The sequence below is a fragment of the Echiichthys vipera genome (assembly GCF_963691815.1).
Source record: "Echiichthys vipera genome assembly, chromosome: 13".
NCBI classification, from domain to species: Eukaryota; Metazoa; Chordata; class Actinopteri; order Perciformes; family Trachinidae; genus Echiichthys; species Echiichthys vipera.
The window spans coordinates 13,670,818-13,740,757 of NC_139838.1; the positions used below are offsets into that span (position 1 = coordinate 13,670,818).

Here is a 69,940-nt window from a genome sequence, read left to right on the forward strand (position 1 = left end):
CACATCTTTGCTAACACAGACCCTGGATGACCCTCTCCAGCTTACACACACACACACACACACACACACACACACACACACACACACAGACACAACACACACACACACACACAACAAATCACAGTTAGCATGCACTGGCCTCGTCATGGGGAGGCATCATGTGTTTCCTTCGTGCCTTCAGGGGCCTCCACGGCACAATGCCAGGCTTCAGAGCGTTGGCTAAATCCCCGTCAGAGACAGTCAGCCTGGCTGCCTGGCAGGCTGGTACTACAGGAGACTGTATTTACAGAAACCTCTGGAAGAAAAGGATCTGATTACCACAGAGAATATATACAACACATCAATCAGCAGGGATGCATGGAGGGAGAGAGACAACGAGAGATAGATAAAGAGAGAGAAAGTGGAGAACGGTTCAATGCTGTGGTTTCTTTGGTGCTCTTAAACCTTTATGCATATGAATGCATGCTTTCAAGCACACACATGGAACCACACTGGGGTTTTCTGGCAGAGGATGCGGGTCCAGAGAGCAGTCTGGTGTTTCATTTACATCTTCCCCTCAGCCCAGATCAAGCACACCAGCCGGCAACTAAAGATGATGTCACTATTCCTCAGCTGTCCCCACCACTCAGTGCTTCTCTACACTATGCAGTGTGTGATGGCGCGCATGAGTGTGTGTGTGTGTGTGTGTGTGTGTGTGTGTGTGTGTGTGTGTCAGTGTGTTGGACTCTCTCCCTATCTCCCTTAATTTTGTCTTCTTTCAAACCTCTGGGGATCTTACATGCTGTGCTGAAAGCTATGGTCCAGATCAAGTTCCCTCCGCGTGTATCCCGAGACACACGTACACACACATTCTGTACACTCCAATTCTAGCTGCCGGGAATGGCACAGGGAGAGAGTGGGAAAGGGAGGGGAAATGGGGGGGATGCTTTTACAGCAGAACCATCACAAACCATCAGATAACAGTATTTTATTCACACAAAACTGGCCACACACACATCATGAGCTTGTGCATATGTGGAAATAGAGAGAAAGTCAATACAGACATGAGTACTGTTCTCACTGACTGTGTTTTGTCAAACAGGACTCTTTTTCTTCCTCTCTTTCAAAGCACTTGCTTTTCACTTAAAACAAGGTGGCTAAATAGTTGCCATTACAATCATGGTGATGAATTACATAATGATCAATAATCACTTTTAAAATTAAAAGACAATTCAATTATCAAACTTTGTAAAAACAACTGTGATGGTTAGATTGGATAGTCCTTCAAGTCCCCGAGGTTCATGATAGCAGTGCAATGAGCTTTTTTGGTTGCAAAGTTGAACAATCTTTCCTGGCCTGTTTCTGATGACCACACTGAGGTTGCCAAACCTACAAATCACCATCATCAGAGATAAAAGGTTAGATAATCTGGTTTAGAAAAAAAAATCTTGTTCATAAAACAATTCAGTGCTTGGGTTTCTGTGGGCGCTTTATGTGTTTAACTAATAAATATGACGAGTGCAAATCACAAACTGATTATTGGGTCTGATGTCAAACCTACACCGTTTGAGAAAACAACCAAATTCATATGAAAGTAACTAAAGTAAATCCATATCTTCCAGCTCAGCTCATTTTCTTTGAGAATGTAAATAGGCTTTGCATATTAATATGCATGCAGGGTTTTGATAAAAATGTCCTCTTGATCCTGTGGGCTGTGTTTTTTATTATCATTATTATTTGAATGCTTCAAAAACACACCAATATTGCAGATATCATTAAATGTGTTTTTAATTAATTTCTTTTAATAGCTACATTTTCAAATAAAGAATAATGCCATTTCAGAAAATTCCCTCAAATAAAAAAAAAAGAAAGCACCAACAGGAAGAGATTACATTCAGTATAATTACACACTAACATGGCAGCATAATAGCACACTTATTATAGCATAACTACTGTATGTCCTTTATTTATGGAGGTTAACGCATCAGAGGTTGAAAGCTTCCTGGTAAGTGAAGCACGAGTGTTCATACTGTAAGTGAATTCAGCTAAGTGCATGCACCGCATTACTTGTACTGTAGCCGTTTTCTGAATGGGGGAATTTTTGAGGGCTGTTAAATTATATCTGCTTTGATTTAATTAAGGGGTTTGTGTGATATTCCCACCACTATGACAACCTGTACATACAGTATGTCCACATACACACTAGTATAACTTGAGTAACATAATACAAACTGGACATACATTTGGCATTACTTAACATTACAATGATCTTATTTTGCCTCAATTGGTAAAAGCTGATCAAATATGGTAAAGTATGTCCTATGCAGAATTTTGTTTAAATAGATTTCCATATGTCGTATTTTTTGTAATAACGCGTTATAATAAAGATCGATGTATTAATCAAGTATTATTGTAAGCAATTGAAAAATGTTACTTTGCACTGTTCATAACAGAGTTTAAGCAGATATACACCACAAAGACACATTAAGAAATGATCAAAATTGCTACAATTAGGAAAATAAATATGGCTTTGAAATCAAAGTCTGTTTTTTTTTTCTCTCATGTTTTCACTGAGCCCCACCCCTCAGTAAACCGTAAATGAATCAAGGCAGTGCATGCTTCCTGTGTCTGACTCAGTGTATGAACCTCTCATGTATTCAATTAGCGATAACGACGAACAGTCACATCTCCATAATTATGGTTAGAAGGACATGACACTTTTTGGAATTCTTCTATTTCTACTTCAGTCTTCAGACTTTTTTTTCTCCACGTGGCAAATTGCTTGGAATGAGACTACCAATATTTTAGGAGCAAAGCAAATCAGTTTTTTTGTTCTCTGTGTGTTCGAAAAAATGCAGTGTTTTTCCTCCCTCTCTCCCCTGCTTTGCTTTCAAGCGCTGTGCAGGGTTCCGCAGCATGGTGGAGAAAGGTCGGAGGTCACGGTGTAGCTCTCCGTGTGGGTGTTTTTAAGATGACTTTTGAACTCCTGTGACCCGCTGACCAGCAGCCAAACTGGCCGTCCAACTGGGAGCGGAGAGGAGGCCCAGAGGTCAGGAGAAACACTGAGAGAAGAGCCTTTTCTCAGCCTCTCCCTTTTCTGCTCCTTATTCTCTTTCTCACTTCATCCTCCCATCACTTTTACTGCAGAAATACTATGTACACAATGTAAACCCTAAAATTAGCAACAAGAGTGAAGAAAAAAATGCTTATTTTCCTTATTAACGCCAGTGTCTTTGAGATTTATGCACCAGAGGTTTAAGAGGGTTTCCAGAGCCCAAGGATCGTGAAACTCACTCAACAGATAAACAGCCATGTGTAAACATTCAAATCAAGCAGGAGAAAGGAAAACAACAGGGAGAATTCGTCTCATTTCTGTGGCCATCGTCTCCCATATTTATCTGACAGTTCCCATCATATTTTCTTCCACAATTCACATTTTTGTTCTTTACAGGTAACACATTTTTTTCATCAAAGTTGGCCTAATTGTGCATCTTTTTGTGTTTTATTGCTGCAGCTCAACCCCTCATCTTCACTATCCACACATTATATATCTTGTTTCACTTAAATGGACCTTCAGCATTTAGTTTGGGGAAAGGAGTCTATCTTATAATAAAAACACATAAGACAAAACATGTGCTTTGGCAGATTTTTCAGGAAAGCTTACACTTCTCTCTCACACACACACCCCTCTCCCAGGGCCCCTTATCCTCCTCTCATCCTTCCCATCCTCCACCTCCCCTCTTTCATCAAGGGTCATTTGCTCAGTTTCCTGCCTGCCTCTCCTGGCTTTTCCTTTCCATCTCTGATTGGTGAATTTTTTAAACTCTCTGATTGGCCAGTTCTTTCAGCACCTCCCCTTATTAACAATTATGAAAACCTCCCCTTTTGGGGGTGGGGGGGGGCGCACGCCTTCTTTCTCTTAGGACGGCCCCTTCCTCTGACTCCCCACCTCTTCTTAGGTGCTCCTCCTCTTCTACAAGCAGAGAAGAAGAGTGTTAGAGTGCCTCCTGGTGGATGACGTGTGCCACAATCTGTCCCATGCTGTTAAAAGACATGCACTAGTCTGCGCTACATACAGCAAAAATATTTATCGTCTCAACAAAACGCCTTAAACTGACCTGAGGTTCAATAACTGCATAACAGAAAAAGTAACAAATAGACAAGAGACTCTTACAAACAAATCTTTAAACTCTGGATAGGATCATCTAAACCTAGAGTGCCATCTAGTGGTTTTATGAGTAAACTGGGACAGAACTCAGTGAAAACAGAGCATTTTAAGTAAACCAGTGGGGAAAAACAACCAAAAAACATCAGTGGAAGTGATTTCTAAACTAAGCCTGAAAGAATTAGAGTTGTCATATTTAATTGACGGTGATTCTTGCCTCCCCAGGACTTGCAAGGCCATTGAAACTCCTGTTAAATTCTCTTTCAGAAGTGTTTCTTTTTGTAAGGTATGATGAAACGTTTGGGCTACACGTATATATACTAATGCAATGCAATACCATTTCAAAGCAAGCATTCAACTGGAACCTTTATTACTCAGCACCAGAACACAAAATATGTTATGCAGACTGACTAACCGACTAAAGGAATCATTAATTAAAAATCTAAATCATATGAAATCCTATCAATTCAGGGGAGAAAGAAAAGTGCACATCTGTATTTTCTGCATGCAGAGCTATACCAAGGTGCAGTGCAGAAGGCCTCAAATCAGCAAATTAAAAATTGATGATGTCAAGTAAATGTATTTATTCAAAATATTTCTCATGTTAGACTGAATATTACCCAGGACACTTTGAGATGGGTAAAGTACCTTGCAGTGAGAAGCTATGAGGTCTATGGAGGAGCATCCCTTACACTTTATTAAAGACATGAAGGTGGCACCGAATTCGAAAAATATTTTTTCACCAGAAAGTGACAAAGTCTGAATCTCTGCGATATTTTACACTTTTCTCATAGTCAACAAATTCTTATTCCTCTGTGCCGTATAACTCCAATGTTGTCCCAGAATGATTAAAAACACTTTAATGAGACCCATCATTGCACTTTTGGTTGACATGTTTCTTTATCACAATGAACGTGGGCACTGTAGTTTACTGTATATTGAGAAAATCTCCCATACACTGTTGTGTGGGTAAATACTCACTATGGTGCCAGAGCCACAGCTGAAAATAAAATGCACTATTTATTATTTTTTCAATATTTTGCTGAATACTCCAATGCCCAGCTGCAAAAAAAAAAAGAAGTAAGTTTTTCTTTTTTCTGACCCATTTTTAAAGATTTAAGCCTTCGGGAGTTACCAGTCAGGTTGGATCTGTCAGCCACTAACAGCCTGGTTTGGCCTTTTTCTTGTATTATATGTATAGTTTTATTAATTTTACAAATAATATGAAACAAGTAAAACAATATGCATATTAAATGACACAGTACATACACAGCGACATAAAACTGTTAAAAAAGACAACAAGAGGGGGGAAAAAAACAAAACCTGTCAAGACAAGAAGAAAACGCATTGTTTCTTTCACATGTAGCTCCTGAACATCCACCATTGGCCGTGACACCTTTGACCTAGCCTTCGTGCAAGTGAGTGAGTCCAGCACCGGACCCCCGTCCTGAATGTTTACAGATCAAGAAAGGAAGTCCTTTTGACAAAGATCAAGATCAAACTGTTGCTTGACTTGCAGAAAGACAGAATACCATCCTGAAATAAATGTAACCTCAATGACCCTGTGCCACCAGCCAGCCTTGTCTTTAAGTCATATTATGACTAATCCGGTTTTTGTACAGTTTTACCTGTCATACAGTAAGTAGGAAACTAAATCTAGATAATTAACTGTCTTTTCCTGAGATGCTTTCATGGGGGGGGGGGGGGGGGGATTCTGCTGACGGCCCCAAAAAACGCTCAGGCCTCAGCATGTCTAGCGGGTTAAATACTTGAACATAAATTTCTGTCTTTCTGAGAAAAGAAACAAACATGTGTACCATTCCCTGTCTTTCTCCATGTCCATCTCCTGAACCTCCAGTAGGCTCAAAGTTTTTATTCTGTCACTTCTTTTATTGCATGTGGTCACATGAGAGACATGAATCCATTATCATCCGCCACGATCACAACAACACGACACAGAATTACACCAGCCACTTGCTCATGTGGTATGAGTCTGTGTGTGTAAGTGTGTCTGTCTGCCCGGCGTCGGTGCGTCTTCCCATATATCATACATGCAGTGATTCCGCAGAAATGGATTTGATCATTGATAAAACTATAACCCGTCACCAGGGCTTGATGAATGTGTCTCCGCGCTGAGTGTACGGGCATGTAAAGTGTTGTGATGATGACCTGGCTGATGTCAAAGTGAGGGAGAAGATAAAAATCGACATAAATCAGCTCAACAGGGGGATAACAGCACATTCCCACAAATCATCCCGGGAATCCGAGGGTGTCCCAGTGCTGGAGAGGAATTCTGGGAAGGCTGCCAGATCTCAGACACAGAAAGAGAGAGGGAGAGAGAGAGAGAGAGAGAGAGAGAGAGAGAGAGAGAGAGAGAGAGAGAGAGAGAGAGAGAGAGAGAGAGAGAGAGAGAGAGAGAGAGAGAGAGGCGAGGCTCAACATTGTGGTCGTTTCATTCTGCTTCCTGTTTCTGTCTCTTCTTTGGATCTACCTATGTTTATCTTTGCCACTCTGCCAGTCTTCCTTTGTCTTTTCTTGTTTAGCTTTCCTGGCATTCACCAAAAAAAGACAGATGGATGAACATTTCAGGAAATTCTACATCTCACAGAAAAACATAGGTGCAAAATCAAAACATGTTACGAATATATGGGAGGTTTGAGTGCAGTACTTCTATCAGGGAAGTGCCGTCTGTTTTCAAGCAAGTGGACAGCATGTAAAAGCAGAGGAGAAAGGAGGGAGAGGAGGCTCAAAAGCATGAAAATGCAGAGATGAAAAGGCCGCCAGTGTGGTGGTGATGCACATTAAAAACATTAAGAAGAGAGAATTACAGCGAAGGAGAACAAGGTCTTCGAGGGAGTGCTCGGCGAGCTCGGTGTAAGAACAAAGGGAGAGCTTGAGGTATAGGGAAGCCCTGCGTGGATAAGACTCTGAATAAGTGTCAGAGACAGGATCGTAAATCCCAAACCTCATAGTCTGCAAGCCGGGGCCGGGGTCAGGGAGGGAGAGCTCAAAGAGAAGGCTGGAGAGAAGTGGGAGGTAAATGATAATACAGAAAGATAGGCTGAAAACATGGCCATAAAAAAAACATCTTAAGGTTGGGGTACTTTTCCGCTGAGGTGCTTTAAAGTGCTGTGTTAAAGGTGGAACCAGACGTAGAAACACAGCAAATGGAAACAATGTCAGGGTCATGACGCATGGATCAAATTAAAGTTCCCTGCATGTTCTCATTATCAACCTGTGTCTCACACCAAGCATTCCTCACATTCTGCCTGCTCGGCATGCAAATAAAGCACCAGTGAGTCATTTATGCATCTGAATACTGACACGTTTAGAAACAGGAATGGTGAGCGGCATCATCTCCCCTCAGGTGTTGCAAATACAAGTCAAACAAAACAACCCCGATGATGTCATCAGGGTTATACTGGGTTTGGCTTTGACCTCAGAATCCTAATAGTCACAATCTGGGGGAGTGGAGTTGGCGTATGTGCTCACCATAGACTATGAAATATAGAATATGGACATAAATATATAAAATAAGGACATACTGTAGTCTGTGGACCCCCGCCCTATAGTTTCTGAAGAGCTGATCTGATCACTGTCAATTACTGATCTGATCACTGTCTGATTTCAACAGTGATGCCTGCTCCTAACTAATCCAAAAATGGGCAAAGAGGTGGAGTATGGGTGGAGCTGAGGCGGGCTTGCTGAAGCGGAATTTGATAAAGCCTACGGTCTATGCTCCCCATTTGTGCGGGCACCCACCATTTCCCTTAAATATGCAGGACTACAGGACCCCCCCACTTCCCATACAGTTGTCATGGATGGGGATAGTAGCCATGGAGACCCAAAATAGTTTTTTGTGCCGGGCTGTAAACATGTTTATTTCTGCTGTAAAGCTGGGCATTTCAGCATGGAGGTCTACGTGATAGACTCACTTTTACAGCCAGTTAGAGTTGCATTATGGGATATGAAAAATACAGTGTTTTGACCCTATTAGAGACTGAGCATCAGTGATACCTCAACCTCTGCGGCATCAATTTTTAATCTTTTTTTTTCTCTAAGTAAAATTTTATGGAATTCCCCCTTACATTTTAATTGAATCAAAATCAGAATCAGTTTTATTGGCCAAGTATGTGTACACATACAAGAAGGCACTATGTTGGAGGCTAAAAACCAAACAAATGCACTATTTACTCAAATGATTATTTATACGAATTACATTTTTAACAGCAAAAGTATAAATATGCGATCAGCTTGACAGATGTGTTTCTTCAGTAGTAGTGAGTGGGTTCATGTCTGAGAGACGCACACAGGCTGGGGTCGGAAGGTATATTGGGAGAAGGGTGAGTCTATTGTTTTTGTCTTTTCATGGAATTTGCTGACAGCAACAAACACATAAAACATCACAAGCTTTGTCCTTTAACTAATATTGTGTCTTATAGGTCAACACTGGATCCTTCACTTCCCATAATGCATGTGTCTAACATTTCACACCATTTTCTTCTTTGTTAGTGAATGTTGGAGTATTATACGCCGCAACCAGTTAACTGCTGGTTATCTCCTTTTCCCATTGTAACAATTGTAAATGATATGTGAAGCTCGTCCTCTGTCCAAAAGCAATGACTTCAATGATAAGAATAACGAAGGTGTTAAAATATCAATTTACAATAGGCTTTAAATGAATGTATGACTACAAAAGGATAATAGTGGAGCGTGTAATAGAGAAGTTGTGCAAATTATGATTCAAGCATGAAATTGAATTGAGATTTGATCGGAGGTTCAAAATTCCAAATGGCAGCCATATTGGCCTCGCAAATTTTTCTTTTATATAGAAATATGTATAGTTGGCTGATTTGATGATGTGCATTTATTCATTCATCTTCAACCGCTTATCCCGGGATCGGGGTCGCGGGGGGCTGGAGCCGATCCCAGCTGACATCGGGCGTGAGGCGGGGTACACCCTGGACAGGACGCCAATCTATCGCAGGTCACATAGAGACGAAAAGAGACAGACAACCATTCACACCTAAGGGCAATTTTAGAGTCATCAAAAAACCTAACATGTGCACGTCTTTGGACTGTGGGAGGAAACCGGAGAACCCGGAGAAAACCCACGCTGACACGGGGAGAACATGCAAACTCCACACAGAAAGGCCCAGGCCATTTGATGATGGTTTTTTTAAATGCTACAGCATACAGTATATTCTATTCATTTAACACTTTTTGAATGGATGGTTTTAACACTAACTGACGTCAATATAACTTGATTGGAAAAGTACCAAAAAAACAGCAATATAACTGCATTGATCTGATCTGATTGTCTGTTCTTTAATTGTAACTCCACACAAGACTACTATCTGTGCACAGGAGCCCTGAGTCAAGACAAGTTGATTTATTTAGCACAATTCAGGAAATTCAAAGTTCTTTACAGCTGAGTGAAAACAGTTGCATCTCTGTAACAAGAATGTTGGATTGTAATTGCAAAATTTTCACTTTATTTTATTTATTTTACCAAATGTAAAGGTAAATAGTGTCAAGAATTGAATGCATCAAACAACTGGGAGCATGAATGAATGAGGAGAAGATGAACGAAAGACTGCAAAACATCTCCTTGTGTAACTGTCGCTTTCAATGTTTGTAATGCAGCATGCTAGAGAAGAATGTGTTCCTAATTGACACTGCCAGCCTGGATATAATTAGCAAGGCGAACAACATAATAGAAAATACAGCCTCTGCAGAATTGCACAATAAAAGCTGTACTGAAATCACATGGTGCTGCCATTCAGTATTTCCATTCAACCCGTTTTTAGTTTAGTTTCCATGTGATCTCCTCAGACAAAAGAATGCCAACTTGTTAATCCAACAGCCCAATTAGGACATACATGCCTTTTCAAACATATTCTTCAGAGCAGGATAACTATTAATACTGAAATTTGTTCTGTTTAAATTAGGTATATGTGAATGGCACAGGTTGTACACATGTATATATGTGTGTGTGTGTGTGTGTGTGTGTGTGTGTGTGGGGGGGGGGGGGGGGGGGGTCTTTATCACACGCAACAGGTGACGTCTGTTTACAGGGGTCTTAAATAAAAGCCCGGTCAGCAGGAAATGAGGCATGTGCGCTTGTGCTGTCCTGGGAGAACATGTCTCCCGCTGTTAGCATGTTGATCACAGTGTTTCTGTCAGCGCTCCTGATGCTCGCGGGTCTTGGAGGGGCAGCAACATCTGACTTGCAGGTGGAAAAATCAATCCACAGTGTTAAGACTTCGCTGTGCAGGGACGATGAAAGACGCACTGTGAGGAAGCAGCCACACCAACAGGTAAGACCATTGGGAAACTCTTATCAGGTTTTCCTTTACAGCATTTTTCAAGCAAAAATGCCTTTCAAAATGGCAGATTTTTATCATTTTCATTCTCAGATATGATTGTTAATGAAATATTTTGTTTCTGGGGGGTGCCCATTTGGAAATCATTTTCACACACAGGTTGTGTTAATACACTTTTGTGTTATTATGTGTAGAGCAACAGTGAATGCATTTTTTATTTTATCATTTGCAAATGATAAAATGACAACTGCTAAATTCAGTCAAATTAATATTTTTTTACCGGAGGGAATTTCAATGACGTTTGGCCTTGAAACATATACAATTACTTCTATGCTATATGAAATAATATGAAATGATGTGATCTAACTTAGTGACAAATATCAGTAGTACACTCTAATTTGCTATTGATACATTTATTTTCTTGATTAATAGATTTTTCAGCGAAATGTAGTAAATAGTGAAAAGTCTAAGGTGACTTATTTCAATTGCTTGTTTGGTTTAAACGTCTAAGACATTGCTATCATAATCATTTATATAACAAAATAACAACAAATCCTCCCATTTGAGAAGCTGGAACCAGCAAATACCCGACATTTCTCTGTTGAATGACAAAGATGAACATTTTATTAAACTAGTTGACTGAATTACTCAAACAATGCACTTAAGTAGAATTTTGAGGTAAGTACATTCGTACTTAGCTTGAGTATTTCCATTTCAGCTACTTTATACTTCTAATCTACTCTAATTCAGAGACAAATATTGTACTTTTTACTCCACTTCATTTATTTAAAAAAATTCAGATTTATGATATGAAACACAATCAACTAATACAAATTGCTCTGTTATTATAGCTTATGAGGGGACTTTATTGATACCTTAAATTCACAAGCCCAGCAGTATGTAAAGTAATTGATTGAGCTCCACCTTTACCAGCTGCAATGTTAAAGTGATGAACACATTATGCATCAATACTTATAATCAAATGACATAGTAGTATATTTTTATGCTTATACTTTTGTACTTTTACTTAAGAAAAGGTTTGAGTATTTCTACACCATGGTTTGTCACTTTAACTTAAATAGAATATCGAAATAAGAATTATCGATCAATCGGCCAGTCCCTTCAGCAAAATCAAAACAATACAAAACATTTTTAAGATTGTTCATGGACTTCAATTTGTTTCCAGATAAAAAATGAAATCCGCAGGAGGGTGGACCTCGAGAGCTTCAACATACATGTGAGCCCCACCAACAGCAAAATCAGCCTCCCGACTATGATCAAGCTCTACCCGCCCACCGCCAAACCTCTCCACCTGTATGCCAACATACCCATGCGCTTCGGAAGGGAGAACCTTCCTGAAGATGACAAGGCCCCAAACTCGACCCCCAACATGCCCCAGAGGTTTGGAAGGTCCTGTGAGGTGCTTCAAATGTGTGCAGAGTGTCCTGATGTCCAGGAAGCACCAGACCCGGTGCTGCCTCAGAGATATGGGAGAAGCAGGGCGCACTGGAGCCTCCTTAGGACTCTGGCCAATGCACATTTATTAAACACTGGCTTGCACTGGTAGGCAACTCTTACCAATAATTATTGACATAAATATGTATTTCCAAAAAGGGTGCCATAAAGGGTTTGCAAACCTGTATAGATATAAATTAATTGATCACCTCTCCCATCATATATTAAGTGACAGATGACCGGTGTATGTTATTTATCTATTTCAAGTATTGTTTAACATCCTCACACATCCATGAGTTTTGTCAGTTATGAATAACACTAACTATGTTCTCCCTACAGGGCTGAAAATTTTGACTTTACAACCAGTTCAGAAGAGGTGGAGATGCAAGAAAATACCTTTAAAGGAATTAAAGAGGAGTAGGCCAACACTGAGTTTATTGGTAGCAGAAAACATCGCAAAATATAATAATAAAAGTTTCAAGCAAGTGGTTTGGGTTTTACTTTGCTGTCCTACTTACTTTTATTTTGAGAAGAATTTTGTTTCATATAAAGACATTTCCATTCATTATTTTTCTGTTATGCACTTTATAGTGATAAATCATTAAATTACATTTTATCTGTCTTTTTTTAATCAAGCAGGCTGCAGATGTAGACGAAGAACATGACTAAACAACAACTTGTTGAACGTTCACCAACATTGTTGTGACCATTGAAGTGTGTTTTAAAATATGCGATTAAAGTCACACACAAGCCTTTCAAAGATCACCTTCAACACTCTAAAAAAATATTACATTGAATTATACATATAAAAAACATATTCTACACTGTCAACAATTGTGTGTGTGTGTGTGTGTGTGTGCGTACGTGTGTGTGCGTACGTGTGTGTGTGTGTGTGTGTGTGTGTGTGTGTGCGAATGTGTGTGTGTTTGTGTGTGTGTGTGTGTGTGCGTGTGTGTGTGTGTGTGTGTGTGTGTGTGTGTGTGTGTGTGTGTGTGTGCGCATGTGTGTGTGTGCGCATGTGTGTGTGTGTGTGTGTGTGTGTTCTACAATGGATCTAACTGTACCTCCGCTCTATGCCATGAAGATAATAGGAAGGGATCCACTAGAGGGAGACAAACACCAGGTCAAAGTTTCCACAATCAACTAACTGGGGGTAAAAAAAATAAAAATCCCAGGCTTTTAAAAATACATAAAGGGAAACCTAAAAAACACAGTCAGAGGGATTTACAAAATATAGTCTTCTCTCTTTTTCCATTTCTACCACTGCCCAGAGAATGCTACTTTCAGTCCCTTATCTCTACGCCATGTTCTTGTTCATCCACTGCCCTGTCGACTGTCCTCAATAGTGGCACTGATGCCACTGTGTTCTAAGAATGGGGGCTGTATCAAGTGTCTAAATATCCCAACAAGACTCGTTTTAAAATCTTGCTCTTACTTTGACAAAATAATTGAATCTTATCTCTTGTTATTCTTCACAGAAGACACCTGTCTGGCCAAGAAAAACATTGGCGCACTCACCTTCCCACACCTAATAGCATATATAATGGCTACATTCCTTTTAGGTGCGTCAGTTGAAGTTCTGGTATTATGCTGGCTCACTAGCATATCTTAGTAAAGACACCTACTTGAAGCGGAGGCATCATTGATGATAGAAGTTGGCTTATAGAGACGGTCTACAGACCTTTTTTACAGAACACGTTGACTTGATATAGCAGTAGAGCTACGTTAAATTGGTTTAGGGGATGTTTTCTGCAGCAGGAGTTGGGACTCTTGTACAGCTACATGGCAGGGTGAATGCAAATGTTTATTTGAACCTCCTTTGGCAAAGTGCTACCTTCACTGCAATTTTCTCTCAAACAGCCTGCAATTTTCAAGACAATGCCCCCTGTCACACTGCAAAATGGTTACGCAGTTCTTTGAAGCTAAGAATATTGAAACAATGAAATGGCCAGCCCAGAGTCCAGATCTAAACCCCATAGAAAATATCTGGAAAATCCTTGGCAACAAAGTAATGGCTAAGAAACCCACTGCAGTTAGTGAACTGTGAAAGAGACTGAGTCAGAATGGACCAAGATCAAACCAGAGCAGTGTGAGAAACTAGTGATGTCCTGTGGGCGCAGATGTGCTGAAGTCATTCAAAGCAACGGGCTCTCCACTTCCTATTCACTTTTTCAATCCTATAGTCCTAAAACTCCAAAAACATTGTTGAAATCTTCTCTTCTGACACAATAGTTACTGTTCTCTAATTTTGCTCATTGTGTTTTTCACAAAATAAAGGTTTTTGTTTTTGTTGTTCTCTGATTTTAAGCTCAAGTGTATGTACCGTATAGGATTTGGTTTATAGCCTACTGCTTAAGGATTATAGGCTACCAATATTTTTCAGTATGATGTTTAGAAGATGGCCCCTTCACAGACTAGGGCGAGGTGTGCCAGAGCTCAGTCACATTAAGGTGAACGTGGAGAAACGTGTTCTACTGCTACAAACCTTGTACACAATGACCACATGACTCATAAAGAATCCCAATAATGCCCCATAAAGTAAAAGTGACAGTCTAGTAACTTACCTTGATAGCAGATCTAGCCTATGGATACAATGTATTAATGAAAACAGCTGGGCTAGCTACAGCAGTAGGCTAAATGTGTTATATAAAGTACTATACTGTAAATCTAGGCAGACATCACCTGCCTTTGCTAAATGGGTGTGACCCACGCACCGTCACTGCGTCGTCTTCACTGAGTTGCGCAATGTGTCTTATCTTATTCAACCCGAGCCACTCCTTTGCTAAAATTTGAGATTTTGCTTTGAGGTTCAAACCCAGGTCGTGTTCCTGAAACAGCGAGACTACTTTACAACTGGAAAACTGTTTGTAACTTCAAGCAAACTTCAAACAACAACAACAACAACAACAATACTTTGAAAGGGAGAAGAAACTTTTACCTGGAGGTACTTACTTACACAACCCCGTCAGGTACGGTGATATCGTTTGTTTGTAGGCTATTAGCTTTGTTGTGTTTTAATGCCTTCCTCCGGCGCGACGTACCGTGCCTCTGTGTTATTATACCTGTACAACGTCACATGATATAACGTTAGCAGCCTGAACTGCTACCTTACTGTTTCATAAGTTTATTTGTGTGTCATTTGAATGATTTTAAATGCGACAGCGGTCCGTTTCATCCAGAATAGTAAAAAAAAAACAGTTGGTGTTCAGTTTCAGCTTTACATCACAAACAAGCTGTAAGTGGGATTTGAATGCCTTATATTCTATTTAAAAGTTATTTCTTTCTTCTTTAACAACAATCCGGAAGTGTGAGGATGGCTTAACCCTGTGCTGCCTGATATTTCACTCTCACATTGTGTTTACCTAGTATTTTTCCACTCATTGCTGCAGATAAATAGCCTGTGAGTGACTACAACAAACTAATTGCCTTCATTTCCTCTCTCTCCTCCCAGCTGCTGGTCATGGGGGACATCAACAAAGGGAAGAAAGCGTTTGTCCAGAAATGTTCCCAGTGCCACACAGTGACAGAGGGGGGACGCCACAAGGTGGGACCCAACCTGTGGGGTCTGTTTGGGAGAAAGACAGGACAGGCAGATGGTTACTCCTACACACAGGCCAACATCGATAAAGGTTTGTATTGATTACTGTTAGCTTCTACAGAAAACCTCCATTCCAACAAGCTGACTGACAGATCCGTCGGTTTCCACCGGACTAGGCCCACTGTCCACGTATGCAAAAAGCTAATTCAATTCAATTCAATTCAATTTTATTTACAGTGCCAAATCGAAACAGAAGTTATCTCAGGACACTTTACAGACTAGGTAAAGACCACACTCTATGATAAACTAAGACCCAACAATTCCCCCGTAGAGTACGGTGGAATAGCTTTACGGCCACTTAGCTTTATATATATAAGCTAAGTGGCCAAGATGTAACTAAAGCAACAGGCAAAACACAAATGCATTTTCTCTCTTGTCCTGGATTAATATGGAGGACCAAGATATTTGTTCATGCTACTGGGAAATTTATACAATACATGACTCTTCCTGATTCTGTTCAGTAAGTAGAGTCACATTAAAGTTAGGAGTCATGAAACACTTATAGAGGACAAATCTGCTTTAGAGACATAAACAGTGCACACATGAGAGTTCTGGAGGCCTTGAGCAATATTTTAATTGCATACAGTTAATAACTTTAATTGTTTACTTTGTTTGTTTGACCTTTTGCATTTGTAATGTGCAAAGGGCAACAACTAGCTACATTACACTGCTGTCACTTTACCATGTGATTTTGTCTCCAAATACTCTAGTTTCTCTAATAGTTTTATTATTCTATTCGTATGTTAGTTTTTATGTTAACGTTACCTGGATTCTTACAGTAGCTATGGCGACAAGTACACGCTGACGTTATCCAAGCTTAATCTTCCAAACAACGATAAGCCATAAAGATTCAATTTGGCCAATTTGCTGTCCCATATTGTTAAAATTAGAAAATAAAAGCTTAAATCCCTGGGGGGCTACATTAGAGGAATGGTCCCTGGGAATGGATTATGAAACGGAGAGCACAGTTTATATGCTGTGGACACGGACTTGCAAACTGTGAGCGCAGATTTAAACATGAATGGTTCATGTCGATGATGCTGAAATGACAGCCGACAGCAGCAGAGAAAGGAGGTTTGAATATTTGACAGCTACATCATGATTGGCTCACAGAGATTGTGGCAAAGTCTGATTGGTGTGATTGAAAGAGCTCGACCAGCTGATTGAGTTGGAAGCAGGAAAAGGGAGGGAGAGGGAGTAAATAAATAGAAGTAGGCATGAAGACAGTCTTCCCGATTGAACGTCTGTTAGTAATGGTAAACGGACCTGTACTTATATAGCGCCTTTCTAGTCTTCTGACTACTCAAGGTGCTTTCACACTACTTGTCCCATTCACCCATTCACACAGACATTCACACTGATGGCAGTGGACGTCTACATACCATCTAATCTGATCTAACCTTTCACACCTCATTTACACACCCATGCGCAGCACAGGGAGCAATTCGGGGTTCAGTGTCTTGCCTAAGGACACTTCGACATGTGGGGGGAGATGGGGATCGAACCACCAATCTCTCGAAGAGGACGACCCACTCTTCCACCAAGCCACAGCCGCTGTTAGTGGGGTTTTGTCCAGTAGAAAAGGGCTTAAGCTTTATTGCAGCAGGTCTGAACAGGCAGGGTAGCTCTGAGATGTCTTTTCTGACTCTGAACTCTACATGAGGCAATAAAACCTAAACACAGTAATCAGATGTGTGAGAATGCAGATTTGTCATACTTATTGGATGATGTTCGTGAGAACCTATTGCAAGACTTTGCATGTGTTTAATGCATTTTTGTTTTTTTTTAGGTATAATATGGGATGAGGAAACTCTGAATGTCTACCTTGAAAATCCTAAGAAGTACATTCCAGGTACCAAGATGATCTTCAGTGGGATCAGAAAGAAAAAGGAAAGACGGGATCTTATAGCCTATTTAAAGGACGCCACCTCCTAATGTACTTACAACACAGAATGACACACACATGCAGCTGTGGACAGATGCATCGCACTGTACATTTTGTGTTTTTAAATTTCTATCACTACATTTTGTTACATGACAGCATTGCTGCCACACTGTTTTTGTGTGTAGGACTTTTTTTAATTATCATATGAGTCAGCCTTTGTTCAACTTGTGGGTTTTACAGACATTTTTCAGTCAAGGCTTCTTAAAGAGGCAGCATTTCTTTTGGGTTTCCTAAAAATCAGATTTGTTTACCTAAATATTTTACACAGAAATGTCACACTTTGCATGTATGCCACTTTAGCTCTTACTGCACTTTTGATCAACAATTTATTTTTCTATTATATTCTGTTTACTATCCCGCTTATTATTATTATTACCTGTTTATGTAGTTAGTAGTAGTGTCAAAATGTGTAGGCTTTATAAAAGTGTTTGTGTTAAATGGTGCTGGACCGTATTGCCTCCTCTTTTTTAAGTCACTGGGTGGAAGGGCTTTTTTATGTTATAAAGTTTATAACTTTAAAATGAGTGTTTTTATTCTCACATGTTCTAAATAAATGTGTGTATTTGCCTTTAGAAGAGTAAGAGCTAACTAATTTGTCATTTACAGAAAAACGGCATTTTTGGGTTGATGTTTACTGTTCTTAAACTTGGTCTGATATGACAACCTGTTGAATAAGGTCAGTCCTAGGTGCATACATTTCTATTATATTCTTTAAACTGTCACTGTTTTATACTCTGTTATTACTTTTCGAGACAATATACCTTGGCCTTGAGAAAATGGATGGCGCAAAAAAATATTTCTTCTTTAGTGAATTATTTTAGGGGGGCATTCTTTCCAGTTATTGTTGCCTTCTACTTTGAAATGATGTTTTTAGCCTATATGTAGCCCATATGGAAATGAGCATAACAATAATGGTAATAATGGGACCTTTAATATTGTATACATTTTGTGCATTTGATTTAATAAGTAGGTAAGTTAAGCACTTTATTGACTGAAATGTCTTTGGCTCAACCACGGCACATTAGCACACGTAAAGGATGGCCAACATCAAGAACATGATTATAAAAAGGCATAAATAGTTATAACGATGAAAATGTACTCTTAAATAGGATATGCCTTTAAGAGAAAACCAGACATTAAGATTTGTCAGGGCTGGAGTAGAGTTTAAATAGCCTACACCTTGTGTAAATTTGTCATTTGCATAACAGATTTATTTCACTTTTGTCATCAGACATAAACATGTCAGATAGGTCAGTAAAGGAGAGTGAAGTTAACCTTCAAGTTGTGTAAGAATATGGAAGATTTATTGTACTATTATTCCTTCCATTAACTTAACATATCCAGCAGAGGGCGTCATTTCACTGTTGAAGAGCCCATCAGCACCAATGTAGACATTAACGTACCAAACGAGTGTAAGCATGCAGACTTATAACGTTAGTGCCACCCCAGACATTCAGCCTGCTCCACTGATGTCGATCCAGGAGACACAAGAGTTAATGAGCCTGTGATCCAGAGCCGCTGAGACTGAGCTGCCACCGCCGCGGCACCACTCAGTGGCCTCTGCTGGGCATTTAGCGCCGGGAGAAGAAAAAAAAAATCCTCCCTCCTAAATTGTGTTGTTATTGACCGGTGGAGGGAAAGAAGCGGGTCGATAAGTGGATCAGATTTATTAGCGGTCCACATTGGCTACAGCACGCCAGATGCCGGAGGAGCCAGTCTGAGGGACTGCACACCGCGCATTTCATTTAGCCTGTATCTAAAGGTTAGAGGAGCTCCAGACAGCGTGTGCAATTGGAAGGTAAGGTGGATTTTGTTTATTATAAGCCATAAATGTAGATGACATTGCTTCCATTTACCGACCCTGCATCATCTGGGCATTAATGCATAGAAAGGATCAGGGTTGAGCCTTATTAATAAAGAAGTATGGATTGTTGATTGGATCCGGTGCAGCATATTTTTGCACGTGGATTATCATTTATTAGGATTTATAACATCTTCTTGCATGCTACCATATTAAATACAAGCATACTGGAAATGTTTGTGCGAATGAACCTGTAACAATCATCCTTCTTATGACTTCTCTAATGAAGTGGCAGAAGTCATCCCCCACCACCACCTAAAATCTAATTCTGGCACAGGGCTGCTGTAGCGGGGTTGGTGCACGCCTGGAATTACAGCGGTGGCTGCATCTGCTGCAGTGTGGAGCTGCAACAAGTTTATTATGCTATGAAGAGAGAGAGAGAGAGACTTCAGGGCTGAGGATTGAGGTTAAGGGGGTGATCAAATAGTGACACCCTCTGGGAGTAAGGAAAAGTGACAGCTGCCAGTAACTGCATTAAGCTCATCAGAAATAGAGTTTGTGTGTGTGTGTTTTGTGCTTCAGGGAAAGTGAACTGCCAGGATGGATCTGGTCAAACTTGCGGTGTTCTTCCACATTCTTCTGTGTTCTGCATGGGCCCGTCACTCTAATGTGGACAGCATCCTCTTGGCCCGCTCAGGTGAGTTTTGTGAGTGACTTGTCAGACTGACTGTCACATAGCAGAAGGAACACATGTTGCATGCACCTTTTTGACACAGTGCGTCAACGTGGCAGACTGTCTTCACCTTCAGCTCTCAGGTTTCTGGATGAGCCGTTGACGTTTGACCCCTGTTGTCTCATGTCACCGCCTCCCCCGCCGCTCTTCCCTCCGCCACCTCAGCTGTGGAAGCGGGGAAGTCCCGTAGGTCTTCACAAACATACAAAAACACACACCTGCTTGCATAAATACACTTCATTTATACATATTTGTATGCTCACAGCGGTTGACACACTATTCTCTTTGATTCCTTGTATGTTTGACTGAAGGATGGTATTGGCATGTTGGAGCCAGGTGTTTTTGGAGGAGATGCAGGCCAGGAAAAACAAAAACCTGTGATACCTGGGTGTTCACCTGGACCTCCAGGACCTACAGGACCCCAGGGTCCAGAGGTAAGGTCCATTTTCAAAATACTATGTGGTTGAAACCTCACATCAGGGCACCCACCACTTTCCAGTCTGATGAAATCATAGTACATCCATCAGCCTGCCATTTAAGGACAGTAGGAATGGAAATAGAAATTAAACAAAATGACCTCTATAGTATCGATTTTTCTACAAATGTACTCCATTAGAATGTGAGCTGGATATAAATTTGGTGTCATTTTTCAGGGTCCCGGTGGATTACCTGGCATAAGAGGACCAAAAGGGGAGAAGGTTTGTGCTTCTATTTTTTTGTTTGTTTTTACAGGTCTTGAAATATGTCTCTAATGTCTTTTTCTGTGGATATTTGTACGTGTGTCCTTGTGTTCCTCTCTGTTCTAATAAGTGCTACGTCTCCACTCCCCTCATTTGTCCTCCTCCAGGGAGAAATTGGACGTCCAGGGTCAAAGGTGAGACGCTCCTTCCCTCCTGCATGTCGTTTTCTCTCGCTCATCTCTCTCTGGTCCATCTCGCATGTCCTTGGAATAATGGGATCTGGATTTCTCTCTCCGTCGTCCCCTCTATGCATCCTCAATCTCTGTGATGTGATTTGTCTATTGATGTGCCCAGAATATCCTCTGCAGCTGCTAAATGGGTCATGCTACATTAGTCCCAGTAGCCGCTCTAACCGCGTAGCAAAGCTTGATCACATCTCTGGATGTCTCCAGTCATCCTCCCGTTCCTTACCTCTCTGTCATACCCCCTCTTCTTTCCTTTTTCTCTGCTTCTTCCTTCTCTCTCTCTCCTCCTTTTCTTTGGCCTGGCTCCATTAGCCCTTGTACTGGACTCCAGTCCTGCTGATCCAGGCTCTCCAGTACTCCACTTCTGCACTTTAATCTCCTTAAGTGCTTTTGCTCTGCGTGATAAATCACTCCACACAGCAGGTCCATGGTGTCTCTACAGGCTGCTGTTTTAATGACAGGCAGCTAAATGAGAGCACGCTGCTAGCATGGCAGCAACTAGGAGGTACTCGTCCAGGTGTCACCAAGATGTGAGGATGTGGCGTAATGCATTTGGGCCTCCTGCTTGCAGGGAGCTGGTGATAGAGCAAAATCAATTAAATCTTTATTCCTGTCCACTAATTAGCAAATCTCAGTGGCATTGTTAAAGGTTTGCATGCAAGGTTTTGTCCTCTGTCATTTCCCATTGGGAAATCATAGGAGGTCAGTTTGACATGCTTATTTGTTTCTGACCCAATCTAGTTAGTTTCTATGGAAATCAGTAGTTCTTTTTCATTTGAAATTGGGTCCATTAAGGAAGCATTTTGACGAACATAAAAAGTTGCAGATCATAAGCATATATAGCAAAGTACAAAAGCTGGCGAAGTTGGCAGGGAAGACATTTCTACACTGTGAACTTCAGAAGTGAGGTTAGGTAAATTTTGTTACATGTGGGCAGGCTGTTCCCCTGTTTCCAGTGTTGATAGCTAATGTCCTGGGAAAGTGTATAAATGTCATGTCATGTTACTTTTCATGTGTTATTTCATGTCCCGTTCTCATCTCTCACATCTCGTGACATATGGGGTCCTATCTTCACCCTGGCGCACAGCGCAACACAGCTGTCATTGCTAGTTTCGGATTGACGCAGTGGTCATTTTTCACTCGCAGTGCCCACTCTTGGCAAGTAGATGTGTGTTCTGGGGAGGGAGTGAAAATAATTTGTGTGGATGGCGGGTGGAGGATTTGAAGCGTACCAGTGGATTTGTATGGCATCAGAACTGCTCCACACATTATGCTTGTACACACACGGGGAAGCTCTGCAGCGCTCCTTCTCCTCCTCCTATTCCTCCTCCTCAGTTAAATAGGTTATCAGTGTATTTGCTCGTATGCAGTCAAAAGGACTTGTTGAGGGGACAGAGGACTGGCACGAGATGATTCGTTTCCTCAGCAGAAATTCACTCACTTCTCCAATTTTCCAAATCCACCATTTAAATAGAAATCCGTCAGCAGCAGGACACTTGGTTTCATTTATGTTATGCCGAATATAATATGCTTAATTAAGAGACAAAATACAACCCCTTTGCAGCTTACACATAGGGCCAATGGACACTTTGAGGACCCATGGACACATTGAAGACCCCTTGACTTGATGAATGAATGATCTATGAGTGCCTAAGTTTAGGAAAAACATAATGGTTTGGTTTGAAATAACTTAAAAACGTTAATAAGTGTCATAATAAACGTAAATAACCAAACTCAATGGTTAACATTACTTCAGGGACACAAGCGCCGGTCTCCTTGGTCAAAGTCCTGTGTTTGTTGGACGCTGTTGTTGGAGATTTTTTGTCTTCATACTACATTTTTACTCACTTCCAGAGCAGTTGCTCTGAGCGTGTAATACTGACATGGATGGGTTTACAGTTGAAATCATGGTTTGGCAAAATTGCGTAAAATGAAGGGCAAAATGCCTCAAAAAAAGCACTGTGATACCACACAAAATCACAAATTGGTGCTTTATTCATAAAACATTATGCTAAACCAAGATAATTTAATCTAACTGAATGCAGGCAGTAGCTTCATATATTCCATATAAATATAAGAGTTGTTTCTATTGTCTTATCTAACTCTTGGCAAAAAGAATACGCGTGCTGAAGTAATTCTTTAAGTAATGTATTCAATCAAAATGTAAATGAGATTTCATTTAAGAGAACAAGGTTAGAATACCCTGCTGTTGAAGATCTGACTGTTAACCCAAAAAGAAGCTGAGTCTGTCACAAAATCCTTCATGCAATTTAAAGCAAAAGACAGTTTCAGCTCCCTGTCACTTTTTCAGCAAGTTCGATGACAATTGACCTGAAAATGCATCAATAGTTTCACTAAGTGTTGGTAATGATTGTGTTTCTATAGGGTCGTACAGGAGCTCCAGGCCTCCCAGGGAAACCAGGACAACCAGGATGGCCCGGTCCAGAGGGACCCGAGGTCAGTCTTATTGTGTCACGTCAGGTGCTCTCTTGAGGTTTTACACAAATGTATATGGCATAACATAAAGTAGGGCTGGGCAATTTGGCTGACATCTTCCATCCTGATATAGGTCATTTCATATCTGTCATTCAACTACTATACTTAATAAATGAAAAGTACTTTCCCATTTTATTAAGAACTTGAGTAAGAGTGCAAAATTAACATAATGTGCAATATCAACCGCCTTTTTTAGGGTGAGAAAGGGGATCCAGGACTCATGGGATTACCAGGACTGAGGGGACCACCAGGGCCAAAGGTTAGTCACATCTTTACAACATCATTATACACAATTATGTATAGAAAAAAACAATTTTACTCTCTCATCGAATATCATTGTCTGCTGTTCTGTTCCTCGTGTATCTTTTCAGGGGTTGTCAGGTTACAAAGGAGATAAGGTTAGTTCAGAATAACTTCTCACAGTGCTCATGTTTGTCACTACAAAATGATTGAAGCCTTCATTTAATTTTTCTTTATGTTCTTTTATAAAAGGGGGGTCATGGTGACCCCGGAGCAGCAGGACCAAAAGGCGATAAGGTTGTATATTTATATGTATTTAATAATATTGTAACTCTTCACAGCCCATTTATGTAAGGTTTTGACACTGCACCTCATGCTGTGTTATAATAGACTAGAAAAAGTGATAAACTTAACAACAACCATTCAATTGTTATCGTTTCAAGTCCTCTTCAGCCCTCTATCTCAGTTACAGATTCAGTTACCGTTAAACATTTTATAAGTTTCCGCTCTGCTGAGATAATGACTTTCCTCACACTAAGCTCTCTCTTTGTCTCTATTCAGGGTTCCATTGGTTTGCCTGGGATGCTTGGACAGAAGGTGAGGATGATTCAATAATGACGACACTGAAGAATCTGATATAGACTAATTATTCCTCAACTACTTTCCCAGGGTGAGCAGGGACCAAATGGAGAGCAAGGAGTCCCAGGGAAGAGAGGACCTACTGGGCGGCCTGGGAAGAGAGGCAAACAGGTGAGGAAAAGACATCCTGACAGCATCACTTAACCCTGGTGTGGTGTGATGTTACTCTCCTCTTCCTCATTCTTTCAACTGAGAGCTACATTCTCTCACTAATTCATTCACTCAGGTTTTCCTTCCAGCTCTACCCGTAGAGGCCTACGGGTCTTTGGCATATTAAAGTTTCTCAGCCTCCACATTAATGTATGCATACATGCTCACACACAACAATTTGTTTTTTCCAGCAGCTATGTAGAAGTGGCAGTGGCATGTAGGTCACCTTCAGTGTGTCGGTGTAAATTCTAATATTGGGATTCACCTGGTTTGCACAGGGCATGAAGGGCCATGCTGGAGCCTCAGGAGTCATGGGCCCCCAAGGTCCCCCGGGTCCAAACGGCCATCCAGGACCACCTGGTCCCCCTGCCTCAGGTACAGTAACTCACACACTCTTACATAAGCAGCCACACATTACAGTGTACAAGCCATCATATATAGGTATAGTGTGCATGCATTAAATCCAATGTACTGTATATAAAGTTCGATGACGCATTTCTTATAGCATCAAATAACTAATTCAGAACACTTGAACATACATTAGTGGGATGTGCGTATATGTCCACCTTTTTTGCAGGTCTCTATCTAGTAGGGGAAAAGGGAGAGAAGGGTGCTCCAGGTACACCAGGTCGCTGTGACTGTGATTCCACTCTTGGAGCAAATAATGCTCCTTTTGGAAGCTACACTCAACGTGGTGGCCTCAGTAAAGTCCCTGCAGTAAGACCCCACTCCCATAAAATGGCTTCCTACAATATTACCATGCCAACTGAATCACACTGAATCAGTTATTATCCATCAGCTTTCACTTTCTCCTGTATGTATCTGTGCAGATATTTGTTGTAAACAGTGAGGAGGAGATGGAGCGACTACATCTAGACAATGCAATAGCATTCAGAAAGGATCAGAGAATGCTCTACTTCAAAGATAAAGATGGATGGAAGCCCATACAGGTGATGACTATTAGAGTGAATGTAACTGAAATACTGAGCTGTAAAAATACATATTTTCTAGTAACCAGTGCTGTCATTTTTCAAACAGAAGCACATGAATTATCATCTACAGCTCAAGTCTTTGCATCTAGGCTAAACCATCATGGACCATCTATAGTCATGTATTGTATGACAACTGAGACTATAAGATGCAGTTGAAAAGTTTTCCCAAAAAAAAGTGGACCATAAGATTTCCTTGGTCAAATTGGGTTAAGTACAATGAAGCCTAGTTTTTACCCCACATTTACCCTAAATGTCTTGACATGATTCCTTCAAAATAGGCAGCAGTAGGCGGCAGTAGCTCAGTCCATAGGGGACAAGTCCCGGTGTGGACCATGTATGGAGCGTGGACTGGTGGCTGGAGAGGTGCTAGTTCATCTCCTGGGCACTGCCGAGGTGCTGTTGAGCAAGGCACTGAACCCCCAACTGCTCGGGGCGCTGGTCACTGGCAGCCCCCTCGCTCTAACATATCTCCTTAATTGCATGTATAGGTCCTGTTTGTGCATGTGTGTATTTTGGGCCTGTGCGTGTAACATGATTAATAATAAGAGTGAAAAAATTAAATTACCCTGTTGCGGGATTAATAAAGTAATTCTTCTTCTTCTTGTCCGGAAATGTCATATTATTATTTGTTTTTTTACAACTTATCCAGCCTTTCCAGCCATTCCAGTCCACAGAGAAAGTCCCGGACAGAGTGGGCGCATGTGGGGACGGAAAGGTTCAGGCCCAGCACGGAGAAGAGTGTGATGATGGAAACCAGATTGTCACTGATGCTTGTCTCAGTGAGTTTACATGCATCTCTTTCTCAGCTGGACACATTGCACACATGCCCAGAAATGTAGAGGTAAAGAAAAAAGGGAATGATCTACAGACGACTTAATACCCCTTTATGTAATATAATACAGTGTACAAGAATTAAGATCAAAAACGATTTCTGTTAAGGAAAAAAACAACTATTCTTCAAATACAAAGATAAGGCTTTTTGCTTCACTAACACCACCATGCTGCCGCTTACTCAGCTGCTCATGAGATGCCCTGCAGAGTTATTTGCACCACAGCGTCTGAACCCACCTGACAGAGGATAAAAGCAGTAAGCACTGTGAAACCTTTCCTTGATCTTTCATTAATCTCGCCCTCTCTTTTCCTGCCATCCTCTCACTTCTCTCTTCTACCCTGTTCAATTAAATTAGCAGCGAAATGCTGTATTGGCACAAAGGAGTGCCAAAGCAATCAGTAACATCTCTCTCCCTTCCCTCCCTTGCTCTCCCCTGACTCTGCCACTACATTCTCATCATCTCCTTTCCTTTCGTCACTTCAGACTGTAAGTGGGCCTACTGTGGAGATGGCTACCGACATGAAGGCATCGAGGAGTGTGATGGAAAGGACTTTGGTTATCAGACCTGCAAATCCTATCTTCCAGGGTATGTTCACTGACTGACTAAATGTCAATTTATTTAGGATCTGCTGCACAGATCTTCTATGCCAAGATGACACCGTGCAATTCCTTTGAAATCAGCAACGGCAAATTTATACTGCACCCATCTTAGAATTGTAAAGGCCATTTGAATGAACTACTATACTATGATGGTGATTCTTCCTGGCACCACTCACCGTACATTGTTTTAGATGCTTAAATTACACAGACAACTCTGCATGCTTTATACTTGTGCTCAAAGGAATAGTTCAGCATTTTGGGGAAATATATATACTTGTTTTCTGCTAAGACTTGAGAAGATTGACTTACCTAAGCAAAAGACTTAGAGCAGCAAAGGTTAAAAACCTTACCACTTTACCAGGACCTCTAAGGGCGCATTCACACTGTCCTTCCGCACCGCGACCCGGGCTTTAGGGTACTTGCCCCCCCCTCCCTCTCCCCCCGCGCCCCAGCCCTGTTTGCACTCATACTGCCTGGGCCTCGGCCAATGCTTCTTGCTGTCCATACGTCATCATGCCGTAACACGTCACACGCATTGATCGCATGTGTGTGGCTTTGTTTACAAATCTTTCCGTAGACCTCAGAGTTTTTGTGCGTCTTGTCGACTGTTTTTGAATATTTTCATCCGACCAAATCTGCAGTAAACACTCCACCTCCGCATCACACCAACGTGAACCTTTCACCGCCATTGTTGTTGTTGTTAAATGTCCGCGCATGGTCCGTCCTTCTATTTACATGTCCGAACAGGAGCACATACCGCTACCGCAGTAGGGCTCGTGCTCGTGCTCGTACACGTGCGCACGCTCGTGCTCGTACATGTGCAAACGGCTCTGCTAAAGCCCACCCCGTGGACGGCCCGCTGTCCTCAGTTATGCGCGGAACGGGTGCACTCACACTGGTTAAAGGTACTAGGCTTTAGCTGAAAAGTGTGAGTGCGCCCTAAGGCTCACTTAACACGTTATATCTTGTTTGTTTAATCCATACAAAAAGTTTCCTGTGACTTACTGGAACTCGCAGGTCTGAACAGCATGAGTTTGGCAGATTTGTCTTGTTCCCAGATGAAATTCATGTTTCATTTGTTCTGGCAGATACGTTTGGCCCCTCTCACATTCAGACAGATTTACAGTCAGTCAGCCAGTCTGCAGGGCCGTCCAGAGAAGGATACCATGCTCACAGAACTTTGATCAAAATGTCAAATTAGGCAGGGCTGATCTGTATATGAAAATACGAATCAAGATTATGTTACTGTATTGTTTATTTCTTGATTAAAATGTTTTCAGAAGCATATTTTAGTGTACTGTTTAGCTGTAATTTATGAATGTTTGCGACCCTGCTGCCTCAAAAGGGACCAGTCACCGCTGTATTGTGGCTGCGATTGGTTGTTGGTCAACTGCCCCTGGAAATCGAAAATGTACTGAGAGGTCCCAGTCTAGTACACGTTTGTGAATTACTCCCAGCCAAGAAAAGGTTCCTGCATGTAACTTCCTGTATAACTACAACTTTTAAAATGTTGTTTTTACTTCAAATTAAACTATAATGTTACCTTAATGAATTAGCTTTAGAGGTGCATGTATGCTAATCTTTTTCTAGGTTACCTTTGGAAAAGAGCCACATTAGTTGTTTTCTACTGTTTCAAGTCTTTGTGTTGAGCTAAGCTAATCAGCTCCTGGCTCTACCTCCATATCTAATGGGATACTTTCCCGATTTTAAACCAGCTCTGTGTCATGGCAGTGTGGACAGTGTGTTTGGCTACCCTCTGTGGCAGAAATCGCAGCGGAGTGGAGCAGATCCACGGAGCTCTGCAGAAATTTCGGCAGCTGATCACGAGATGAGACTTGCTACCTCTGATTATACAAGCTCAAGCCAAACAACTTTCATCAGCACACACTGCCCACCCTGCCATGACACAGAGCTGGATTTAAATCAGCAAAATATATCTTCAATGTACAGGCACTAGAGGGGTGTTTGCCTCCTCAGCTAGTTCTCGCAAAGTACGCAAATAAGGGATTTCTCTACTTTTTTAACTACTCCTTTAGCAAACTCGGACATTTGGAGGTGTGCTGCACCTGGGAAGTGACTGAGTGTAAATACTGTATAAGTATACACTTGGCCCATTCAGTTGCACTTGTTAAAAATCATTTTCTGTGTCTTCTGCAGGTCCTTTGGACAGCTCACATGCACCGACTCTTGCCTCATTGATTCCACTGGATGCAAGTATTTCACCTGAACTGGAAAGTTTGCAGTTCCTCTTTCTGATCATGGGGATTATACATCACATTTCTACTGATGTCTCACCGGTTAAAAATGACTGATGGACTGAGAGGGAGTACTAAAGGAAAGCTCTTGTGCCTGTTCTGAGCCATAAAAGGTCATGGGAGTCAGCTTTGAATCGACTGTCTCCTCTGGAGGTCTAACTCTTTTACTGGCCTCAGGGAGCCACTTCCTGTTAGTGTCACTCCATCGGCTACAGCACTGTTATGGACACTGGGGCACGGTGGGGAACATTTTAATGATTGTATCATATGAAATACTTACAATGTGTATGACTTGCTGACTGTTAATGCAAAAATAAGCTGTATTCTGAACTTCTTTTGTAATAAGAGGAAAAGGTTTGTTTAGCAAAAGAGGAAATTATATCACTGATACTATATATACTGTAGTATGCAAATCAGGGTGTTTAAATGTGTTTATTCCTGTGCAATGTATTAGGAAACATATATTTATGAAGTGCAATGCTGTGATAGCCAATTGCATGTAAATGTACACCAGAACACAGTGGACTGCTTCATCTGGTGCTGTAAATGTAGGATAATAGCCAAAGTGTGACCCTCTTGAAGTGAATGTTAAAATACCTGACAGCAGGAAAACAAATGTCGTACTGCAACAAGAAGAATACCTTCAGCAGCATGTAGAAACTGCTCAGTTACATCAAAGTGAAATGAATTCAGTAAAATGTGATTAGTGGATGATCTGCCTGCATGACTGTAATGTTCATAAAACCCTGTATTTACACTAATAAAGAGTAGGTCTACACTTCAGTCTTCCTAAGGGGATCTGTCAGGAAGCGTCTGTGGGCGGGGTTTTATTTTCATGTTTTAGGAAAAGCAACCAATCAGAGGAAAACTTCCTGCAGCGACGCGTGTCATGAAACGTCACTGCCACGTAGAGGACTTAACCGCACGCTCGTTGCTGCTCGTTCTCCAAGCTCGTTCAAACTTGGTTCAAACCTTTCACTTACCTGTTCCTTCACAGGGTTTGAGTGTGGCGCCATGCTGCTGGCCGTGCTGAGCTGGCTCTGCTCCTCCCTGCTGCTGCTGGCCGTCAGCGGGGGGAAGCTGCCTGAAGCTGAGGTGGACATAGAAGTGATGCACAGACCTTTTCTCTGTCGTCGGAAATCAAAGTATGGAGACATGCTGCTGGTGCATCATGAGGTATACTTCGAGAACGGGACCCTGCTTCACACCAGGTTCGTTTCATGAGTGACACGAAGGTCGACCTGTCTTTTAGGTAATACTGTAGTAATACTTGGTTTTAAGTAAGGCAGCGAAGAGGCTGAGGTGCTCCTACATTAGTCATGGTGGTTTCCGTCTCACTGCGTTTGGTGGAAAACATTAACACCGAAGAGGAGTGGATACAGCGAATTCCCTTACACTAGAAATGTGTTGTTCAAACGTTAAATGCTCGTTTGCATTTGTCACTACTCCATTCCAAGTACGCGCGTGTTAAATCTCCTTGGTGACGCATTCGTCACGTGATAAAACATTTTAAAGGGTCAGTCCAGCCAACCCATTATAAATGAGGTGATGGGGATATGTGTACGCATGGTGTTGTAAAAAGTCAAATATGGCATTCCAAAATGTCTAAAGCCACCGTGTCAAACTCAAATTCACAGTGGGCCAAATTTAAAAACTGGGACAAAGTTTCGGGCCAAACTCAATATCTACAAAAAAAAAAAAGGCTGCAGACGTGCATGTGTCCCTTCTCTCCAGATGTGGAATGTTGAACCTTTTCAGTGCAGGTCCTTGTTCTTGTCGTGGTGTTTCTTCTGTTTAATTCTTTGGTTACAGCCACGGTGGCTCTGCAGACGAGACAAACAGCTCTTTACCTTCAGACACAGATCATCTGCCTCCCACCGGTGCTGAAAGCTCCTGTTCTCCATCTTTCTTTGGGTCGTTTTTGGGAAAGGGGTGGATTAAGTTTGTCCTAAGAGACTGGTAGCATGGATGCTCATGTTTGTCAACAGAAAAGTAGACGTGGATGTACTTTATACTCACGGGCCAGCTCTCAGAGAACCTTGATACGAACTTGCGGGCCAAATATAATAACACTGCAGCCCACGGGCCTTAGTTTAACACCCCTGGACTAAAGCAACAGTGACCCCCCCCCCCCACACACACACACACACACACACTCCGAATAACCCACACTCCTAGCTGTGAACAATTTATTTTTATTTTTTTCACAGGACTTTATTAGTTTTTTCTTCTGAAAAAGTAGTCCCTATGTAATCTGTGATAGAGTAATGGAGACAGTGTTTGTTCGCCCTTTTTTAGCTTTGTAACTTACCCTTCTTTGTCCAATCTTTAACTTTCCACCTTTCTGCAGTGATGTACAGGTGAATTCCCACCTTTACATCACTGTTGGGTCAGAGGTCACACTGGTTGGAAACTTTCAACCAGAGAGGTCTGCAAGTCTCTGTTTTTCAAACCTGGTGTTAAGCAGGGCTTATTGAAAGAAGATGATGCAACGTGAACAATATACAGGGCAGTTGATCTCCAAAATGTATATATCTCAAAACCTCTGCAAGTTTAACTGACTTTCTAGACAGAAGAGTCGTAAGTGAAATAAATACATATACATACATGTATACAGTATGTATGTAATACAGGTTGTTTAGTCTTATAGCAATTTTCTTCTGACTTTATCCCTTTTTATTTATCTCAGACTGCGATCGATCTAAGAACTCATTGACCTGTAAAAATAATACTTAGCAAGAAATGACAAGTTCCTACCAGGAAATAATCCCATAAAACCACATATACATTTATTTGTTATATATTCATGAAATGTAAGGTGACATGGATAACTTCATTTGAAGTAACAATTACATGACTTGCATTGCATCGTTTTGAAATCCCAGCCACAGTGTATATATATATATATATATATATATATACTGTATATATACTGTATATATACTTAGATATTTTTTGTTTACATTGCTCGACTTTTTACTTCATTATGGACCTTCCATTGTGTCCTGAACAAAGTTATTATTATTATTATTATTATTATTCTATTAGCACAGTAACCAAGGGATGTACTATAGTTTCTATTGCTATTACTTATTAGTGTTTCTAAAGGTGATCAATCACAGTCAGACCTGTAACACTTCACTCTCCGCTCTGTCTGTGTATGACCAGTCGAACCGAAGGTGACAAGAATGCCATGTGGTTTACACTGGGCATCCGAGAAGTGATAACAGGCTGGGATAAAGGCTTGCAGGACATGTGCTCTGGAGAGAAGAGGAAACTCATCGTTCCTCCAGCCCTGGCCTACGGGAAGGATGGGAAAGGTACTGTGGCTTTTTCCCATAGGCATGCCGCTTCATTGCACGATGCTATGCAGATACATGTATTCCTAAAGGTGCTTGAGGTTTTAGAACATGTATAATATTATCCCATATGTTATGCATGTATGTATGTATATTATACTTGTCTGTCTCATTTTGAATGGCTCTCTAGGACTCCCACACTGAATGAAGATTTCATTCAGCGATATTAATCCACTTTTTCTCAACATGGAGCATGTGAACAATACCATGTGTTTTCCTGGTAAGCACACCGCCTCTAACCAATAACTTCTATCTCTTCTGTGCCTTACTAACTTTTTTGTCATAGCGACAACAACCAAAATTACTTGATACGACTCACAATGCAACGTAAGTTTGCTTCTCATTAACACTTCCAACATCTTTTCTAACTTATTTACTCACAAGGGGTACCATTTCTGCAGCACTGACTAAACCAATTGTATTCCTTAATAGTGAAGCATGCTCATAGAAATCTCAGGTGATAGCCAGTCTCAGTTTTTAGCTGACCCCTTGCCATGTGGTGTTGTCTGGTCAGGTAAGGTCCCACCTGAAAGCACGCTGACCTTCATCATCGAGGTGCTCGACATCAGAAATGGGCCGAGGTCACACGAGTCCTTCCAGGAGATGGACCTCAATGATGACTGGAGGCTGTCCAAGCATGAGGTATGGAAGGATTTCAAACACTGTCTTCAGAAAACACTCTAACTTGAAGTATATTAATTATAGCCTCCTATAACACACAAATTCACAACTTTTTTTGGCCTTTGTTCCTATATAGTCAAGCAATGCTTATTCACAATCCCAGGAGCAGTTCACGTTTCAGATTAATATGTTCATTTGTTTTTAAAGACCAGAAGAGGCAACATGTTCTATTTTCTTTTTTCTTTCTGAACTGGTTAATCCCCTCATGACCTCTCAGATAATTTGAGAATTGAAATTTCAGTTTGACGGATCTGTCGATTTAAAATAAACTAATTGATAAGTTGACTAAATCATGAGTGTTAGTCGAATAACTGGAATGTGATGTGATGTGTGTCTCCACACAGTACACAAGCGCTTTTTGTATTTTCCATCTAAACCTGTCTCGGTCTCACTAACTGTCCTGCACTCACTCCCCCTACCAGGTGAAAGAGTATCTGAAGAAAGAGTTTGAGCGTCACGGCTACGCTCCTAACGACACTCTACATGAGAACATGGTGGAGGACATCTTTGTCAAAGAGGATGAGAACAAAGACGGCTTCATATCCTCCAGAGAGTTTACTTACAAACACGATGAACTTTAAATTCTCTCCCAGTCCCGCGAACCACTCGCTTGTGTCATCCAGTTATCATTGATTTGTGGTATACTGTAAATACTTTGTCCCAGAGTTTTATTGTCAGCTTTGTCCGGTGTCGAACATGTAAACTCCTCCTGTGTGAAGCTGTGTGGTGAGCTTTGAACCAACGGGTTTGTTTCAGGGATTTTTTATTTCTTTGTATTTTTGTGTCTTTAGGTCTACAAGAGCCCATTCCACTCTGTCTTGCATATCATTTTTAAGTATATATTTAAAGATCCCATATTGTAAAAAGTGAGACTTCCATGTCTTTTTTTATTATTTTTTATTATAAAGATTATTTTTTTGGCCGTTTTCAAGCCTTTATTACAAAGGGCAGATATGAAATGGGGTGAGAGGTGAAGAGGTAGACATGTAGCAAAGGGCCGCAGGTCGGAGTCGAACCCACGGCCGATGCCTTGAGGACCCTCAGCCGCTTTACATGGCGCGGATGCTCTAAACACTCCACGTCCATGTCTTTTGATTTTAAAGCAGGTCATAGTTCTATAAAAATACTGTAAAAGTATCAAAATGCTCAATGCACGGTGAAATGCACACAGCCGGCATTCAGAAACTGTGCCTTTAAACGAGCCGTCGGGACTTCCGTACGGTTGTGCTGTCACAACTATACTCTATATAGGTAAAAGTGCAGCTACAGTGCTGTTACAGTCATTCCGCGGCTGCAGTGATGGTGCTGAATATCTGGAAATACTGACCAATCAGAGCAGACTACTTTTTCAGGAGGGGGTCTTAAAGATTTAGGTGCCGAAAACCTTTTTGTACAAGTATTATTTTGAGAAAAATGTGTTTTTGAACATTAAAGCATGTAAACATGTTCTAGGAGAAATCCAAAATGCAAGTGTGAACATGAAAATGAGCATAATATGGGACCTTTAAATGTTAAACAGAGTCTGGAAAGAGAGTGCATTGCTGTTTCCTTCCTAAAGGTAAACAAATCAGTCCACTTCAGAGAACTATCATCATTAAATCAAAGAAATGTCATCAAATCAGGCTTGAGTCTTATCATATTGATTAGAGTGTGTGTGTGTGTGTGTGTGTGTTAAGTCAAGAAGAGGTGAACTTTGGTATTTTTCATTTTCCATTAAGCCTTGAAACAAATCTGCCAAATTGTATTTTTTATTTGCAATTAGTCTAGTCATGGCTATATTTTTTATAGGGAGTCATCAGTTTGCCATGGCAGACATGATGACTTGACATAGCAGGAAAAAGGCGGGTGTAGCTAAGAACATAATCGCTCCGTTTCATTTTCTGTAATTGCTCCCAGTATGCCAGCACACACGATACTCAGGCCCTGGCACTGTTAAAGCTAAATGGAATGCAGCCAACATTGAGATTGTTAGAGACACCTGTTGGACTTGTGAAAACAGCTGTGAGAAAGGTGCATTGCGGTGTCACTGCTGAAAGGATATGTTGTTGTTCAGCCCTGTTCTGCAACATACTGTCCATGCAGTCTCATTTAAAATGACACCTTGCTGTGTCTCGGACAGCTCAATTCTCCAATGATGAATAATTAACTCTACAAGATACAATCCCAGAAAGAATCATGGGAAAGGACAAGGTGAAACACGCAAGTTTTTAAACAAAAAAGTGTTCCCACGGGACTGAGTAGAATCTAGACCGTCCCGTTTCCATCGCTTCTGTGTTCTTTAATGTAAACACATCAAGACCAAAGTCAATATGCAAACGACTGTTCTGGTCAAGGCCGATTATAATATTCTATTTTACAACCAATGTGATCACTAAAGTCCACTTTTTAAAACAAAATACAGGTTTATTTGGTGGTCACACCTTGTAACACTTTACACATTGAACCAGGAGGTGGCACTGTCTTTACATGTGTTAGTATTGGTTAATACAGGGGGAAAGGAAACACTAAACCTCATTATCTATTCATCTCAGTGTAACTTAAAACAGATGCATTCCCATCATTCTGACATGTCAGTATATTATCTTAAATACTTTTACGGATTAATTTGCTATTTATAAAATAGAATCACAGAAACACAGGAAAGCACCACTAAATGTATAAAGATCTATGAACCCCCATGGTTAGCATATCCAAGCATTGACCTGCAATTATTTTTTTCACATTGACATTAAGATGAGGTTTCTCCTGTCTCCTGTAAGGGTCATTGAATTCCCAAAACAAATGTGTCAGCTCAAGAAGATTGTCCTGCTCAAACATTTTTTTTAAAAAAGGTGTAGGAAGAATACTGTTGGAGCGTGTTCAACATTTATACAGCAGCTGTTACTGGACCACATTTTGTATTTATAAAAGAGCTTTACTATCTGTGCATTTAAGAATCTTTCTGGGTTAAATGCAGACTTTAAAAGTGCTACAGATCATGACATCAAATGAAAATATTCTCCTCTATACGTAGATAGTGAAATGTGTCAAGAGTCATGTTAAATATAGCTGCTGGAAGACACTGTCCCTGGAGTGTATGTGTGTGAGAGTCTGTATGTAACTTGTTGGTATGAGTAGAGAGAGCCCTCCTCCTCCTCACACATTCAAAACATTCCACGATAGAAAAGGTCAGAGGTCACAGTCAGTATAAGGCGGGACCCTGACACACACACACACACACATGCATGTGCACACACAAATACACTTAATACAAACAACACTCACATACACACAGAGCCTGCATCAACATAACTCCATGGCCGTTATGTTATTTTCATGAACAGTCGTGAGGAGGCGGATGTGTGTGTGTGTAGGGGGGATGAAGAACAGGATGAGGCCTTGACTCATCTGAGGTGTGTTCTAATCCCGGGTGGTTTGGGGTTCACTGTAAGACAGAGGAAAGAGGAAGACAACTCAGTTATATGATGGATGATATTATTAAAGCTAAGGAATAAAGACCGTACTGCAGTGCTACCTCTGTTTTCTTTGCTGGGGTAGGTCCGAGGGAAAGGCTTGAATTCGTCTGGAGGGGGGAAGTCCTCTACGGGGTGGAACTGGAACTTGGATTCAAAATGGTCTGCTAGTAGTAAATGTACAGTAATGATGCAATTAAAGGCGGCCAGTTTGTCCTCATTTTCAAATAGGTCATTCAGTTCTACCTCCCTTATCTGCCTCTTCATTAAATAAACTCATATTTTCTACTGACCCCTAAAAACAACCCTCTTTAGCCTCCTTCCCTTTACAGTGCTTTTTTCATAGCATAAAATCCTAGTTACTTAGAGTGCTCCCATCATACTCAAATCAACAACAAGATTCTGTACTACCAAAATAAAATAAACAGACATAAACTGATGCGAGGCACTTAAACAATACTGTGAACATGGTCAATTTTATTGTACTTTTATACTGCTTAGTGCATGTGAAAGACGGTTTTAGCCTGCTCTTGCTTTAAATCCAGCAGTGTCATCCTGTCCGCATGCAGGGGTGTCTTTCATCATAAATAGGATTACTTTCTATTGCATTTCATCCCTGCAAGCTTATTATTTTGTAAAGATATAGAAGCTCTAGAGCTGATGTAGGAAATAAGATAAAAGGTCAGAAAATAGATATACTTAGAACTATTTGAAATCATTAAATAAATAAAACATAATAAAGATTAAAACTTGTTTGTTTTTCTTCTGCTCTCACTCTGGATAACAGAATCCACAAAAGGCCTTTAATGTATTGTAAAACGTCAGATAAAAAATGTCAGCTTTATGATTGTAAGACACTCACCCAGGCTGTGCAGGTGTCCATTCCTAAGGCTTGATGGAGGCAGGGGAGGTGGCGGTGGAGGGGGAGGAATGCGGCTGGACAGCTCAGTAGATGGGGAACGTGCCGGGGGAGCTGGAGGAGGAGCCAGCCGACCCACACCTGTCGCCATGGGTGACAGGAGCAGAGGAGTCAGAGGGGTGCAAGACAATTAAATAAAATCTACAATATGAAAAATACATCCAAATCCAATTTGGCTATATTAACATTTTTGTCTCAGAGCAAAAAAAGCATTGCTTTGCTGCTAAAAATGACACAAAGTTACTGGTGAGTGTGTCCACCTACCTGCACTTCTGGGCACAGCAGGCGGCCGTCGGGTGGGAGCATTGCAGGGGTACGAGGGTGGCAGAGAGCGCATGGCCGGGGAGGGCACTGCAGCCAATTTGGGTGGTGGAGGTGGGAGGGTGGACGGGCAGCTGGGGGTGAAAGAAGCTGGGAGAGGGGGAGGAGGAGGCGGTGGAGGAGGTCCCAGAGGGCTATCCCGCAGGTTGGGGAACCTAGTAGGTTCGGAGTGGACTTGAGGCGGGGGGTAGAAGCACCCTGAGGAGCGGTCCCCTGGAATAGCAGAGGGAGGTTGGAAAGGTGGAGGAGGAGGGGGAGGAGGAGGAGTAGAGGGCTGCGAGATGGCGGCGTGGTAGGAGTGCTGGATGGGGAGCCAGGTGGGCTTGGTGACTTGGGACGGAGGTGGAGGAGGAGGACAGGAAGGGAGAGGCGGAGGCTTGTTGGCCGGCCGGTCCTGGAAGGCTTGTGGTGGGGGAGGTGGGGGAGGAACAGAGGGATGAGCAGGTGGAGGCGGAGGGGGAGGGGAAGCAGGGAAAGAAGGTGGGCGCCTGCTGCTGTGAGAGGGGGAGGGAGGAGCAGAGGAGGAGGGAGTGAGCGGAAGGTGGACCGAGCTTCGGTGCTCCGCTGTCCTGTGAGGCTCAGAGACGCTGCTCGTGTCTACTGGTGTGGGGGGGTTCCACAGAGGCTTCAGGGAGGCTGAGGAGCTCGATCGGGACACTTTAACCAACACAAACACAAGAGAAGTCAATTGGATGTCCATTATATACACAGATTTAGTCAGAGTAAGTTATTTTGCACTAACCTGCGGTTTTGCCTGCCAAGTCTCTTTGTCCTGTAGCCCTGAGAGTGGGGAACCCGCCAGCAAAGAGTCCACCCAAAGAGGCTCCCATAGGTGCCATCCCTCCCGATGAGCACTGAGAAGCACCAGCACTGCTGGATACATCTCCAGTGCTAGCCTTAGGCTCTGGGGAACAACACACATACAATACAAATTATTAACAATGACATCACTGTCCGTTTTTAATCATTATATTTTTATCTAATATTCATTAACAATTTAATTATTCATTCATACACAAGGTTATTGTTTCACTTTGTCTTTTCTAAGCAGGTTTAATAACGGTGGGGATTTTGTTCTTAATTCTGGAAAGTCAAAATAAAGCCACAATAGTTCAGGCAGGAACATGAGCAAATATTGCACCATCCAAATCACCCACACCATATCCCCGAGGGCCAACTACACACTTTTTCACACAGCAGAGCGGTCCGTCTCAACTGGCCTCGCTCCTTACATGTAACTGACAATGCTACTGTAAGCTGAATGAACATGTCGTCAAAATACCATTTGATACGCTGACATTAACTATCCGCCATGTTTTCGTTATTGAGTCGACTTTTTGTTTGATTTCCAAGGAAGGTTGTGATTTTGTTCTTTCGGATGAGATGGCTTTCTGGTTGTTTATACCCTAATTGTTAAATGCACTTATTGGAAGTCGTTTTGGACAAAAGCTTCAGATAAATGCAATGTAATACAATGTAAGCCTTGTAAGGTAACATTTAATGTCCTTTGCATCTAAATTCTTTCTTGAAAGGTGAATTCACACATAAAATAAAGTACCTACTTTAAAACATAATAGGCTACCTAAAGATTTGTATAAATATTACAATGTTAAAATGTATGCCTTGTCTAGTAGTTTCCTATACTGTCTGCATCCTTATCTGCTGTCCGGCATTCTTTCCTGAAGTGTCCACTTAGTGTGGGTGTGTGTGTGTGTGTGTGTGTGTGTGTGTGTGTGTGTGTGTGTGTGTGTGTGTGTGTGTGTGTGTGTGTGTGTGTGTGTGTGTGTGTGTGTGTGTGTGTGTGTGTGTGTGTGTGTGAGTGTGAGTGTGTGTGTGTATAGATATAGGTCAAAGAGAAGTACTCCTACTGAACTACACATACTACTGTACCATGTCCCCTCCTGTTTTTCCCCACTCTCTATTAACCCTTATGGCATCTCAACACACAAAACACGCCATTAGACCTTCATCCTCTAAGCTCCTCTGTGAGAAGTACTTGACTTAGTCGGTGACACTTGAAACACTTGAGTACCATTAACACAGACTGAGCATGTCCGTGTGCACATTAGTAGCATGGTAATGAAGTCGCTCTTACTGTCGACGGAGGGGGCACTGCGGTCATTGACCTGTGTGACTTTCTTGAGTCTGGCTCCTTTCTGGATGTCGGCCAACAGGGCATTCCTTCCACCTCCTCCTCCACCAGACTGGAGCTTAGGAGGCTCCGACGGACACTTCACAAACATACAAACAAAAAAAGAGCTTATATGTATCATTGACCAGTGTTACACATGTTCTGTCTTAAATGTCTTATACCAAAATAAGAGAGGTTTCCATGTCTTATTATTGATGTTTTATTAAAAGTATAAAGCATGTCGAGGTGCTATGTAAATAATGTGAAGCATATCACAGCTATATGGCTCTCAGCAGGAAACCGGTGGATTGCTTACTCCAGGTAGGGAATGAGTCCTTACACCAAGTGAAGGAGTTCAAGTACCTCTGGATCATGTTCACGAGTGAGGGGACGATGGAGCGTGAGTTTGGCCGGAGAATCGGAGCAGCGGGGGCGGTGTTGCAGTCGCTCTACCGCACCGCTGTGACAAAAAGAGAGCTGAGCTGGAAGGCAAAGCTCTTGATCTAACGGTCAATCTTCATTCCTACCGTCACCTATGGTCATGAAAGCTGGGTCATGACCGAAAGAACAAGGTCGTGGGTACAAGCGGCCGAAATGTGTTTTCTCAGGAGGGTGGCTGGAGTCTCCCTTAGAGATAGGGTGAGAAGTTCAGCCATCCGTGAGGAACTCGGAGTAGAGCCACTGCTCCTTTGCGTTGAAAGGAGCCAGTTGAGGTGGTTTGGGCATCTAGTAATGATGCCCCGTGGGCACCTCCCTACGGAGGTGTTCCAGGCACGTCCAGCTGGGAGGAGGCCTCGGGGAAGACCCAGGACTAGGTGGAGAGATTAGATCTCCACACTGGCCTGGGAACGCCTCGGGATCCCACAGTTAGAGCTGATTAATGTGGCTTGGGAAAGGGGAGTTGGGGTCCCCTGCTAAAGCTGCTGCCCCCGCGACCCGACCTGGATAAGCGGTTGAAGATGAGATGAGATATCACAGCTATAGCCTTCATATAAGTAGAAAGTGCCGCTACAGCGCCAACTGCTATGATGTGTAAAGATGCCAAGAGAACAGATGTGGAAGACAAAAGCTGACCAATCAGAGCAGACAGGACTTAAAGAGACAGACGCTAAAGGTAGAGGGGTAGAGGGTAGATTCTGACAGAGTAAGAGAAAAATAATGTGTTTTTTGAACATTAAGGCATGAAAACATGTTGTAGTAGAACCTCAAAATACAAGCATGAACCTGAAAGAGAGCATAATATGTCCCCCTCAAGGGTCCACTTGGGGTATACTAAGTATAGAACAGTCTAATTTGATAATCAATGAATAGTGTATGGGGTTAATGAAGAATAAAACACCAAATATTTGCTGGGTCAATTTAGTGATTTTCTGTATTATATCATAATCACAGACAAAGCAAGATACTACTGATGATTTCTTCTTTTTTTTTTACTATTTTCTGAAATAATATTAACATGTAATAAATAAAGAAAACAAACACATAAAATGTCAAAAAGAACAAACTGTTGCAGCCCTGCTAAGTGTAGTTTCAAGTTTTTTTTACTCAAAAATGTGGGTGAGAACAAATGTATGTCACTATCACCATCCGCTCATTTTCGCCTCAGCTTTTCTTCTCACAAACCGATACAAAGTAATAAACAAGGAAAAGGGTTAGGCGAGGAAGAAGTTTAAAGTGAGGGAAGAAGAGGGTAAACAGGTGGGGAGAGGATCAGTTTTAATCCTGGTGATAAATTCGTAGAGAGATGAGAAGCACCGTGACTTCAGTTTATTGACGTGTCCTGCAGTGTGGCCTTGTTTGCTGGCAGCGGCGACTCATTTGACATGAGGACACTGAGCTCCTGCTTTGGAAACATAACACTCTTCTGCTACTGAGAGACTGCTGTCTTCCCTACTCTGTGTGTGTGTGTGTGTGTGTGTGTGTGTGTGTGTGTGTGTGTGTGTGTGTGTGTGTGTGTGTGGATTACGTCAATCAATAATGTAAATAACCTACAGGTGATGGTTGACAGTCAGTGAGAAGGACACAAGTATGTGCGTTTACAATTGCAGGAGAGTGAGTCTGCAAAAGACAATCTTACCTGTGGCAGTGCAGCGCTGGGAGGGGGCGGGGGCGGTGGTGGAGGGGGAGCCTGGGGAGGCGGAGGGGGAGGAGGGGGTGCTGGCATGCTGAGGCCTCGGATACCTGCAGAAAACAATGCACACCCTATAAATGAAAAACAATCCTGTCTGTGCGCTGCAGCCACTGACCACCTTCTATTACTTGTTGTCGTCCGTGTCAGAAGCCACTACTGTGCGAAGGGGGGGCCTCCTCGATGACCTCCTGCCCTCTTCCCTGAACAGGAAGAGCTTTCACCAGCATACAGCGCAAAACAGGAAACAGCGAGAGCTCCTTCCTCTCTAGAGAAATTGGACACATCCCCATCCCTGCCCTCCACCCCTGTCCTCCTCTTCTTCCCACTATGTCCTGGGGCGGGACTTTGGAGAGGAACAATGGAGAGTGTTGTGTGAAAAGTAATGGACCCCTACCCTCCAGTCGCTCGGTGACCAAAGTCCTTCTCTGCAGTGACTGAATGGAAAACACATTCAGGAAACTCCACAGGAAAATGCTACAGCATGCACACACATTGTTTTTCTCCAGATTATATTGAACATGTAACAGGATGTCTTGTGGCTCAAGTTCAGTAATCAAAGTGATAAGCACCGGGGGCCGAACAGCAACTTTCCAGGAACAGTTCATGTCCATGTTTATGTCACTGTGATTCAATCCTCCAAATATCGTTGGCAACTCAGCTAAATGATCCACAGCGACAGTCACTGAGACCTCCACACAACAACTTTCTTGACATCATAAATTCTTGACGCTCCGTTGTGCATGGGTGAGAAAACAGCCTGAGGTTTGTGCGCATTGGATTCTCTGTGGAATTTGCACATGTTCTTTCTGAGCAATTTAATAAAACACAGAACAGAACCGTTTTGTTGAGTCTCTATGTATCACTCTTGCCTTTGTCTGTGTGTGTGTGTGTGTGTGTGTGTGTGTGTGTGTGCGTGTGTGTGTGTGTGTGTGTGTGTACAAGTCAAGCCCCCTGTCTATGCAACTGGCAGACTGTCCTCCGTTGCTATTTCTATCTTCATATCTGTGTCAAACAGCCTCTGTGACACTGCTAGTGTAGCTCTTTAAAGGGGGCAAAGCTGGACACGGGTTAGCCGAGCTCTGTAGAATAACAGGTGGGACACAGAGGGGAACTGCACCTCGCACACCAGCTGTAGTTCTTCGACCTGTAGTACGTCTCGTTCTTCCTGAAGCAAAGAAGATCTGATGACACACACACACACACACACACAAGCAGCTGGAAGTGACAGCTGCTGCAGCCTCAACAGGGAATTTCTACATCATTTTTTCATGTGAAAGACACGCAAAACCATTGAGACCCCAGCTGAGGTTGTCCAATTTACTCGAGGATGACATAGAAACTATGATTCAATGAAGAGAATGTAGCTATAATGTTCTGTTTGGGGGCTTAGAGACCCCCAGCTGTGAGTCATAGTTCATTACAATGGATTTTCATCTGCTCTGTGTCTGCGATTGGTGTTAGCGGTACTTTTGATGCTGCACTACCCATCCAAATTCCAAATGAATACATTTGATTTCTATTTTTGGAGTTTGAGTACAGTTTATAAGAGGTCAAACGGGGAGTTAATTGACCCAAACATAAGCAAAAACACCAGGATAACACACTGTACTTTTTTGTCTGTAAATGAGTTTTTGGATACCAAAATAATATGCGTTTTTATTCATGCTTAACCCATATAAACATAACGTGTAAAGCATGAAGTATTTCTCTATTTGTTGTACTAATACGTAATGCTAACTTCTGTATTTTGTCACCTTTATCAAATGTGCAAAAATCTATTTTAAGGAAGAAATTGGTACACACACTTACACGCACAGGTCTTTTTTTTAAGCATTTCATCAGACAGTTTTGAAAGAACAAGGTGTACAGGTGAACAAGGTGAACAGGTGTCCATTAATCATAAACGGCAGCATTCTCCTACCTTCGCGAAATAGCCGGGATCCACCTGTTTGCAGTGGACGCTTCAGTAAGATGGACCACAGCACCCTGCCCTCATAGCGCGCTCTCCATGGCGTTATTTATAATCGAATAAAGACAGTGCAGTACTTATACGGCGTCTGGGCTGCCAGTAACTAAACCTTGAGAAAAAGTTGCAAAAAGTTCCAGAAACTTTTCATTTTTACTTGGTGACAGACGCAACAGTGGTCGAGCACAATGGTCTCTTTCTGGCTCTGGCTGTTTATTCCCTTGTGCGCGCGCTTGTGCGGTGAAGGCCACACCTTACCGCCCCGCACGTGAACACTGAACCAATGGAAATAGAGTCAGGGGCAGGACACTTGTTCTCGGTGTCATCGTCTCAGTTCATGCTGAGGTGGCCAATAAACTCCCCCTCACCTTGAATCACACTTGAGTGGAATTAAATAAACATTATGACTGAGAGGTAAATAAGTCTTCACTGGTGAATTTTCTGTAACAAGATATTTACTTGATGGACTGTTTTAACTCAGTACATTTGAGTTAGGAAGCTCTATTTGCAGCTATATAATGGCACATCTTTGCCCTCTTGTGTTGAAAATATAACATTGCAAGTTATCCTGATTCAAAGGTGTCAGTCTCAACTGCATCTTGAGCAGTGGTGGAAAGTAATTAGGTACAATTTGGAGGCACTTGTACTTCACTGGAGTAATTCCATGTTATGCTACTTTATATTTATACTACACTACATTTCAGAAGCAATATTGCACTTCTTTACTCCACTACGTTTATTTGGTAACTTTAGTTACTAGCTACTTTACAGATTCAGATTATTAACATTTTAAAAAATGAACAAATAAAATAGGATATATTGTTGTCGATTAAGCTACATCACAGTATATGAAGTAATTAAAATTAGTCCCACCTTTATCAGCTGCAACATCAAAGTGATATTAACATTAATCTCTCAATAATATCAATCCAATAATAGGCTGTATTATTCAGAAACAGGCACTTGTACTTTAATGCTAATACTTTTTTACTTTTACTTAAGTAACATTTTGAATGCAGGACTTTTACTTGTAGCAGAGTATTTCGACAGTGTGGTATTAAGTAAAATCTCTGAGCACCTATAGATAGATTGTATTAAAGCATTGTATATGGAAACCATAAAGTACTTTCATATCCATAAATAAAGCATCAGTCATAATCCTGTAACATAAACACGAATGCTGCAGACACGCACACCTCACACCTCAAACCTCAGCAGTGACAGAGGAATGCAGTGACACAGGCGGGCTCCTCCCTTTAAGTGACAGGACAGTATCATTTAAGCCTGGGTTTGACACACATTACAGACGCTTCATAGAAATGGCACTAATTCCTTGCAATTGCCTTTTTACAGACAATGTGATAATCTTACATCAGATCCGCTCCTTGCTTCTTCAGTAAACCCTGATGAGGCAGTATTACAGTATTTAGGTAGCACTGCAACCCGCTTTATAACAACAACAAAAAAGACATGGACATCTCACTTTTTACAATATGGGACCTTTAAGACAAATTCCTCAGGAGGGACAACACAAAGTTAACAGTTGAGTCATTAGATTGGGATTGAACAGAACAACAAAGCACATGCGCATACTCATACAGTCATTTGTAGCAGTTATCAGATTTATTTATCATATTTTGCCTTCATTTAAGTATTCACAGGAGGTCCAAATACAGCAGTCCTTCAAAGCAAACTACATCTGGATCATACTTCCTAAGCTACATGGTCATATCTCATCCAGCTGGATATCACAACATTATAGCTCCTTACTTCACTGTCAGTAGTAGTTTGTTTTGGACCCATTATGTCATACAACATGCTGGATCTCATCCTTCATTTAAAGTATTTTATGAATTTCGCTGAGTGTTCATCCGACTAAAAGCTGCTCACAAGCATTCCTTAGATTCTTCCGCTAACTGATTTTTTTGCTTCACACATTATAATTAAAAATGATTTCACACCTTCATAAACATCCTTCTAACCCTTTAGAACCAACATTTTTTTTGTAAAAGCATTTGTAAAAGGAGAATTATGCTTATCCTTCATTATCAAACATATATTATTCTTATCACAGAAATAATGTAGACATCTTATAAACAATATTTTCCTGGAGCATATCCCACTTAATCTTGAGTATTGACAGAAAATTGCGTTTGAGGATTGTGCTGACACAGGAACACTGTGTGACATTTACCACATATTGGGCTCTTAAGTGCTTACAATAGTACTGTATCTTTTCTTTTAGGCCTTTATTATGGGATATTAATGGTAAAATGGTTCGATAACCATCATGAAGAGCATACTGTATATAATCCATTTCAAGTCGATTATCGTTGTTTCTGTGGCCTGTCCATCAACAAAAATGTCCAAATTTCCAATGTGTCACACCCTCATTCCTGCAGTATTGGGTTAAAAGTCAAATGGTCCTTGTCACCTTCATCATCCTCATCAACATACAGCAAACCTCTTGTTTTGCCTCAGGAGAATGAAGCACTCAAATCTTCAAGCATCTTTTAATAAAGCAGTCTTTGATCACCTCCTCCTCCTAGCCGTCATCGCATGTCCTCTCTCCCTGTGGTCACGTTCTCTGTCTCTTTCTCCTGCACAGGAAGGCTCGAGCGTACCCTCCGCTTCTCCTTAAATCGACCTGAGCGTGATACCTTCAAGTTCCTGCGACACGTCTGCTCGTTGAAGACCGAATCCAGGCGGGAGTCGTCATAGGTTTCATCGCTGAGGAAGCTGGAGCCCTTGTTGGACTGGTCACCGGTGCTCTTGGAGGCTGGGGGGTCTTTTTGCCTCTCGGGATGTTGTGCAAAAGGGTCAAAGTCCTGGTCCAAGGTTTGGGGTGTACTGGTGTCTTTGGGGACTCCGCTCTTCTTCTTTGGCAGGAATGCCTTCCACCACGGGGCCCTCTCTGTCATCTTTGACTGAACAGAGGGTACTGGAGCAGGGAAGAGATACCATCAGTTATTCAGTTGAAACCTTCTCCACTGGATCAGTATTATTTTAATTTATGTTCTTTCATCTGTGAGGTCATTTTATCACCTGTATATATATATGTATATATATATATATATACGTACATGCCCTGAAGTGGCTTCTGATTTACCTTACTCTCTTTTTCTAACAAAACAATAAATAAGTGTTCTGTAACAATGTCTCTGGTTTTATAAAATGACTATGACAAATCATTGTGTTAATATCCATCATTCCCCATATCTTCATCTTCACCTTCATGTTCATCACAAATCTTTTTTTTTTTCTGTTTGAATATCATGATTTGCCCTCTAAAATCCGAATGTAATTTCCTTTCACACCATTTCCCCACTGGTGAGACAACTTCTTACTAACTAATCCTAAGAATAACCAGTGGAACCATGTTTAGCTTCTCTGTAAAACTGGTTTAATGAGTCGTGAGAGCAGAAGAGCAAACCCAAGCCGTGATTCACAGGTGAACAATGCGCAAAAAAAAGCTCTCATGAACAAGAACACTTACCTGAACTACAGCAGTGCAGTGTCGTGTGTGGACACTTAAAACGACCCGATGCAAAAGTGTCAATGTCACACTTTATTATTTATTCTGAGGTATAAATCCACAGAACAGGACAGGTCGGTGTCTTCTTCAGTGGTGGAGCACAATCGTGACAGCAGTCCTTCAAGGGGTCGCAGCAGTATCCATTTTACGCACGAGCCAGGTGTCCTGCCTCCTCACATACCCCACCTCGGGAAAGTTTCATTTCTCTCCTGTTGCTCTAGTTTAATTTATCTACTCTTCTTCTGCCATTCTTCAGATTAGTTCAAATGAATTGACACATTTATAAGGAGCGGCTTTCTTCTACTGATCCAGCAGGTTTCCGCCTCCGAAACTCTCATCTCGGAGCACCTGTCCTCACTCCTGATTGGATGAACTCTCAGGGTCTGTCACATGAGCTCCCGCTCAGGTGAACCCACTGCGATGGTGGGTGGGGCTTGTGGTTGCATGGCAACATACCCCATGGGAGCGTGCGCCTCTTCAGTAACAGATTAAAAAAAAGGAGCCCTTTGTATCACCAGAACCCAACCCAAACCAGGGAGCCAAATTATGTTCCAATTTTGGACGCCCAGTAGTTTAGGCCACAATGGCTTGTGGGTTGACATGCAAAGGAATGGAATGGGAAAGTGAGTGTTCAATTCAATTAATGTTATTAATAGCCACAGACCAAACAGGCTGTAGGCAGCATCATGCAGGTATGCTGCCTGGTAAAATGAGACCCTGTGCTGACATTATCAGATGATGAAGTCAGGAGAAATAGCATTACTGCACTAGACGTTGCTGTTGTAAGTTCGCATTAAGTGAGGGGAAGTAGTTTGGCCTGGCGCCGGGTTACTTGCCACGCTTCATTCAGCTTGTCATCGCACTGTAGGCTACTTTCAAGTCCAAATCTTGGGTCAGTTTCATGTTTTTTGTGCTTGTCAGAAGGGCACGTGGCCAGAACATGTTCACTTATTCATCATGGCTCAGAAGAGTTTTGGTCCAATAGGCTACATGCTAAGTGCTTGATGAAGTATTCACATTAGGGATGGGAAAATCCTTTTTTCCTTCTTTTTTATTATTTATTAACCTTTATTTATACAGGTAAAATCTCATTGAGACCCAGGGTCTCATTTGCGAGAGAGACCTGTTCAGGTAGGCAACAGCAACAGGAGACACAACACACAACACAAACAGTAAAACAGTAAAATAATACAGTACAAACTGCAAAGGGCAAAGAACAAGTTAAGCACAACTAAGTTATGTACAAGTGCAGATCCCCACAGACTGTCTCAACAGCCTTCCTACAAGCAGTTTGAAGTCCCCTAAAGAAATAAAGCTGGACAGCTTCAGCCTCTGCTGGAGCTTGTTCCAGGTTGCAGGCGCAGCGTAGGAAAATGCCTTCTTGCCTAGTTCAGTACAGACTGACGGGATGGTAAAGGAGATGTAGTCCAGGGACCGGAGGCTGTGATCGGACTGTTTCCGTGCCAGACACATTGACAAATAAGAGGGGAGCAGTCTGATAATGGATTTATAGATAAATTGATTGGTTCTGCGCATGGAAAGTAAAAACCAGTTTGTGAGAGAGTATAAAGTACAGTGATGTGTGAGGGTTTTACAGCCTTTTAAAAAAAAAAACTCACACTAAGTTGATGATGACGAATTTCCATTATTCTGATAATTGTCAGTTTTGTGAATATCCTCAGGAGTGACTTTAGTTTTCCCTCTGATCGTAACATGCATTTGGCCACAGCCCATAAACTAAGTTAACAGTTCAAATCAAGAAGAACTTACTGTAGATTATTTTAATGATAATCCATCTTCTTGTTTGGTGTAGCCTATTAAAAGAAGAAGTGTTTGTTGCATCTACAATTAACATTGCTGTGTAAGTATGTATCAATCACAAGTGAGAGTTTGATCATTTCATAGGCTCCCTTAGATCGTTAAATGTTTTTATGACATACTGTACTATTATTTTTTCTAAAAACATTTTTAATAAGGGGCCATTTATTATGACCTCACTTAAGACGGTTGTCACTATCTGTGATAATTAAACATTTGTTTCTAACAAAATGAAAGATAAAGTGTGTTTTAGTGCCTTTAGGGTTGTGAGCATATTTTGAGGATTATCGGGATAATACCGTGAATTACAATTAATTTTACTTTTACTAAAAGTAGCAATTGCAAAAGCCCCAGTTGAGGTGGTTCGGGCATCTAGTAAGGACTAGACTGGGGAGGTGTTCCAGGCACGTCCAGCTGGGAGGAGGCCTCGGGGAAGACCCAGGACTAGGTGGAGAGATTATATCTCCACACTGGCCTGGGAACGTCTCAGGACCCCCCAGTTAGAGCTGGTTAATGTGGCCCGGGAAAGGGAAGTTTGGGGTCCCCTGCTAAAGCTGCTGCCCCCGCGACCCGACCCCGGATAATTCGTTGAAGATGAGATGAGATAAAAGTAGCAATACCACAGTGTAAAAATGATCTGTTACAAGTGAAAGTCCTACTTTCAAACATTTCAGTAGATGTACAAAAGTATTAACATCAAAAATATCCTACTCAAAATACCAAAAGTAAAAGTTGTTAATATGCAGAATGCCCCACTTTAGAATATATATCACAGTGTTACAGTTATTGATGAATGTGTAAGCATCACTCATTTTGCAGCAGCTAAATATAGAGCTAATTTCACTTCATACACTGCTGGGTATCGTAATCATAACAATAGGGTCCTACATCATAATTCATCAGTTGATTTGATTGATTTGAATCTGCAAAGTAACTAACTAATGTTGACAAATGTAAATGTACAATATGGTCTTCCAAAATGACTATAAGTATAAAGTAGTATTAAATGGAAATAAGACATAAAAAGTAAAGTTAAGTATAAGTGGTTGAGTAAATGTCTATTAAGATACTTTCTCTGCATGTGACATCATCCAGCCCAAATATAGACATATACAATAGGCTATATAGGCATTTACTCAGTTGTGATTATGATTTCTTAATGACACTTAGAAACAATTAGAAAATATTTCGCATGTTCAACATCAGTTACATTTCAGTTATCATTTTTGGGTTGCCAGGTTGAGAAAAAGCTTAAACTATCTATTGTGTGAAAGCCAAGTTTCGAGGTGTCAGTTGAGGAAATCACATCTCCTTGACGTGACATTACGCTAGCAACGGCTTTTCTTGGTGTGTCATTGGAATCCCGAATGGTTTCTGTGTGTTGGTGCCAACAGGGACGACCCGGGCTGAGTCTGAGCAGAGAGACAGAGACAGAGAGAGGAGGGAGGAATCAGGGAATGCCTGTTGTCTCCCTCCTCCAAAGTTTATAGTAAAGTTGTTGTGGCAACAGGAATGTTTCCGGTGCTTTCTTCACCAGCCGGTGACCTGCATACCTGGGGGACTCCTATACTCCTCAATAATACACACTGTAGACAAGGCAGATGTAGATGACCCTTCTGATTAACATAGGGCTGCAACTATATTTCATTGTGAATGTATCTGTTGTGTCTTTTCTGATTACTAGAATAATTGTTTGACCCATGCATCACAATTTCCCAGAGCACACGCTGTATAAAAACCCAAATTTTATTGTATTTATTAATTGATTGATTGATTGATTTGAAAAGCAAATCTTTAGGAAGCTGAAACTGGTTAATCTTTGCATTCCCTTACCAGATAAATTACCTTAACTATTCAAAATAATTGATTCATAATTTCAACACTTCCTGCTTTCCTACTTACCCACAACACACACAGACACAGCTTCATCAGGTCGGAATAGCATCATAATCACAGGATGTTATTATATCATATCTCAGTTTTTCTCAACTCTCCGTCACAAATCTCCCAAATCAGCTTTCACCTTTTCAAACCACCGAAAGTATCGCTGAGAGTCGCTCATTAACTTCAGCCGCAGCAGATCCATGCACAGATAGAGCAACAGTAGTTTGTCCACACAAAACACGTCTCATGCTCCAGTTGTGACTGAAGGGTTTCTTCAGGGTGAAATCTGAGCGTTTGCCAATTGAGACTGAGAGGCATGTGGAGAATGTGTGTAGAAAACTAAGTGACGTTGTAGAAATATTGAAACAGTGATGAGGTAATACCCTCCACCTGTATCTGTTTCAATCTCAGGGGTGGCTCACTTTCTACTACTGCAAACTACATGAATCAGCATTTGTTTCTCCCTAACAACCAGCCATACACAAAGGATGGAGACTTTCTTATCAACATCTGGAGTCAATAACAAACCTCACATGTAAAAACAGACACTCATTTTCTATTTATCACAGATGCATGAAGCAAGAGTTGTTTGTTTCATTGTTTGTAACTGGAATTCACTTATTATCAGCATGCAATTGATGTCAATAATCATTTGTAAGAGACAGACTAAACACAAAGTGACTCACTTAAGCACACAAAAATATTCATGTGGAGACAGATACGTATACAGTTCTAACTACGTGCGCCTGTCTACGTTCTTATTTTCGTGTATGATGACGGTAGTGCGTTTGCATCACGTGTGCAGTGTGCGTATAAGTACAGTAAGCCATTGTGACATGATGAACCTGAAAATCTCTCATTGCGCGGCACTGAACAACAGGTTGAGCCGAGACGCGCTAACCATGGGAAAGAGAGCAGGAGGGCAGCCAGTTGGACTGGTAAAGTCAGCTAATGAAATCCTCTCAAAAGGAAGTGAGCGGCTACTGTATCTGAGGAAAGTGACAAGCACAGACCCGGTTGACTGGCCCTCTCTCACAGCACTAAGGGCTCTTTAAACACTGGTCACCCAGACAGGTAAACAAATGTATACATTCCAGCCCACAGCTGATGGTTATATAAGTCAAACATAGGGAAGAATTATACTAAATAAACAAATAAACTTTTGGGTGGAGCAGGCGAGTCGTGTTCTTGTGAATGGAATGAGTTTCGATGCATTGCATTGTGTGCTGGATTCAAGGATCGTCTGGCCTGTTTTCTGCTGTGCTTTATGGAGTTATTAAACAGTGAGTAAAGCACCCGAGCTTCACCGCAGACGCTAAAGATGAAACCTTCAGGAATGCAGAAAGGAATCTAACAGTTACTGGTCATTTGCTTAGTAATCTCTTTTCTTCTCTTAAGTGCTATTCTTACAACAGACAGAAGCACAGATATAAACATGCAGCTATGCACACACACAGGTTGGTTGACTTAGCTGTACTTACATGTTCTGTATAAGGACCTTGTTATGATTAACGGCTTTATATCTGAACCTAAACAAGCCTGTAACCTTCACTTTGGAGACTTGTCATTATCGTTCTACTATTTTTCTAGTGTTAGCTTTTTTTTGTAACTGCAGAATAACAAACACAGCAAATATCTACATTAAGTAATCAGGCCTGACCACTTTGTGGACTAATTATAGTCACCAACAATCCCATTAAGTAGTTTCAAAGTGAGCACTTTTTCCAATGTATAGCATGACAATTTGTCATGTTTCAATACATTAGTACTATAAAGCTAAAATTTAACGAGATAATCTAATTATTATTATTATTACAGCACTTTTAGAACATCTTCTTCAAGATGGCACATGATCATAGAGCTTGACATTCAAACTGACACTCCTAAAGCGAGAACAGATTTCTGCATAACAGAGTTGCTCTTAAATCATCATGTGTCACTGTTGCATTGTCCTCAAGCTGTGAACTACTGGTTTGATGCACTACTCCACTTTATTCTGTTCATTCTGTTTATAATGTTACTGGTTTGTTGCACTACTCCACTTATTTATTCTGTTTACTATGTTACTCCGGTCTGTTGCACTACTCCACTTACTTATTTATTCTGTTATTATGTTCACACCGGACTTATTCTGTTACTATGTTCTTACTAGCCTACTTGATTCTGTTAGTTATGTTAATTTATGGTATTAATGCACTGCTGCACTTTATTCTGTCTATCAGGTCTTATATTGTATCCATCACAGCACTATGGTCACTTTATTTTTCATCATTCATCTGTTACACAGAGCTAGCATATACTTAGACTGCTGTTTTCCTGCCATGCACCACTATCACTTTATTATTTAGTATCTGCACATAGCTTATAGTTATATATTATATTTATACTCTATTATTGCACTATAGTTCTGTTTACGTCTGCTCATTACATATATGTATCATGTCTGACCAAATCTGAATCCGATCACTGTCCACTTATATCCTTTCTGCAATACAGTTCTGTTTATACCTGTTTCAACAGTCTACTGCATGTTTACATTGTTTACATCATATACACCCGTTCACATGTCTACTTACATCTGATACACGCATGACTTTCTACATCTCACACCGACGATGTTCTCCGTATCTAACTCTGTGACTGGATTCTAACCTGTACTAACACACTAACATCCTGACAATTATTCTACCTGTACTAACACACTAACATCCTGACACTTATCCTACCTGTACTAACACACTAACATCCTGACACTTATTCTACCTGTACTAACACACTAACATCCTGACACTTATTCTACCTGTACTAACACACTAACATCCTGACACTTATTCTACCTGTACTAACACACTAACATCCTGACACTTATTCTTCTCTTACACTTTATTCTTGTCGATAGGTTAAAATGTCTTTGTATAGTTGCACTGTCATTATTTGCTGCTCTGTGTGCCCTGAATTGCCCACCAGGGACAAATAAAGTTTTTTGAATTGAATTGAATTGAATTCATCTTTTATGCAGCATGAGTTTTAACTTTGAAAAGTTGACCACCAGATGGAGCTAAATTTCATTCTTGATCATCTGTTGTGTTTTTTTTTACACTTCAGGGTATAATAGTGTCATCCCTTCATTCATATTCATTTCATTCAGTGAAAATCAATAGCTTACATGTGATGCCCGAGCTTCCACTGGCACACAGCTCCCAGAACCACTTTGGGGTTTGATATATACATTTTAATGTTTCAATCTAAAACGATCCAAAAGTCTACCTGGACAAAGCTGGCAGATGAGAGAGCTCCAAGACTTCATCGGGGCAGAGTCAAGGCTTTCTATATTTGTAACAATAAGGCGCCTTAGTTTAGTTACCTATCAACATTCCCACCTGAAGTAGAAACTGAGTAGAGAAGATATATACAGTAATGTTTATAACGATACTTTTAAAGTGTCATCTATAATTTATTTTCTGTTGAATTGAAATAATTTCAAGCAGTTGCCTGTTTCTGCCACCTACTGGTGTAAACATGCTTCTGTGTGTGTGTGTGTGTGTGTGTGTGTGTGTGTGCGTGTGTGTGTGTGTCTTTGCGTGTGTGTGTGCGTGTGTGTGTGTGTGTGTGCGTGTGCATGTGTGTGTGTGCGTGTGTGTGTGTACATACAAACATGCCCACGTGCACCGTAACCATGAAGATTACAGTAGAATGTGTGTAAAGGTCTTGATGCTTGGAGATCATGTATTCTTTTTTGCATCTACTCCCAAAACCTGGTCAGTTTAGAGAGCCAAGAGACGAACTTTTCTTCTCCCTGGCTTGTGCTCGCTCTTCCTGCAGAATCAGGTCCACCTTTGTCGGCTCTCTTTCTGGCTCTGTTTCCTCAATTTTGATGGGGATATTGAGGCTATATGGACTCTCATCTCTGGGCTTGGTGTCTCCTGCGAAGCTCACAGTAGGCTTGAGGTGTTTGATGATCTCTGTGACTACGATGCTGCAGGCCATCAAGGCCTTGTTAAACGTCCTCCATCAGGCCCTCTTTAGTCGGCACAGTTCCTGGTTCAGTTTGACGTCATCAAGGCCATTAAGGTTTTGGACGAAGACTCGGTTTTTCCCATATTTCCTTGCTCCTTCTGCAGCATCAGGTGGATATGCTTCACCATCTCGTTTTCAAAGGTCCAGTTCATCTGGTGCTGCGGTTTGTAGAAAGTCACCCACACAACATCTTTGTTGGACAGACGCAGCTTGCTGACGTGTCGCTGGTACTCCAGGGTCTCCTCGTCAGTTATTCTGGTGAAAGCCCTCTGGAAGACTTTGGTCTTTCTGATCCAGGATCCATACTGCTCAAACATTTCCTCCTTGATGGACACAGGGAGAAACTCACAGAACAGCCGGCTCTTCTCATTACTGGGAGTCTGTGTGGGAGTGAAGCCTGGAGGTGTAAGTAAATAGCAATACACTTGACTCTCAAAAACACAGTCATTTTTTAATTAATAGTTCACATGCAAAGATTTGTCATAGACAATGGTTCATTTTGTGTTGTTTAAGCCCAACTCACCAGCAGTCTCAGCCTTATGTGTTGTGACTGAGGCCTCGATGATGTGATAAGGGGTGAAGTTCAGGAGTACAGGGTCTTTCCTCACCAGCCGCTTCCTCACCTGGAAGGATGTGCCATACCTCTTCATGAGGCAGCCCTGTAGCAGCACAGCAGCTTTCCATGTGTTGCAGAGAGGAGAAGGAGGAGGAGGAGGAGGAGGAGGAGGAGGAGGAGGAGGAGGAGGAGGGAGGTTTTCATCAGCAAAGACATCTGGGACTTTCCTCAGGGTCAACTCAGTGGATTGAGTCTCAGCATCAGCTGGACAAGCAGATCCTCCACCAGGTCACTGCTGACAGTGACTTTAGCAGGGAGAGGAAGCTGTGATTTAACATCTTAGAGAGAGGAGCTATGCGACAGCACTGGTAAAAGGCTGAGCCTCACCTCTCTCCTGGTGGAAGGATGTATCGTGTACATGATCTCTAAAAAGAAAACTGCAAACTTTTCAGTACTTTGGAGAAGTTGGTTCCCAATAAGATTAGTTGTAGGTAACAAAGTAAAAACAATCAAAACAGCCAAAAGCAGTCAAACAAGATGTAATATATACTCAGTGAGTCTCTGTGTGTTAACTGAAGATTGACGCTAGACCTATAGAAACGTAAGATTCTAGATTACACTCCAACTAATGAAGTCTACTTTATTGGTGCATTGTATTCTGATCAGAATTATGGTTGATTAACAGGTTGTGAAAGGACCCAGCCAGGTTGGACTAACGTTTGGCAATGCATATCACTTGTTGTTTTATGTTGAATCTTAATCTGAAATGTATCTCTCACATAAATGTAAAGGATGTTTGAATCTAGTGAAGTAGAAGTAGCAGAAGCAGCTGAAAAGAAAAGTACCAAAGCTGTAAAAAAAAAAAAGTAAAAGACATTTGCAATTAGATTTTCCACTTAAAGCTGCACAGATGAAACAACAGGGGAGACAATTTGTCAAGGATGTTTACATCTAGTGAAGTAGAAGTATAAGAAGCAGCAGAATATGGAACTATAATCAGAATCAGAAATACTTTATAAATCCCACGGGGAAATTACATAAATCCAACTGAAATCATATGGGTCGTCTTTATTTGTTCTTTTCAGAAATAATTACAACATGTTGTGTGTATTGTTGATAACTGTTGCCGAAACCATTTTAAGGATCAAAGTTGTGTATAGGTATTTGATGAATACACTTATTATACTTAAACAAACAGAAAAAACAGTCGGGAAGTGAGGGGAGTCTGGTCCATTGTGATGCGCCAACCGTGAAGAGGATGGCGCTACTGCAACAAACAGAACACCAGACTCCTCTTATAGCAGGAGCAGAAGAAGAAGAACGCCGTAGTAAACCTGTGAAGAAGAAGAAGAAGAAGAAGAACACACCGGTACTGTCATGTAATGAAAACAGTTATTCAAGGTTATTCCGAAGATGTTGTTGACAAAAATGAATGCCACTTGACAAAAACCGACTGTCATCTTAACTCGGTAAGAAAAAGGAGCTTGTGGTTTGTTAGAGTTTTATCTACCTCTGTCAAAAAACGACTTGCTAGCAGCTTTAGCCAGTGAGCTACGATAACCACCAGCATGACGAGGGAGGTCACGCCAAACTCCGTTTAAAATAACCACAACTATAACCTAACCGCCTTATTAACAAGTGTGTCACATTTTTAATATGTGTCTGTTTATTACTGCTGTCATTCTTGTTCATTTGAAGGCACATCGGCGTGTGGCAGCTAGCATTATCAGTGAAACTCGGAGTCTTGAGGCACGTTTTGTAATGTAGTTACGTGACAGTTGACCTGCCACGGTATGTTTAAGGTATACTAGAGTATTCCGTGAGTTTGTTGTGTGGCGCGCCCTCCCACCCAGAGAGGTGTCGTTTCAGCTAAACCACATTGTTTAGAGGCTCAGATGTTGAATGAGCAGCTGCTGTAACGTTACAGAGGATTTGGCGATCAGATAAGAAACCTGAAAGGAAAGAAAAAAGGTGTGTGTTTGTGTGTGTGTGTGTGTGTGTCTGCCAACGGTCACAAAGGCTGACGTTATATATGTGATGCTGAGGGTCAATAACAGTCGCTGGCTTTGGCAGCTGACTCCAGATGTTTTCTGCTCTTTTCTGACAGGATCGTGATGAGCGCCCGGTGTTTCTTGTCCTCCGCTGCCCGAAGCTTCAGCCTGCAGCGTCCCGCCGCCGGTCTGCTCTGCTGCCGGCTGCTGGGCCCCAGCTCCATCACAAGGTGGGTTTCATATGGAAGATATACGGATATATTTGTCTTTTAATATATCTATATTTACGCCGAGATTGAGAAGAAGTGGCTGATGGCTTATAATATAGTTACCCAGGGGAATTCTTGTTAGTTCACTGTCAAGGTGTAAAAAGATATAAATGTATTGACCCCACAGGATTTCTCCAAAACTGCAGTTACGATTACAAAAACAATAACAACACATAAGATATAACAATAACAATATAAAATAACAAAAGCGCATCAAATGGGTGGAATATAAAAATAAAGTGTCAAAGGAGTAAAGTGCAAATGACATAACATGATGTAATAGAGATATACTGCACATGATACAGCCAATTATATTGAGATCACTTTCAACACTACATAACCACACAGATGGTTTGGATTTTATGTGTTGAGGTTTTAGATGTCACCTCAATTACGTGGGCCCTTTCGCAAACAAAGGTACATTTGCTCTGTGATATTGGGAAAACATCAGAAGTGTCACTGGCCCTCATCTCAAAATGTAACCACATAAAACCAAATTATCTGCATGGCTAGACACAAACTAAGTGTGAATTGTAATTTAGGTTAACTGTTTTTTAAGTTTGCTGTCTTTTGCTGGCAATTTGAGCAACGTCCACATGCAGATTTTTAATGTTCTTGTCACTTGGCTGCTGTGTAGCTCTTCAATCATTATGTCAGAGAATGTTTGACAAAGACTACTTCTTTTTCCTTTTTCTTTTAGAAGAAAAATGTCCTCCGAAAGGCAAATGGACCATCTAGATAAAACAGCGAGCAACTACAGACAAAACGTAAGTTGATATTTTCTAGTTGATTACATCAATCTGGACCGTATCCATTACCTGTGCCACCTTTTACCAGTTTCATTTGCTAACAGCCTGCCCTGATATTATTAACTCACTCCTAAACTCTGCTCTAATCCCGTGTATTTGTGTGTGACGGGCTGTCTAACAGGCTCTGTATCCCGCTCAAGTATGTGGAATCATGAACGAGTCGGAGACGGTGAAACGTTTGAGAATAGCTGTCCACCCAGACTTCAGTTTCAAAGCAGGACAGTGGTGAGTAGACATTTATATTAACTTTTCACACACTCATCAATTTTTATTGCTCAAAGATCACTATCACATTATCACATTGTGTTGTGGCACCCGGGGGGTGACTTTTAGCTAAATCGCATTGGGGCTCAGCTGTTGAATCGACAGCTGCTTCTCAGAGGGAGTATCAATCAAAAAGAAATCTGAAAGAAAAAGGTGTGCTGCCAATGATCATCAATTCAATTTACTTGCGGGAGTCATCCCTAAGGGATCAATAGTGAGGAGTCCAAGTCTATATGTGACGATAATCTCAAATGGCCCGTGTTGGTTTTGACAGCCAGTGCCAGATGTTTGTTGCTCTTTTCTGATAGCAGCCAGGTCGCTATGTCTAATCAGATTAAGAGGAGTGAAAAAGTTACTCTACTGTAGATGTGTTGTTGTTTTTTTAACTAATCTGTGACCTCTCTTGTTCGGACATTCAAATAAAAAGCATCCCTGAAATGTTCTTCCCGTTCTGTACGAATGCAACATCATGCTCAAAGAGGAGGTTACCATAGTAACAGAAAAAAAGCAGAACATGTCATTTGTCTGGGTTACTGCCTGAGCATACTTTGTGAAACATCCCTATGAAGTCCTTTCCGATGAAATGTCTGGTTGTGAAATGTTTGCTACAATGTAACATCTCTGTGGAGTCCACATAGTAACCACAAGGGGGTGGCATTGTTTGATTTGTCCTACCATTGGCCTGGAGGTTTTCTTTTCTCACAAAAGTTTTACAGTAAACGAGTACAGTAAGTGAGTTTACAATCCTTCAATCCTTCCTACATCACAGGCAACATGTAAACCAGGTCAAGATTATGTTTACAAGAGGAAGACAACTGTTGGCATGAATGTTTCACATCAGCTAAAGGAAGGATCAAAACTTACAAATGATTTAGAGTTTTTTATTCTCAAATGAGGATGCCTCAAATAGCTTAGGTCTTAAAGGTCCCACATTATGCTAATTTCGGATTGATGCTTGTATTTTACTTGAACGGGCTACACGGTGGTGTAGTGGTTAGCATTGTCGCCTCACAGTAAGAAGGTTCCAGGTTCGCCTGGGCCTTTCTGTGTGGAGTTTGCATGTTCTCCCCGTGTCTGTGTGGGTTTTCTCCGGGAACTCTAGTTTCCTCCCACAATCCAAAGACATGCAGGTGTTAGGTTAATTGATGACTCTAAAATTGCCCGTAGGTGTGAATGGTTGTCTATCTCTGTTCGTCTCTATCTGCCCTGCGATACACTGGCGTCCTGTCCAGGGTGTACCCCGCCTCACGCCCAATGTCAGCTGGGATCGGCTCCAGCACCCCCCGCGACCCCGGGACCCCGGGACCCCGGGACCCCGGGACCCCGGGATAAGCGGCTGAAGATGAATGAATGAATGAATGTTTTAAGGTAAAAAACACATTGTTTTTCTCAGTCAGTCTTTCTGAATATACCTGTATTCACCCTCTATATAAAGCACTCAGTTTAAGCGCCTGTCTCTTTAAGGCAAAAGCTCAGTCTGCTCTGATTGGTCAACATTTATGTCTTCAGTATCTACCTTGTTGTCATCTCTGCACCATCATCGCAGCCAGGGAATGACTGTAACAGCACTTTCTACCTACTGTAGATATTGTATAGTTGTGACATGATATGCGTACAGAAGTCCTGACAGCCCATTTAAAGAGACAGTTTCTGAATAAGAGCTGTGTGCATTTCTCTGTGGATGGAGTGTTTTGACACTGATAGTAGTGTTTATATAACACCTTGTCCTGCTTTTATAATGAAAACAAGACATGGAAATCTGACTTTTTACAATATGGGATCTCTGATAAGCTGAAGTTTGCTCATAGATTTGTTTCAGTAACTGCTGTATGCACTGGGTTGACTGACGCTTGTTGATTTGACTTAAAAATGCTTAAGACTAAAGATGTCAAAAGTATCCACACTTTGCATGTTTTAATACGATATATATATCCATATTTGATAGCATTACATTTAAAAAAAAATCTGCAATTAGATTTTCAACCCAAAGCTGTACAGATGAAACAACAGGGAAGACAATTTACTGTGTGTTCAGTGACTTTTTCTGTACCAGCACTGTGTGCAGGTTCTGAATTCACAAAATAGAAAAAATATCCTAATTTGTGGGTCTAGGACTTTTTTTTTTTTTAAACTTCTTGCATTGGTACTGAAATGGGTATTAAGTATCAAGTTTTTTTTAATTCTAGTATTATATTGTTTGGTATCATGACAACTAACCTGAGACAGTGGCTTGTTTTTTGACGTGTGCATAACATTTGGAAATATTTTGCTATTATAATCTTAATAGAAGGTTAAACATTTCTTCAATGAAGTCAGAACTTTTTTTGTATCTATCATTCAGTGTTGCCAGTGTTAATTAGTACCGTGCACATGCAGTATATAAATGTATGTGAGCCCATACTGTAGGTGGGCGGTGGTGAGATAAAGAACCGGCAGCCAGTTGCCTTGCAGCGACTGATAATGAATGCAAATAGATGGAAATCCTTGAGTTTTTGTGTTTGTGAGAGAAAAAGGGACGCTTAGTTGTTTGTCTCCAGGTGGGAGAGGAGGAGGAAGAGGAGAAGAAGAAGAAGGAGGTGGGTGGAACATATGTGAGCGTGCACAGGAGATCAATATTCATGATGCCTCTGAGGGTTATGGAGTCAGTGTCTCTTCTCTGGTGTAACAGTGGGTCATTGTGTTGTTGGAAAATTAGCCCAACTGTTAAGCATTGCGGTTTTCCTCTGGTGTTTGTTGATGGACAGATGGGACAACGTTGGGTGTAAGACTGGGGACGCTGCACTTTGTATAAACTAACTAATCAGGCGACTTTCCATCTGGTTTGGTTTTGTTTGGTTTCTGGAACAGGTGGAACAGGCCGCCCCCTTCTCTGAGGTCAAAGGGCACCACTCTAACTTCATTCACACTTTGACCCTCAGTTCAGCACGTTTTTACACTTGTTTACTCTTGTTTAGAAATCTGAAAAATCAGCTCTGTTTCTATTTAGAATACCATGACTTTTGTGAAAACACATTAGTGAGAATAATGGTTCAAATGAGACCTCTGAGCCCAACATTATTATTTAAGGGTGCCCCCCTCCCTCACCCACATCAAAACTGCTAATGGCATTCATTGCATGCTTTAAAAATGTAACACTTCTGATTTGTCAACGGTGCACCGATTCAGCTGAAGGGGGACTCGGGCTGTCTCTCTGGACAATATGCACGAGAGAGAGAGTGCTTCTGGTTAAATTACAAACATGCTTATTTTTACATTCCATGGAACACACTCATTTCTTATCTGGCAAAAGAACGTCATGATTGACAAATGTCACAAATGATAGATATAGCTTCTGTAGTGGGTTTTGTGCCTTTTATGATTTGGGTTTTAGTTTCAGTTATGATGACTCGCACAGCCCCAGTCCACAGTTTGAGTGCTCAGCACTTAGTCAAGCAGCTCTGCAGAGAGGACAGACAGAGCAATATTAAACTTTATTCATATAGCACCCTTCATAACATGAAATGTAGCTCAAAGTGCTTTACAAAAATCATAATACAGACATGCAGTTAATTAATTTCAATTTTTAATTGCACAGTCCATTCAGTTAAAACCATCGTATCTTTTGATAGGAGTAGCCAGGGAGCACATATTAGGGATGCACCGATTCTGGGCCGATACCCATATTTAAACAGTTAGACCGATTTAAATATCTTAAATTTCAAAAATAACTGCTTTAAAATCATTCAGCCCTTCATTACAGTATCTTTCAAGCAGCACAAATAAAATCAGACAACCTTTAATATTGCTTTTCTTTCACATGAAAAATAACTGCTTCAAAAGCTTTAATCTTTTCACACAACATTCAGCATCACAAAATTGACGCAACACAGCGGATCAACATCGGCCACTGCACTTGATAAACTTTATTATTACTAGATACGGATAATCAAGTTCAAACATCCTCTTATATAGTGAATAAGTTGGCTGACTAATCAACTGTTTTGTGGTTGTGTGCAGGGTGGATTTCTTCATCCCCGGTGTGGAGAAGGTGGGAGGTTTCTCTATGTGCTCCAGTCCGGGTTTGCTGCAGAGGGAGGGTGTCATTGAACTGGCCGTCAAATACACCAAACACCCCCCAGCACACTGGATACACACCATGGTGAGAGGAGTAGACAAATATATTGAAATATCCCCAAATTACTGCGACTGGTTGTTTTCCTAGGGAAAATGATTGAGTCCCAGTTACCTGGGAAAAAGATTGCTGCCTATGAGTTGAGATATTCTAGAAAAGTATATTTGATCACCCACATGGCTGTATAGTGATTTGAAAGATTACATTGCTTGTGTATGCATGCGAGACGGTGAAAAAGTATGTAAGTGAGGGTGCGAGAAAAGAGAAGCAGAAAGAGAACAGGGTCGAGCGATCAGGGTATCGAGAAATGGTTAAGGTGTCATAGTCAGGAAATGAAGACTGCCGCCACATGGTCACACCAATGGTTATTCTAAAAAGTGAAGCGTAAAAAGGGAAATGGCAAGTTGGATGATATTTTCAGATTACATTTTTTTCTGGACCTGCACAAGCAGTGGGTACTTACCTGTAATAACAAAGTAAATTGAACATTCAATGTTTTTTTTGTCCATATGACCCCTGATGTCTTTCAATCATGTGCGATTGCTGTAAAGGGTTAGTTAAGTTAAGTTAGTGAGTCAGCAAATTTAAAAAATTGCCTGCGTGGTGGTTCCGAAGTAGAATTGTGATAGTGAAGCTAAAAACTCAAGAGAAGTGTGTGTTGAAAGGGTAAATAAATGTTGTGTGAATACATAAAATAAAGGTAATACAATTCTAAAAACATTCTTTATTATTATATTTTGTCTACAAGCACATGCTCCAAAAGATAGCTTATTCAATCCAGTGTGTGCAAGTACATAGTTATGTGAATATGAATGTTTCCTTCTTGCTTATCTCTTCCTTTCATTTCTGTACTCTGCATGTTTATTTGCAGCTTTGTGTTTGATGACGGGCCCTAATAAATAGCTTTGAGCTACTACGCCTTGTTTAAAGAAGTATCAGAAAGCGGTAGTGATGTGTTTGAGCGTTCTTCGCCTTCCAGCTCTCTGGATTGTTTGATGATCCATTTGTTTGATTTTTTTGCGTTCCGACTCCTCTCTGCGAGCAGCAATAGTGTAGGGACCAGAACAGCAGATTTAGAATAGAAGAATTATGTGTATGCATGTGTGCCTACATGTGTACAAAAGCAGATGAAGGCATATTTACTGCTCCTTTTGACTTCAAAAGACCTCCTCTGCGCAACTTGTGAAATCGCTTTCACCCATACCACAGCTACGGTTTATTGTGTGGATGTAGTATGCTGATATAAAAGTGTCTGTTTACTGAGGCTCGTCTTCAAAGTATTTACAAGCGACGTTGCATTTTTCATTGATTTCATTTCAATCGGTATATTTCAGCTGCTGGAAAAGATAAATGTTTGAGTAGAGTCCCTTGAGTTACCCAGCTCAACACAGTCTGATGTCTCCTAATCACTCTCTGTCTTCACTGCTTCCACCTCAGTGTACAGTAGGCTCCCGGGTGGCCATGCGTGTCGGCGGGGACTTCTTCTTCAACCCGTCTCCCTCCGACCCCTCCGTGGATTTGCTGCTAGTGGCAGGCGGCGTAGGGATCAACCCCTTGTACTCTATCCTGTTGCACGCCACGGATCTGCTGCATCTCAACCGTGCCTCCAGTGGGCGGGACTACAATATAGGCTCTGCTCACCTCTGCTACAGCGCCAAGAACACCCAGGAACTGCTCTTTAAGGTGTGTATTGTTTCTGACTGTTGCAATATCTTGGTGAGGTGTTGGAGACAACAGTGTCCATGTGAACGTCTGGAATATAAGGGCTGGTGAATTGCAGAAGGTAAGGAGCTCTACCTAAGCCCCATTTACACAACAACGCTCGCGGGTGAAAACGACAAAATATTTTATCAGATGTGCCTTTTCTTTAGACGGCGACAGCGTTTTGTCACTGTATGGACGCAGATTTCCCCCCAAAGACGCTCATCTAAACTAAACCTAAATTGCCTACCTATCTTCTGTTGTTCCCAGAGCTCCATCATCGAGGCATGCTCGGAGTTCCCTGACAAGCTCTCCTGCAACCTCCATGTCACGCAACAGAGCACAGATGTTGACCCGCACCTCCAGCCATTTATCAACCGTAAGTAACGCCCCGTACACGCACACACTTTTCTACCACAGTCTGTCTTTTGTTGATTTATCTCTGTCATGTAGAACATGTTCTGTCAAAGCTACAAATCATTGACAAAGAAGAAGAGTCTCTTGATTAATTGATTGACTTCCCTTTGTGCTCCCCAGGCAGCAGAATCACAGAGGAGGAGTTGCGGGCTCATGTGGACCCGCAGAGGACTTTATGTTTTCTATGTGGGCCCCCGCCCATGATCGAAGCACTTTCAAAAACCCTCATGGACTTGGGCCTCCCAAAAGACAAAATCATTTTTGAGAAGTGGTGGTAGGACCTACTACGATTCCCAGGAACCTCCTGGATTGTGCTCCTTTTGTGCAGTCTTTAGGGTGAGGATGTATTGGTGGGGTGGGAATGGATGGCAACGGAAATATTCCAGGGATATGGACATTATTGTGAGTGCCCGAGGACATTCACCCTCCGATCTCTGTAACTGCAAACTGTGCCTCATCTGCTATAGACCGCGGGGACCTCTCCCTCTTCAGCTCGCAGCTGACTCATAAAGACAATAGAGATCATTTTTATTTCTTTTAATCAAAAAAAAGAAGACTCGTATTTTAGCAAGACAATTTTTCAGCTCACTGCTTTGCTGAATATTCCAAGAAATCTGCAACCCTGCATATGAGACAAGTCATGACACAGCTGTTACACATCTTCATACCTGATCTCATTTCCAGCCCGTTTGCTTACACAGTAGGTGTTTAGTTTTACAGCAAATTTTCACTTGAATGTTGAGGTATTAATTTATAAATGCAAGTATGTCTTGAAGCAATAATTTGACATTTTTAGATGAGCAGATAAATACCGGTTTGCTAAATATAAAGCTACAAAGCATTTAGTAAACTTTGCTTAAAGACTGGAAACAGTGAAGAAACAGAAAAAAACAGCTTTCCAAAAACAACAAAATCCACCTACCAGCACCTCTAAAGCTCAGTGTCTTACCATTGGTTTCATATGGTAAAAACGGCACTGGGGTTTTATGGGAGGTTATGTGATAAACTGTTTCCAGGAAGTCACTGCACCTCTACAAGAAATAATCCAGCACATAACCTCCTCCTGCAACTTGCTGTTTTTAACAGACAAGCCAGATGTTAAGTAAAAAATAGTGAGTTTAAGTCAGATTTTATAAACTTTGGTTTCCCCTCTTGCAGTCTTTATGCTAAGCTGCTGGCTTTAGTTTCATATTAAGCGGACAGATGTAAATGGCATCTTCTCAAATAAGTAGTGTTAATTTGGTTGACAAAAACTAACCGTGATGTCTACGGTATTGTTCTCTTATTTTCATCACCTTTTATCCTATTTTTGTCACTCTCTCAAACACGCAAAAGCACAGTCAGGAGGACACGGAGTAACTGCAAAGCTGTCTTTTTCATCATACGATACGCTCAAATGTTTTGTGAAATAAGTTTGACTGAAATGACAATATTATTGGTTTTGTTTAGACTGGATTTAAAATGTATACAATATAATCCATAATGTATGTACATGAATTGATCTAAAAGACTAAAATGATCATTGACTAAAACTAAAATAGTTAGTTTTCTTTGACTAAGGTAAGACTAAAATGCTCAGACTTTTAGACTAAATCCTGACTCAAAAAACAGGATGAGGTTGACAAAACATGCTAAAAACTAACAAGGACATGTGACGCTGGACTGAGACTAAATTAAAAAAAAAACAACAGATTTAACGCTTCATCTAACTCTTGGCACGAATGTGAATAAACATGATTCCCAACATGTCAAGTTATTGCTTTAAAGTCCCTAGGACATAGAGGATCAGTGCTAACAATTGCAATCCGTACCATTACTTTACACTGTACGCAAGTGTTTGAGTGTTTTCATTTTTATTTTTTTCCATTAAAATACCTCTGTTAATTTCATCATGGGTTCTTACAAGTGTTATACTATGTGTATTTATACCTCATAGCTATTTATTTGCAGAACTGAAGATTTGTAGAGTTGTTTGGCTGTGCTCCATTAGAGTGATTGTTTTTCACATTTTACTCACATGCAAACTTCACACCGAGTGTATTTTTGGAGTGAAAAACCTGACAATCTCCCACATATTGGCCAGAGTCCCTGCCTCAATAACACACAGACAGTGCCTAGCTTACATACACTTTACTCGAGTCAGCCACATTCACATACCCATAAACCATTCTCCTCCCGGGGTGGCTTGCGTATCCCATGGCGTGCTGTAATGGAACCTCCAGGTGGTCTCCGATTGGCTTAGATCACTGCACAATCCTTTCGAGATAGTTGTTGTCTCTCAGCGGGGCTTACGCATTTAAGACTCATTTTCAAGTTGTTTTTGCGTTTCTTTCTCATACGAGGAAAACGGTTAATGCTGATAACGTAAGATTTTAGGGAAATAAAGAAAATTGAGTCAATCTGTTTTTAAACATTTTATTGACCTCTGCTTTTATAGAAAGACACATGTCACACTAAAGACACAACACAGGTGGTCCAGGACATATGAAATAAATAGTTGATTTCTAATTTACACAATTTTCAAATTAGAAATCTTTCAACAGTTCTCCCAAATTACATTTCCCCTCGCCTCTTGTATGTGTATAACCAAGCAGACATTTCTGGTGTGAGATATCGGTCTCTGAATTTTCTGCTGCTGCCCCATTACAATGGAGATGATTGGACATAATTTGTGATGCTCCCAGTGTTGAAACATCAACAGACCTCAATGTAACCAGGTTTCATAGGTTTTCTACCGAATTAAAAAAGTATCGACTGTGGACGACAAGCTTCTGGAAAGAGATGTTTCTTTTTTTTTTTTATGTAATGAGCCTTTCACGTCCACTGTATTGATATGAAGAAATCTCAGCGATGGATATCTCAAAACTTGGCCAAAGAAAACAAATAAAAATACAAATCTAGATTCAACTAGAGCTAAGTGACAATACTTTTTTTGTAATTTACATGAACTGACCCCTTGTGCAGACCCACTAAAAGATTCCATCTAATACCTCAATGTGGTGTAGAGCCTGGCTGATACAACAGCATTAAAAGAAAATCTGAAATCTATGTAAATCAGCCATTATTCATTTTTGAATACCCCTTAAATTTGTCATTTAAAGCTATTCTTCAGCTTCTGACATTTTTACACTTTTGTAATTTTAAAATGCTTTTAATAAGCCTATGGCACACTAAAATGTAAAAGAAATCCAAGTGTTGAAACTTAAAAATATTAAATTCTCATATTTCTGATAGAAGTCTGACCAATCATTTGGTCCGCCTGTCAAAGTGTAAACTACTAGCAAAATCGGGGGAGATCGACCTTTCCCGAATTTGCTACTAGGAGGTCCGAAAATTCGGACTTCCCTTGGCACTGGAACGCAGCATTTCTCTTTCAACGCATGTGTCTGGAGGAGGGAGCGTCAGAGGTCGGGGAGAGGGTGGGACTTTGGAGGGAAGCACGAAGTTCTCTAACTGAGAAATGCAAGCAAGGTAAGAATTGCTTTAAGTTGTGACCAAGGTACGGCATTAAGTTAAATATTTAAAAAATTCAAAAAGTAAAGTCTAGTGAAGAAACTACAGTATGTAATGATGACAAATTCCCCTCAAAAGTATTTGGCATTTCTGCAATTTTTTAGTAAATGTTTCAGGTTGTTAGCTAAAATTGGCCAATGCAGATGTATCAGACAGGCTCTAATGCAGTTTACTACACAGTTTGTGTCAACGTTTCCCATCTTGTTTCTTTCCTAAATTATACACTTTACATATAAAAGTACATTGAGCCCAGGGAAATCAGTACTCCCTTTTTAACAGTCATAACAAGACATTTGTAAAATCATATAAAAAAGGACATAACCTCTCCGTCCAGGTCTGTTCTCTCAACTTGATTCAATTGTCCTTCCCTATGGGAGTCGCCATCTCGTCACACTTTGACTCCACCTTCGCTGCCTCGTTTCCAAAAAAAAGCATTGACGTGATGTTGGTGGAGGGAGATACGTCCATCTGGCTGACGTGTACCTCCGAGGCGAAGTGAGGGCCAGCCGCTAGCTGTCACTCAAGAGGCCGCGCCCCTAATTATTCATAAACATTAACCGCCACTAAAAAAAAAAACTAGCCTGTTACAAAAATAATCACCCCCGAGTGTTTTTTATGCTGCGAAAAGCCTATTTAACATGGGGGTCAATGAGAAACTGGTCCATCTGGAAACCTGCCCCAAGTGGCCACTCTGCAAACTGCAGTTTTTGGCACTTCCATATTGGATCAACCTGGAAATCGCTGTGGTGGGGGCTTAAGTAAAATATAACAATGGGCGAGAAAAATAACACTTGAGGCTTGGACTGGAGACTTGCTCCATGGGTTTTTACTCTTGTACGGTTTCATTTCAAGGATACATCAAATAGCAACACTGAATCAAAGCATAGAACTGCACAACACTTTCCCATATATGGGAGCTACAACCTCAAAGACTCGCAACAGTGTTAATGCCCTAATTCGAGTA

At 41.2% G+C, this 69,940-nt stretch overlaps 7 protein-coding genes across 12 annotated transcripts; 5 read left to right on the forward strand and 2 right to left on the reverse strand.

Annotated features, from left to right (window-relative positions):
• Positions 1–10,305: 10,305 nt before the first annotated feature.
• npvf (neuropeptide VF precursor) lies at positions 10,306–12,346 on the forward strand (the record flags this gene model as incomplete). Its single annotated transcript, XM_083926010.1, has 3 exons — positions 10,306–10,464; positions 11,657–11,880; positions 12,265–12,346. 3 exons carry the CDS (start codon positions 10,306–10,308, stop codon positions 12,344–12,346), a joined length of 465 nt encoding a protein of 154 aa, XP_083782136.1.
• Positions 12,347–14,638: 2,292 nt separating this feature from the next.
• LOC310956051 (cytochrome c-a) lies at positions 14,639–18,038 on the forward strand. 2 transcript variants are annotated; one of them, XM_083926169.1, is made up of 3 exons: positions 14,639–14,869; positions 15,377–15,554; positions 17,313–18,038. In XM_083926169.1, the coding sequence occupies exons 2-3, from the start codon at positions 15,386–15,388 to the stop codon at positions 17,456–17,458; spliced, it is 315 nt and encodes a 104-aa protein (XP_083782295.1). In that variant the 5' UTR covers positions 14,639–14,869; positions 15,377–15,385; the 3' UTR covers positions 17,459–18,038. The 2 variants fall into 2 exon arrangements, with proteins under 2 accessions (XP_083782295.1, XP_083782294.1); XM_083926168.1 differs by having other exon boundaries at positions 14,665–14,894.
• Positions 18,039–19,103: 1,065 nt separating this feature from the next.
• On the forward strand, positions 19,104–29,164 carry LOC310955331 (uncharacterized protein). Its single transcript, XM_083925144.1, has 18 exons — positions 19,104–19,266; positions 19,852–19,966; positions 20,079–20,188; positions 20,314–20,436; positions 20,656–20,700; positions 20,850–20,876; positions 23,313–23,384; positions 23,620–23,682; positions 23,795–23,821; positions 23,916–23,960; positions 24,225–24,260; positions 24,333–24,413; positions 24,731–24,827; positions 25,030–25,169; positions 25,283–25,402; positions 26,094–26,223; positions 26,760–26,862; positions 29,034–29,164. Exons 2-18 carry the CDS (start codon positions 19,870–19,872, stop codon positions 29,101–29,103), a joined length of 1,386 nt encoding a protein of 461 aa, XP_083781270.1. The 5' UTR covers positions 19,104–19,266; positions 19,852–19,869; the 3' UTR covers positions 29,104–29,164.
• Positions 29,165–30,064: 900 nt separating this feature from the next.
• Positions 30,065–34,733, forward strand: LOC310955332 (peptidyl-prolyl cis-trans isomerase FKBP14-like). The gene is made up of 4 exons (XM_083925145.1): positions 30,065–30,342; positions 32,300–32,451; positions 33,005–33,132; positions 33,594–34,733. Exons 1-4 carry the CDS (start codon positions 30,146–30,148, stop codon positions 33,750–33,752), a joined length of 636 nt encoding a protein of 211 aa, XP_083781271.1. The 5' UTR covers positions 30,065–30,145; the 3' UTR covers positions 33,753–34,733.
• An 818-nt stretch (positions 34,734–35,551) lies between these two features.
• Positions 35,552–44,279, reverse strand: wipf3 (WAS/WASL interacting protein family member 3). 5 transcript variants are annotated; one of them, XM_083925711.1, is made up of 10 exons: positions 44,047–44,279; positions 43,243–43,290; positions 42,254–42,559; positions 42,072–42,175; positions 39,959–40,094; positions 38,606–38,767; positions 37,807–38,520; positions 37,486–37,623; positions 36,686–36,790; positions 35,552–36,595 (listed from the first exon to the last, which is right to left on the reverse strand). In XM_083925711.1, exons 4-10 carry the CDS (start codon positions 42,156–42,158, stop codon positions 36,555–36,557), a joined length of 1,383 nt encoding a protein of 460 aa, XP_083781837.1. In that variant the 5' UTR covers positions 42,159–42,175; positions 42,254–42,559; positions 43,243–43,290; positions 44,047–44,279; the 3' UTR covers positions 35,552–36,554. The 5 variants fall into 5 exon arrangements, with proteins under 5 accessions (XP_083781837.1, XP_083781836.1, XP_083781839.1 ...); XM_083925710.1 differs by having other exon boundaries at positions 42,254–43,306; XM_083925713.1 differs by lacking the exons at positions 42,254–42,559; positions 43,243–43,290 and having other exon boundaries at positions 36,686–36,787.
• Positions 44,280–45,592: 1,313 nt separating this feature from the next.
• LOC310955977 (proline-rich protein 15-like protein) lies at positions 45,593–47,881 on the reverse strand. Its single transcript, XM_083926060.1, has 2 exons — positions 47,588–47,881; positions 45,593–47,032 (listed from the first exon to the last, which is right to left on the reverse strand). Exon 2 carries the CDS (start codon positions 47,010–47,012, stop codon positions 46,644–46,646), a length of 369 nt encoding a protein of 122 aa, XP_083782186.1. The 5' UTR covers positions 47,013–47,032; positions 47,588–47,881; the 3' UTR covers positions 45,593–46,643.
• A 9,373-nt stretch (positions 47,882–57,254) lies between these two features.
• Positions 57,255–66,007, forward strand: oxnad1 (oxidoreductase NAD-binding domain containing 1). Its single transcript, XM_083926239.1, has 8 exons — positions 57,255–57,370; positions 58,009–58,122; positions 58,862–58,928; positions 59,092–59,195; positions 63,231–63,372; positions 64,783–65,028; positions 65,317–65,425; positions 65,584–66,007. The coding sequence occupies exons 2-8, from the start codon at positions 58,016–58,018 to the stop codon at positions 65,739–65,741; spliced, it is 933 nt and encodes a 310-aa protein (XP_083782365.1). The 5' UTR covers positions 57,255–57,370; positions 58,009–58,015; the 3' UTR covers positions 65,742–66,007.
• Positions 66,008–69,940: the final 3,933 nt, after the last annotated feature.

Bases quoted from the DNA above. Each gene is read 5' to 3' on its own strand.
- LOC310956051 (XM_083926169.1), top strand. From the start codon at position 15,386: ATGGGGGACATCAACAAAGGGAAGAAAGCGTTTGTCCAGAAATGTTCC. The intron at 15,555-17,312 runs GTTTGTATTGAT...GTTTTTTTTTAG, and splicing joins ACAGGCCAACATCGATAAAG to GTATAATATGGGATGAGGAA.
- LOC310955331 (XM_083925144.1), top strand. From the start codon at position 19,870: ATGGATCTGGTCAAACTTGCGGTGTTCTTCCACATTCTTCTGTGTTCT. The intron at 23,822-23,915 runs GTTAGTTCAGAA...CTTTTATAAAAG, and splicing joins CAGGTTACAAAGGAGATAAG to GGGGGTCATGGTGACCCCGG. The intron at 25,170-25,282 runs GTAAGACCCCAC...GTATCTGTGCAG, and splicing joins GCCTCAGTAAAGTCCCTGCA to ATATTTGTTGTAAACAGTGA.
- LOC310955332 (XM_083925145.1), top strand. From the start codon at position 30,146: ATGCTGCTGGCCGTGCTGAGCTGGCTCTGCTCCTCCCTGCTGCTGCTG. The intron at 30,343-32,299 runs GTTCGTTTCATG...GTGTATGACCAG, and splicing joins GGGACCCTGCTTCACACCAG to TCGAACCGAAGGTGACAAGA. The intron at 33,133-33,593 runs GTATGGAAGGAT...TCCCCCTACCAG, and splicing joins GGAGGCTGTCCAAGCATGAG to GTGAAAGAGTATCTGAAGAA.
- wipf3 (XM_083925709.1), bottom strand. From the start codon at position 42,158: ATGCCAGCACCCCCTCCTCCCCCTCCGCCTCCCCAGGCTCCCCCTCCA. The intron at 38,768-39,958 runs GTAAGAGCGACT...GTTGTTCCCCAG, and splicing joins CAGTGCCCCCTCCGTCGACA to AGCCTAAGGCTAGCACTGGA. The intron at 36,791-37,485 runs GTGAGTGTCTTA...ATTTACTACTAG, and splicing joins TGGACACCTGCACAGCCTGG to CAGACCATTTTGAATCCAAG.
- LOC310955977 (XM_083926060.1), bottom strand. From the start codon at position 47,012: ATGACAGAGAGGGCCCCGTGGTGGAAGGCATTCCTGCCAAAGAAGAAG.
- oxnad1 (XM_083926239.1), top strand. From the start codon at position 58,016: ATGAGCGCCCGGTGTTTCTTGTCCTCCGCTGCCCGAAGCTTCAGCCTG. The intron at 59,196-63,230 runs GTGAGTAGACAT...GGTTGTGTGCAG, and splicing joins AGTTTCAAAGCAGGACAGTG to GGTGGATTTCTTCATCCCCG. The intron at 65,029-65,316 runs GTGTGTATTGTT...TGTTGTTCCCAG, and splicing joins CCCAGGAACTGCTCTTTAAG to AGCTCCATCATCGAGGCATG.